The sequence below is a fragment of the Ambystoma mexicanum genome, chromosome 5p (genome assembly GCF_040938575.1).
Source record: "Ambystoma mexicanum isolate Mex_15411 chromosome 5p, UKY_AmexF1_1, whole genome shotgun sequence".
Classification (NCBI taxonomy): Eukaryota; Metazoa; Chordata; class Amphibia; order Caudata; family Ambystomatidae; genus Ambystoma; species Ambystoma mexicanum.
The window spans coordinates 1037500923-1037573011 of NC_090930.1; the positions used below are offsets into that span (position 1 = coordinate 1037500923).

At 47.1% G+C, this 72089-nt stretch overlaps 1 protein-coding gene across 1 annotated transcript; it reads left to right on the plus strand.

Moving 5' to 3' along the window:
- Nucleotides 1-16759: 16759 nt before the first annotated feature.
- FOXF2 (forkhead box F2) lies at nucleotides 16760-37846 on the plus strand. The gene is made up of 2 exons (XM_069613522.1): nucleotides 16760-18165; nucleotides 36630-37846. The coding sequence occupies exons 1-2, from the start codon at nucleotides 17226-17228 to the stop codon at nucleotides 36797-36799; spliced, it is 1110 nt and encodes a 369-aa protein (XP_069469623.1). The 5' UTR covers nucleotides 16760-17225; the 3' UTR covers nucleotides 36800-37846.
- The last annotated feature ends 34243 nt before the right edge of the window (nucleotides 37847-72089 follow it).

Genomic DNA, 72089 nt, shown 5'->3' on the forward strand with positions numbered 1-72089 from the left:
CGTCCGTCCAAGTCCCCTGCATCCGCGCCCCTCTTTTTTATGCCTAAAAAGGAGGGAGACCTGAGAACTTGCGTTGACTACAGAGCACTTAACCAGATCACGGTAAAAAAACAGTACCGTTACCGCTTATCCCCGAGATCTTGGATCATTGGATCAAGTCAAAAATGCTCAGATATATACAAAACTACACTTACAAGGGGACTACCATCTAGTAAGAGTCTAAAGGAGACGAGTGGTGTGGAATTGGGTGAAATGAGTAGCCTGGAATTGTTATTATTAGAAGTCATAAGACTATCTGTAGAGAACCATTACCCATTATTAGACTCACTGTTAGAGAATCATTAGAGACACCATTACCCAATCATTAGAATCTTTGCTATGGAATTATTCCATTATTGCATTCTCTTTAGTTCTGAATAGTACATTGCTGAAGTAGACACTATCTACATATTAGACTATCACCTTTGTATGCATTCGCAATATGCTTTTGGATTGATATGTTTGCATATGTTGCTTGCCATTAGGAGAGAAACATGCTGCCACTTTGCACTTTGCCATTTGAAATAGAATGACACTTGCACTTGCACATATTTGAAGTTCCATGTAGTGTTTTAGAGACACAACATATACTCACCATGATTTGCTGTTCATCTATGTTTGCATTAGATATAGCGCTTAGGCTGAGAGAGAAAATGCATTGCTTGCACCACACACACACTGGCATATTTGAAATGCACGTAAAGCCATTCACACATTGTTATGCTTTGTAGAGACACATTTAGAGGCTGTCATGTATGTATGTATGTATGTAGAGTATGTGCATTGAGAATGAGTTTGCATTATGTAGTGCTTGTAGTGTGAGAGAAATCGTAAATGCTAGAAAGCATTAGGCTGGCATTTGAATCCATTTGCTGATGGAGAAAGACACTGGGCTCAGTGCGGAGAAATGTTATGGTACACTGTTCGTAAACATTGGCAGACATACACAGATAACATGAACCCTTGTCCGAGAGGGAAGCTTATCAGCTTGGCTGGTGTGCTTCGCGGAGAGATGCAAGGGTGGGGGGCTGTGCCAAGGGAGTGACATGGAGAGATGGAGGGAGTGCTTTTTGCATGAGAGGGATGGGGCCTAAGAGTGCATTTTGTAATACAGAGTGAAGCCTACAGTGGAGAGAATGGAGAAACAGGGAATAGATGATGTATTTCGCAACATACTCAGAAGGCCAAGGCAGAGAGATATGAGGTCACGCTGACAGCACACAAAGTGACAGGACATGCCGTGCAAGGAACACGCAAACACAGATAGGCAGGCATTTTGCTATACGCCGAAAGAGACATTCTTAGAATGCAAGTAATTATAGAAATATGGTGCGTCATGGAAGACTATAACCAAGGAGGCTAGAATTGGCTGGAGTTAGTCTGCACGAGAGGAGCCTGCATGAGAGGGGACTGCACGAGAGATTGAGAGTTGGACAGAAAGATCGGGAGAGCCACAGAGAGAGTTGGCTGAGATGCTGCTTGGTGCAGCAGACTGATAGGCCTTGATGAGATCAATGAGGCAGAGAGAGAGCTTGAGAGAGCTTGGCAGTTGGCAGTCCCAGAATGGGAAGTATGGTTATGGCCTATACTAAATTGATTGATTAGGACAGACACTCACATAAGGGGTGAAGGGGAAACTAGACAGGGATTGTCTAGAGCGTGGATGGTGTGGATTGAAGGTGTGGATTTACCCATGAAGGTGATGGATGATTGAAGCTTGCATTAGATTGCATTAGAACCACACACTCGCAGCACAGGCTTATAGTTAATGCATGGTAGCTTTGCACCAGAAGTAGAAAAGGTGCAAATTAGACATAGCATTAGAACTGCTTGCATTGTTATGCATTAGGCTTAGCTGTGTGCATATAAATAAATGTATCCCATTGTATTATAATTGAATCGATTCTTTGTGTTTTCTTTGTGTCTTAGTGTTATTTGTTCTTGCCCACGGTAGTAAGATAGGTGTATGTTATTAGACGTAATCTAGGAGTACACAGTGCACATGGGGCCTGATAGGAATGCAGTCAAGGGGGGGGTATAGTGATCCACCCCCGCAATAGGAGATTGTCAAAGATTGTCTGAAGACCGGAGAGCGTGCTTGCCCAAAAATGGGGGGGAGCAACAAGACGGTTAGGGGTTTGATTTTTTCAGACTGACAGTGGAAGACGGCCTTTTGCATGAAATATGACCTTTCTGAATATCAGGTTATGCCCTTTGGACTATGCCCCTGCGGCGTTCCAATTTTTCATGAATGACGTGTTCCGCGAACTGTTGGATGTCTGCGCTCTTGTCTATATTGATGCCATTTTTATCTATTCGACCACCAAGGAGGACCATGTCAACCATGCCCGGGCAGTTTTGGAGAAACTGCGGTTACACCGGCTATATGCCAAATTGGAGAACTGCTTCTTTCATGTGACAGAGGTAGAATTCCTCTGCTTTAATCTCATACCACAGGGCGTACGCATGGAATCGCGCAATGTAGACTCTATCCTTAACTGGCCCTCACCGACATCCATAAAGGGAGTACAGTGTGTACTCGGGTTCTCCAACTTTTATCGCCAGTTCATTCACGGGTTCTCCCAGATTGTCCACCCAATCACCTCTTTACTATGGAAAAATAAACAATTTAGTTGGTCCGCAGAAGCAGAGAAAGCCTTCCAGGAGCTAAAACAAGCATTTACCACAGCACAAATTCTACAGCATCCTCGACCAGAACTACCATACGTGGTCGAAACTGATGCTTCAAACATAGCAATGGGAGCAGTCCTGTCACAACGAGACCCCAAAACAGGTCAGTTGCATCCTATGGCATTCTGGTCTCGCAAGTTTTCAGCCCCTGATTTGAATTATGCAATCACTGCTAAAGAACTGCTAGCAATTAAGGCAGCGTTCAAAGCCTAGAGACATTATTTTCTTGGAGCTAGACATTCAGTCACCGTCATCACGGATCATCTAAATCTACAATATCTGAAGACCGCTAAAGCGCAATCTTCACGCCAACTCTGCTGGGCTCTCTTATTTGTGGAATACGACTATATCACCAACTATAGACCCTGAGTACGCAATGGAAAAGCGGACGCCCTGTCTCGCATGAGTGAGGGATTAGAGGCATTCACTACACCAGACCCTGTGGCCATCATCCCTGAAGGACAAATCCAAGGCATGATTGCCACAACCACCACTCTAGACAACTTAAAATCTGACCTGCAACACTTGATGAGTCCACCAGCGCAACAGGAATGGTTGGGGAAGGGAGACCGGTATACGATCGTGGACAACCTACCATACTACCAAGGAAGATTGTACATCCCCGATAAGAATTTACAGAATCAAATCATCGCAAACTATCACGATTCATTAGTAGAAGGGCATCCAGGAATAGCCAAAACCCAAGCTAAAATAAAGAAAAATTACTGGTGGCCAACTTGGCGAAAGGACATTGTCCAGTTCATCACAACCTGTGGCACCTGTGCACAACACAGGTCCCAAAAACAAAGTCCTGCAGGTCTCCTACATACTTTAGAAGTACCCCCAGCACCTTGGCATACTCTATCAATGGATTTTATGACAGACCTTCTCTCCTGTAAAGGATACAATACCATCTTAGTTGTCGTAGATCTGTTTTCCAACATGGCCCACTTTATTCCCCTGAAAGGTCTACCAACTGTTTCTAATCTGGCTACCGTTTTTTGGAACAGATTGTCTGGCTACACAGGTTCCCATCAATATTGATATCAGACCGAGGAACTCAGTTTGTCTCTGCATTCTGGAAAAGGTGTTGAAAAGGTGTTGTACAATTGCCAAAATCGACCTCCCGTTATCTACAAGTGATCACCTACAAACCGACAGCCAGACCAAACGGACTAACCGGACCCTCGAGCAATACATAAGGTGTATGTTGCAACAAACCAAGGATACCTGGAAGGACATACTTTGGTTAGCAGAATACGCATATAACAACTCCATTCACACCAGTACGGGACAAAGCCCATTCTACATAGTGTACGGTCGATATCCACGGACATCTGTTTTCGACCCAAATGAATCGTTAGAAATACCTGCTGTAACGACCTTATACAAAACCATTGCCCAGGTTTTTAAGGAAGCAGCAGAGCATCTTGCCAGAGCCAAAGAGAAACAGAATCAGTTTGTGGATCGACACCGAAGGGAAGCTCCCAACTACCAAGTTGGAGACAAAGTTTGGTTAGCATCCAAAAACAACCCCTGAAAGGACAACAGGTGTTCCCTCCCAGATATCCGGGACCCTACACTATCAAGGCTGTGATCAACCCTCTGGCCATGAAATTAGAATTACCGGCCCACATGCGGATCCACCCGGTGTTTCTTGTCTCCCTCCTAAAACCATTCAGACCAGGTATGCAGATTGATACTCCACCGGATCCCAAAATAGTTGAAGGAGAAACAGAATACGAAGTTAAAAGGATCCTAGACTCTAAGATGGTCCGGTCCAAGTTATACTACCTTATAGACTGGAAAGGTTATGAACACCAAGATCGGACCTGGGAACCCAGTGAGCATATCCACGCTCCATGATTAATCAGGCAGTTCAACCGCAATAACCCCACTAAACCAGGGCCAGCGGGAAACCACCCATGAGAGGGGCCTTGAGAGGGAGTGCTGTCATGGCCACTTGCCCCAGAACACAAAAACCACACCATCTAGTGATGGGGCAATGGGTCCCTTGACTCACTTATGTCCCTTTGGGACCTATAAACAGAGGGGCCCTCACTGGACTCAGTCCAGGCACCTTTGGTGCCAGGCTCATATAGAGATGTGAGCAGGAAAACTTTATTTCAGTGCTGAAGTGCTTTTACTTTATTTCAGTGCAGGAGTGCTTTTGTTTTGCAAGAATTTTCCAGGATTCCAGGAGCTGAAAGCCTTCATTCCAGAGAACATCCTCATGTGCTGACTCATCGGGTGTGGCTCCCTAGGCCTGGTCTTCATGTGCTGACTCATCGGGTGTGGCAGGGTGTGGCAGGCAGGCTGAACCTGGTGGGCGTGGCTTCAGAAGCTCAGCTATATAAGCTGCTCCATCCTTAAGGCTGGTGCTTCGCATTACTGTGCACTTGTGGCAACTTGACGCTCACCGCCGCTTGGACCAGTTTACTTACCTTTGAAACCAGGCATTCTCCTGCATACTCACCTCCAGGAAACCGGTGCTTGATCGCGTCATCTGCAGACTCATCTCCTGACATCCAGTGATCTTGATCCCGATGCCGCAGCACTGCACTCCACATCAGCGAACTTGGACCATGTGAAGAAGAAGAAGAAATACAAGGTTACAACATCCGTCCTAGGGCCGCACTGCATTTTAACCCTACGCACCCCCTAGTTAACAACTTACCAGAAACTTTATCGCTGCAGCTTTGTTCCTCATTCCCTCCGGCTGTCGCCTCAAGCTCTGCAGCTTCTGCCGGGCTGGCAACATCACCTGTAAGGGAAGAAAGCAAAATAGCAAACATCAAAAGTGAAACTGACAGCAATACAAGACAACAAACTTTACAATACAACAAGAACAGACGAGGAAAGACAAATGCAAACAGGAACACATACCTGAAGTATAGTAGCTTAGTCGCAGCAGGACTGGACTACCACGTGCAAGGGACCAGTGAAGGAACTTGGTCCAGATCATACAAGCTCCCCAGCCAGGTGCAGCAGGACGGACTGCTTGCCAAAACTAATCAACAGGCGCAGTCCTGAGCAGCATTACCTATTACCACCAGTCACCACATAAGCACAGAGGGAGAAGTCAGACCCGAGCGACCTCACCCCCGGGAGGGCTGCAACAGTGCCCCAACGCCTCCGCAGAGACCAGGTGAGCGTAACAGAGAGACCATATGTCAGCAGGAACAAAAGCACAAAACACCAACCACTCTGGGATACTCTGCCGAGGCTCTGCCAGCAGGCCAGATTTTGAATGCTCCTCCTAAGTGCACAGGAAACAGAGACAACAGACTCCTGTCTATTGCGCAAGCCGCAGCTTTTACAAACACTCTGCGATACTCCGCCAAGGCTCCACCAACCGGCCAGATTTGGAATGTTCCTCCTCAGTGCACAGTAAACAGAGACAATAGACTCTGTTCTACTGTGCAAGTCGCAACTTTCACAAACACTCTGCGATACTCCACTGAGGCTCTGCCAGCCGGCCAGATTTTGAATGCTCCTCCTCATTTCACAGTAAACAGAGACAACAGACTCTGCTCTATTGCGCACGTCCCAGCTTTCACAAACATTCTGTGATACTACTGTGATATTGCTGCTAAATTACAGCAAAATTCTAGCAGGAATGTCTATCAGCTGTGAAATAAAAAATAGTGGCTTTCATTTTTAAAAAGTCTCATTTGGTGCAATGCACCATTGAAACTATATCAAACATTTTGGTGATGGGTCATCCTGTCCTCTACCAAATATCTATTTGCAGATTATTTATTATTATTAATGTGATATAGTTTAGTACACAAGTACAAACTTTACACATAATAACCATACAAATGGAAGGAGAAATAGATATACAAGGAAGAAGATCATCTTAAAATCTTAAAATCCACTAAACATACCATGTTCTATGTGCAAATCTAAAACAAGTAAATAAATAAAATGACATAGGAAAATGAATAATGAATGACATAGGATAATGAATAAATAAATAGAAACCATACAGCCCCCTACGCATAATTGTCGTCGTGTTCGGACAACAACTCTTATCGTGACTGTAGCCATTAATCTAGACAGCACAAGCACCCACACGGTCTCTACTACATTAATCCAAGGGACCCTCTGGGACTACGTTTTATACAGACCTTAACATCCCGCTAGACCTGAAATAGTGCCATGTGTAATTTAGGGTTGCTGGTATTGACAAACTGTGTCCAGAATTCTGTTTGTTCAATGTATTCTTTATTATGAACAAATCCGCCCAGGTGTCTAATGCGGCTGTCTCCCGTCATCGTACACAATGTAAAAACATGTCGTGCAGTTTCAGGTTCCTCAGGGAAATCACATACTCTACAGAACCTATCATTTTTAACTAGACCCTTCTCCTGACCCCTGGCAGCCAATAATGGTAGATGATTAATGCGAAGAAGTAGGATAAAACGCCTCAGTTCATCCAACGGGCATAGATTTAAATATGGCTGTGGCTTCATAAAGGTGTATAGAACATATGTGATAAAGTTGTAGGTTTTCAGGCCTTCAAGATGGACATAGTTACATTGCCAGTCCCAGAGCCTGAGTCGCTGCCCAAACTTATTGAACAGACATTCATTATCACAACCCCACTCCGGTTGCCATCCCACTTCCTCGCATAATTTAGTCAGCTGATGTTCATAGCTTTCCAATTTGCCTATTTCCATATCCTTACTAATGCATCTCAGAAGATCGTTTGTCGGTTCGTTCTGAAGGCGAATATAGAATTCCATCCGCTTTTTTAGCACTATGGCCCTGAGAGAGCTGATTCCCAGTTCAAGTCTGATCACGGCCATGGGTATACATTGGGGGAGACCCAACATTTTCTTCCAAAAGATACCCTCTATAAGCTGTAGCCATCCCAAATTCATATTATAGAGAGGATCTAAAGCATAGGTAACCATCGGAACTAGACATTGGATATATAATTGGCGAGCCGCCCATATCGAGAACCCACTACGTTCTCGCGTGAATTTATAGATAAGTGCTGTCAATTGTGCCGCTTTAGTTTTCCGCAGTTGAATACAGGTGGGGTAATTGCCCTTATGATCAAACTCAACACCTAAATATTTATAACTAAGGGTATAGTCGATTTCGGTCACCCGAATCATCATGCGAGGTCTAGCGACTCTCCCTGCCGAGAACAGAATCAGATTTGTTTTATTGATGTTAATTACAAGTTCGTTAGTCTCAGCGTAGATCCATAATTGCTTTGCCGATCTTACCAGTCCACTAAAGGGGTGGTCTAATATCACCAGATCGTCGGCATATGCAAGCATGGGGCAATGGCTAGAGCCGATTTTGGGGGGCAGTTGTTGACTCCCTGTAGGCAATCTGGTGCATCGGACACAAATATGTTATACAAAGTAGGGGCTGTGACACACCCCTGCTTCACCCCTCTGGTCTGGGGTATGGGATTGGTCATTGTCCCGCAGTTATCCAGACGCACCTGCACAGTGTTATCCGAATGAAGAAGTTCTAGGTAGTACAATAGAGTTTCAGGGCAGCCAAGTCTCCTTAGCTTCTCCCACAGAAGAGATCGGTTCACTGAGTCAAAAGCGGCCCTGAAATCTATGAAAAGTGCATATATTGGCAGATTATGGTGTTTCAAGGCTTTAGTTCTAAGTGCATTCATTATGAACAAATTGTGGGTGGTAGAGTAGCCTGCTCTAAAGCCGCTTTGGAACTTGTCCAGAATGCCAACACTTGCCACCCATTTTACGAGTTCGCTGAGTATAAGGGCAGCAAACATCTTTCCAGTGCAGTCCAGCATGGATAATAGTTGGTAGTTTTCCGTTTACCTTTTTTGAACACCGGAATAAGGATTGCTGCCTGCCAAGATGTTGGTATTCGACCCTCTTGGAAAATTTTCCTAAACAGTATATTAAGCAAGCATGCCCAGAAAGGGGGATTTTCCTTCAGTACCACAATTAAGAGACCGTTCGGACCCGGCGCTCGGGAGGGATTAAGTTCTTCAATTCTACTTTGGATTTCTTTAGTGGAGGACACAAAAGGGGGAGCCCTAGGTTTCCTCCTCATGGTGTTACTAGTGTTATTATCAGCCTCACCATTGCGTTTTTCCAGAAAAGAAATCCAGTCATTATGGGACATGGGATTGACCATATTGGATGATTTCGGCCCCTTAGCCTCCCCCAAAACTGACCAGATATTTCGGGTATTTCTACTGCATATAGTGCTAACAGTATGTTGCCAATTAGCCAATTTTCTCGCTCTCTTATGTATTATCAGCCACCACCGGTATTCCTTTTTCAACTTCCTTGTCATTATGGCAGCGGCCATTTTAGATAGCGGGCCGTCTCTGGTCCAACGTATATCTCTTCTCAATTTTCGCTTTCTATCTCTAATGGCCCTGTCATAATTAGCCTCTTTCGGGATCTTCCCCGCCACCGTTTGCAATTTACGGGCGCCATGCTCACCCGAAAAATCACTAATCCATTTTTCAATTTGCATTGGTGACATACGATTAAGTTGGTCAATCATTTCGGGGCCCAGTCTTGCAGTGGCCCTAGAGGCATTTGCTATGTTCTTATCCGACCAAGAGATGCGATTTAAGGAGTGATTACAAGACAGTTGTCCCAAGTTTACCTCTGCCCCCCTAGGGATAGACACTCCCATAGTCAGGATCAGAGGGTCGTGGTCACTCCATTCACTTTCTTTTACCAACATATCGTACACAATTGAGGCAACCTCCCCACTAGTGAAGATGTAATCAAGAGTACTCCGCGATCTTCCGTTATTCCAAGTATTCTTGCCAGGCCTATCACTTTGAGTCCGACCATTAATTATCTCTAGGTCCCAGCAGCCAAAGAATCCCAACCAGCCCTCCCCCTCCTTGTCAGTGGACGGGAGGTCCCAGAGACTATTCCTGGACAGATAGGGATTATTGCCGGTACCTCCACCACAATTTATATGGCAATTTAGGTCCCCGGCAATAATAACAAGAAACTTTTCGTTGGTCATTCTCCATTCAGCAAGGAGATCATGGAGAGTGTCTTGAATAAGTTCTCTTATCCTTGCTCCTGGTGGGTTATAAATGTTAACAAATAGCATTCTGTCGCTTGGGGATCTTATATTGAGCGTCACTTCCACAGCACAAATATAGTCGCAGTTAAAAACTGGAAGCTGTCTGCTCGAGATCTTGTTCCTCACTGCAATGGATAGGCCCCCAAACGGACGCCCCCTTTCTCCCTTCTTCGCCAGAGTGTGATATGTCCTGTATCCATCCATATCTATGACAGATGTCAGCCAAGTTTCTTGCAGTAGAATGATTGGGTGTTCGATTATAAGAGCCAACGAGCCCTTATCAGAAAGGAGGTGTTGGTAGCCATGAGTGTTCCAGCTCAGCATAGTAAAATCTCATGGCTGCTGCAACACAATGGGCAATGAGTCCGCTAGCCATTTCAGAGTCTTCTGGATATCAGCTAATTGGACTTTCTCGGTGGATGGTTGAGGGGGTATACCAGCCTTGTTTTTAGGTACCGCATAATCCTTGCTGGGGAGGGATGGATCTTCCTTATCTTTGTTCGCATCCACCTCCACACCAATCTGTTTTAGGGATTTCTTTTGCGACCGGATCAGCTGAGCCGAGGCTAGAACACAGCAATGAAGGGCCGAGACATTAGGGTTACGCACCTCCAATGGTTCGACAAAGAGGAAATCTTCCGAGCGTATTACACCCAACTGAGGAATTAAGTGGAGTTTGGCTAGAACTTCAGTTCTTGTCAACCATAAATCTCTTTTTTTCTGGTTCAGGTTTTTAATTATGCAGATTTTACTTGCTTGAATATCCTCTTGATCTTCAGATTCATCTATGGGGGGGATGTAAAGAACACTTCCCCCTTACTCTCCTCGTTTCGCCCAGGTGACGAGCATTTAGTGGATTCTCCAATAATGCTAATCGACATTGCGGAGTCCGTATCTTCCTGGGCTGCATTCTCAGCTTCTTGTACTGGATCTGGGATAATCCAGCCAGATAGGGATCCCGCCCCTCTTCTGGCACGTTTCTTCGCTTTCCGCCCCCTTTTTTTGCTTTTTTTAGTACGAGCCACCGGCGGGATAGTGGCTGGTAAGGGAGAGGCAATTTCTACTACGACGTTTTTCGTCGCCTCCCGCTTCTGATGTCTGCGTTGCATTTTGGTCAAAGGGACGACCGTAGCGACTTCCTCAGGCTCTACAGAATTTGCTTTGTCCCTTGGGCCCGTAGGGATTGAGACTTCTTCTATTACAGACGGAGTTGATGGGGCTAGATCTGAACACCCCGAGGGGTTTGGTAGTCTAAGCTGAATAATTGTGTTTGTGTGGATCCTCCCACACAGCTTTAATAAAATTTTCAGCGCAAATTGTACTGACGCCATAGAAGCCTGCAGCTCACTTATTGCCATGCCATTGGGGTCTTCCGTCAACCCCTTACGCTCCTCATCCGTATGCTCCAGCTCTTCTGGGTCGATGAAGAGGCCAGGGGATGCCGATAATCGGCCCAATGTTGGCTCTACCAGAAATGTAGGAATGGGCTGAATAGGGAGGATGCCAGATAAGTCAGAGATCGAATTGTCCGTGTGCTTAGAATTAGAAGTCGCACTGACTTTTTGATGTTCCTCTTGGGCGGGTCTGATAACCTGCGCTTCCACCATAATTGGGCTTTTCCCAACATGAGCAGGCTGTTCATTTAAAGTTGCCATTGATTTTTGAATCGATATACAGAGATCCAACAGTGAGTTGTTGTCGATGTCTTGGTAGTTAGTGGAGTCTAGCACCCCACTGCCATTGTGTGGGGGGGAGAGAGTCTCTTTTTCAGGATCCACCATATCCCCCCTATAATGGGTTTGGGTACTCCATTCCCAAACATGGCCTGGATGGTTCCTTTCCCTGGTGGGACACAGTCTCCGTTTGTGGAAGCCTTTTTTGTTGACTTTAAAGGTTGTTTCTCCCCTTTTCCCCCATAGCCTTTACGTAGATTGTATCTTGCGTTCCCTGTTTTAGGTTTAACCATTGTTACCGGGCTCACCTTGGTGTACAGTAAGAATACCGTAAGTGATACCTCGTAGACAAATACTTTATGAGGTGTCCCTGAATAGTCAGAGAGAGTAACCACCCACAGTGCGTAGTGAAGCCTCAGGCGGAATCAGAGGGGTGGGATACCATCTCCCCTCTCCCAGCCGGGACGCTGCCTCGGTGTCAACAAACAGTGTTTACCTTACCACTCTTCAAATATCCCTTTGACGAGTCCACGCCCAGGTTCTAGGTTATTGTCCGCCGCAGTCCACCGCAGTCCACAAGTGACCACAAAGGACCACTTGTCCTCCCACTTCTCCGCGCGCGCTCCGCGCTGGAAATGGTGTTTTGTAGAGTCTTCTGCTGCTCACGGGTGCAAAGCTCCGCCTCTAAATGATGGTAACTGCAAAAATACTTAGAATGCACCACGAATGCACCACAAAGCACCACTTGTCCTCCCACTTCTCCGCGCGCGCTCCGCGCTGGAAATGGTGTTTTGTAGAGTCTGCTGCTGCTCACGGGTGCAAAGCTCCGCCTCCAAATGATGGTAACTGCAAAAATACTTAGAATGCACCACGAATGCACCACAAAGGACCACTTGTCCTCCCACTTCTCCTCCCACTTATTCTGGTCCCACCCATGTCAGGCGATTCTCCTCTCAAGGGAAGTACCAACAACAACCCCAGCAATTTGGTGCTGGACTGTCCAGGTGGGTGAGACCAGATTGATGTGCAAATGGTTATTTCTCCTCCGTGAAGGGTACAGTGCACTAAAACATGGTTTTAGACACTCCTGAGTGGAAATCTTCCACGGAACATGGTATATGACCGACCCATGTTCATTCTCAGTAGAAGTCCTCCCACACTCTTGTTTAATTTGTTTTTAAAAAAGGATTGCATTCTGGGCACTATTAAACCTGTAGGCAGGGCAGGGCATCTGGCTCCTCTTGCTGGGCTGAGGCTCAGTAATGTGTTAGGATGAATCTTGCAAAATTGACAAGTGCTGCTCAATTCAAAGTAGGAAGACCGCCTCATCCATGCACTACCTGAGCCTTTATTTTAGGGTGGAGGGAGAAGGGGAGGGGTGGACACGCCAAAGCTGTTTGGCGGGCTCAAAAGAAGATGGGGAAAGGTATAGATCCAAAAGCAGAATTCTGAGGAAAGACAGCTCAGCAGGCTAGGCAACTGTTGCTGAAATGCTATATGTCTGTCATTCCTGGCACCCCTGTTGTACCTGTTCCCATGGCTCCTCACCTTTGTGGGACACTTTTCGCTAATAGAACAGCTAGACCATTCTATACTAAGGGGAGATTGTATGATGCGTTACCAGGAAATTGGCGTTTCCACTATACACACTGTCCACGAGGGGAGGAAATCACTGACAGGCCCATAGGTCAGCACTCACCCTTAGAACTTGTAAGACAAGATAGCTGCACCATGTGGGGACAGGGGGTGCAGGAGTCACTTACTCCGACACGACTCAATAACGAGGACTCAGTAGTTTGGCAAAAGGAAGTCTGTTAATGATACATACATCAAACAGGGAAACAAATAGGAATCAGCTGTAGTGCGATCATCGGTCTCGCTCTGACTTCCATGAACTTTGGTAGAACAGCAATTCTTATAGGCAAAAATCATCATCGCTGACGTCTAATTTCTATAAAAAATCATCATGCAATATAATTGGTTAGGAAAGGTAACTTAAGTATAGGTGCTATATCTGTATATAGAAATAAAGCATGTGGATTGGATAACTCTTATCGGGTGGGCGTCTACACCCATCACTCTACATCACACGAGATTGACGTCACTACAAGTATGACGTCTCATTGGTTACAATGTCTATAGGACCCTAGATTACATGGTCCATTGTGATTGGGCAAGTTATCCCCCTAAACATAAATCTCCACTTTAATTATCAGCATGCAGAATAGACACCCAGGTGCCGAGTGTCCCAAGATTCACCCTTCCTCCTTTCCATCAATCAGTGTTTTAGGGCTATGTTAATTAGTTGGCAGGGTATGGCCTCAGAACTGTAGCCTCTTATCAGGAAAGGTTATGGCATCCTCGGGTTCTGGATGACATCAGGCAGTGGTACCTCTTGGCGCCTGGCTGGTCACTTGTTGGTTCACCATGAATCTGCTTCAGTTTCTAGCCTTTTGTGCATTTAATTCTGTGTCAGTCTAGCCACCTGCATGGGCCTCTCTTATCTTGACCTTCACGGATGGGCTGGTATGCTCTGTAGTTGGAGTCTTGTGAGCTCATTCTCTCCTCCCCTTCTCTGGTTGACCTCGATTTCCTAAGCATGAGTCGCTCTTTGCTGAGTTTCAATTCCGCTCCTTCTCCTGCCTTTGGCTGGGTTTCGAAACTTGGCCTGTCAGGCCTCTGGCCGCCTGGGTACCTTTCTGCTTTTACAAAATGGAGTCGTATTTGTATAATGTGCCTTATTGAGGTAGGTATATGATTGGCACTTGCCGCTCTATCTTCTACTGAGCATTGCAAGCACTATCGATTTCTTAGCATCTTTTCAAGCATATTTACACACGTTTAAGAGGACGGGTGCTTCCATCTTGTCGCGTAGCACTATTTCCTTACGTTTTAACATTGTCTCTTCTCTGCGTACATTACATTTATTTTCGTATGTACTTGCACTGACGGTCTTGTCTTCAATAGCCACTTTTGCTCATGCATGAGTCTGTTCAGGCCCTTGTGTCACTTCCACTGGCCTTCCATTACGGCTTTTGGGGTCTTTTCATGGCCCATGTGCAGGTATTCTTCATTTCGTATCAGTGGCTGGTATGGCTGTCTGATAGGGTACCGTGCTGCCCAGGGTTGTCGAGTTATGGTTGCTTCAACCGGTACAGATCTTCTTATGTACACAGGGCAGAGTCCCAGTGCGGCTCTCTGTCGGTTCGTTTGCTCCTCATACCTCACATACCTTGGTGAGTACCCTCTTGGTAGCTCGAAATGAGAGGCAGGGGTGCAGGTTATGTCTGGGGCCTCCTTTACAACACCGTTAGTGTCACGTGATCGGAATCTATCACGTGATCTCAGAGCTACATATTTAGCAGCGTTGTGAAATTAATTAGCTGCTTCTGATTGAGTTTACTACGGCGGTTTGATCTTTGAAGCTACGTTCGGGATCTTTGTTTGTTTCCTTAAACAGTTTCAGACCATTTCGGTCCTCAGCTGTTCGCTTTTGTTTCCTGTTTCCGGTTACGAATCTTCTATCTGGTGTCCACAGTGGTTTGCTGGCTCTGTATCATTTAGTGTTTCATCGGGGTCCGCGTTTCCCGCAAGATGTTATCATCCTAAAGTGCCTTATGCAGCGGCTCTCTGAATAATTAACTTTCCATATCATTGACTCAGCATCATCCAGATTCTTATTCCTGAAGTGTCTCATACGGCGACGTCCTCAGTCTTTAACATCGCGTTACACGGCAACACTTACAGACTTTACCTCATACGTGCAGACACGGCGGCTGCACCAGTTAGCTCACTTTCAATCCTACGAGCTGAACTCTTTTTGTTTGTAACCTACTAAGGGTAGGGTTTATTAATATTTCTTATTTTGTGGACTATCTAAGGGCAGCAATTACTAGCACCAACCAGTTCTTACCTGTAACTCCCTCTGGTTCCCAGGATTACATGTGCATTGGACTTCGTAGATGCTATCCAGGAGTGCAGCAACCCAGCACTAGCGTGACCCTTGCGCCGTTCGGGATTAGTTTCCCTTACTAACGTTCCTTCCCTGTCGTTGTTTCCTTATTTGGATTATTTGGTGAATTCTGTGTCGGACTTGTCCTCATCTATCTATGCCAACAGGTTAGTGGTACTCATTATACTTCACACAGTGAGAGGGCATTAGTCTTGGTTCATATTTTGAAGCATTCCTTCTTTTTCCTCACAGGTTGGCATATGTTTGTTCTCCATGCCCTTTCCATTGATTCCTCCCTCGGACTGTGACTACTAACAGTCATAGGGTGTCATCAATCGGAAGGTCTATATGTTGATCTTGTCGTTCTACTAGAGCCGGTTATTGATTCTCAAGACCAGGAACCTGCCCTCATCACATGTATCCTTTCAAGTGGTCATTGACCTCTATCCTTTTGTGTACGATTTGTTGATACAGTGATTATCCATGACAATGTTTATACCAGCCAGTAAAGCCAATGGATTTCTTTCTAATTTATGTTGCAAAATATGCTATTTCGACCGGGGGATGGCTACGACTCCCTCGTTTCAGTCCCCGTATCGAAAATAAAACTTTTCCACTCCTGCTCCCAACCTCCTTTTTTTCTTTTCTCCCATGCCTCACTATCTTGGTTAGATCTTCCTTTTGCTTTTTCTCTTGATGGCCCTCTTTACTCCCCCTTTCATCTTACTCTCGCCTTTGCTTTCTGTCTTTTTCGGTTGTATTTGAGTCATGTTCACACTCTGATCTTCTTGTCTCTCGTTGTCCTGCTTCTCCTGTCTATCTTTTTCCTTCCCATCGCGTCTCCCTGTTTCTTCGCCCGTTCCCCGCTCTCATCCCGTTTTCTTTCTTATCTCATTGTACTCCTCGCGTGCCGCACCTCTTGCTCCCCTCCTATTCTTCTTTGGCCTCAACCCTCATGTCCCCCTTCTGCATTGTTTCTGCAGGCTTCCCGTGTCCCCTTCACCTCCCCTCCCCCCTTCCCCAGTCGGCTTCGGCCGTGCCAGGAAAGTGCTGCTTTGCACTGGGCAGCCTCTGGCACACTCTCGCGTGTGTCTGTGTTGCTGGACCTGTCTTGGGCGGGATTGATAAATGGGGTAATTGCGTGCGCGTGTGGGAGAGCCCAGGCAGCTTGAAAGGTCGGGTGGTGGCGCGGGCGGCTGCGCCTCCTGTCCAGATGACGGGTGGACGGAGCCCGGGTGGTCCACGGCCCCTCGCTGCTGATTCCTCGCAGAGACGCAAGGGGGTCCTGGAGGAGGAAGGTTTCTGAAAACCGATAGGTGGGCGAGCGTTGTTTGACTAATCAACCTTTTACGCAGAACTTAGAGGCGCTCCGTTTCCTCCTCTTAAAGGATTAGGCGGGGGGCGAGGGCGGGGGATGAGATGGTCACCAGGTGGGGCTGGCCGCAGTCTCACAAGCGCTCGGGGCACAGCCGGGAAAGGGGGAGCAGCCGTCTCACAGCCGTAAGAAGGCAGGGTGTCCGGCACAGACTTGGGAAGTGACTCCTCGCACTGGAGCAAGTAGGAGCGTCCGGCCCCCGGTGCCTGCAGAACCCGTCTCCTTAGCTGCCAGTGGAGGCAGCGTGGTCTTCAAGGCGCTGGGAGTTCCGTTCCCCGAGCAGGTTCGATGTCCCCTGCACTCAGCGGTTTTGGTGGTTATCGTCGAGCAACATTTGGACACAGAGTGTGGGTGGTGACAGCCGAGCATTGCGCTGCTCCGCGGGGCGCCCGCTTTTGGGGATCATAGGGTCGAGGACGGCTCCTTCCTCCAGATGACCGCGGAACCTCCTCACCAGCAGCTCCTGCCTCCCCGGGCCCCTGTCCGCCCCGCCAGCCCGGCTGGAGACCCTCAGACCGCGCTGATGAACCAGGACCCTGCCATGGACCCTTCGGCCTCCTCCAAGAGCAAGAAGCCCTCGGCCGGGCTGCGGCGCCCCGAGAAGCCGCCCTACTCCTACATCGCCCTGATCGTCATGGCCATCCAGAGCTCGCCCGCCAAGCGGCTGACCCTGAGCGAGATCTACCAGTTCCTGCAGGCGCGCTTCCCCTTCTTCCGGGGCTCCTACCAGGGCTGGAAGAACTCGGTGCGCCACAACCTCTCGCTCAACGAGTGCTTCATCAAGCTGCCCAAGGGCCTGGGCCGGCCCGGCAAGGGCCACTACTGGACCATCGACCCGGCCAGCGAGTTCATGTTCGAGGAGGGCTCCTTCCGCAGGAGGCCCCGCGGCTTCCGCAGGAAGTGCCAGGCCCTGAAGCCCATGTACCGCATGGTGAACGGCCTGGGCTTCGGCACGTTCGACTTTCAGGCGCCCCCCGCGCCGCTGGGGTGCCACTCGGGCGGCTACAACTTGGACATGCGGACCAACTCCATGGCCGTGGGCCTGGAGGGACTCAACGGGGGGCACCACATGTCGCCCAGCCCCGGCTCCACTTACATGGCCAGTTGCCCGGTGCCTTCCGGGGGGGACTACATGCAGGAGAGCAGCAGCAGCAGCCCCCTGCCCTCGTCGCCTGCCCTGGCCAGTGCCATGGAGTGCCACTCGCCCTACACCAGCCCCTCGGCGCACTGGACATCCGCGGGGGCGGGACCCTACATGAAGCAGCAGCCTCTGCAGAGCAGCAGCGCGGCCTCGGCGGGGATGCACTCGGGGGTGTCCCCCTACTCGCTGGACCAGGGCTACCTCCACCAGAGCAGCCGGGAGGAGCTCTCAGGTAAGGGCCGCACCACACAGACACACTGGCTTCCTGGCGCGGGGCCGCCTGCCACGCTAGGCCCGAACATGCCATACCTGTCCAACCGCCAATGCCTCCTCTCTTCTGCAAGCTAGGGCCTAGATGCGATTCAGAAAAGCGTCGTGCGCTGTCCAAGTCGAGTCCTCACCTTTTCCCTCTTCCCAAGCCGAGCCCTGGCTGTGGGCTGTACCTAATACTAAGGAGGACAGGGCCCCAAAGCCATCTGCTTTCCAGACTAGTCAGTTCGAATACCAGCGAAATGAAAGTCCCCACAATGATACTAGACTGTATGAAGTGACCTCGTGGGTGTTTATGTTGAAATCCCGAAAACTCATATGACCCTTGTTCATAGAGCGTTTTCCAATGGGGGGGTTTTCATTAAAAAACGCTTCCGCGAATTAGGCCCTCTATAGGGATCGGTTTACAGTGGGTTATGTCAGTGGGTTCGAACGCTTTGTGAATCGACACTCACTCTTAGGAATTATCTCCCGTGCTACTAGGGGGGGGGACAAGCTTCGCCACTTTTTGGGGAAACCCTTCTGTCCCCCAATCTCTCAGTCGCCCGCCCCATCTTTCAGCGTCACAATCCCTTACGAACTCCCTATACATTTGCATCGTCATACAGGCAGGATGGACGTTGCGGGTGTCCAGGGGTTCGCCGTGGCGCGGTGGGCACAGTGACGGCACACACGCCTTCTAACATAGCATAAAGTAACAGACGAGACGGGCCCGTTCGCCGGCTCTGTCGCAGCTCGGAGGACCGAGATTCTGAGCCCGCGGCCCGCATTCAAAAATACATTGTGTGAGCCTGGGCTTTAGCAATATCACGCGCAGGCCCCTGTTTTCCTTGGGTAATAATAGTGTTCCAATTAGACAGTGGGTCTGATGTACACGTTCGTTTTTCAATGGGGTTTTCCCATTTAAAACGCTTTTTTTTAGGTATGTGGCAGCAGAGCTCGGGCGCCGAGTACGCGGGAGCTCCGCCCCTCCCCCCCCACCCCCACCCACACACACACACAGGAAAGGCCACCTGCTACCAGGAAAGGCCACCTGCGTAGGAGTGCCTATACGTTCAATGGCACTTTTGGGGGGCGGGGGGCGCCCCCGGGAAAACCAGAAGTCGCCGCTGCCCCTGGTAGCACTGCCTTTCCCATGCAGGCCGCCTTCAGTACCGTCAAATCGAGTGCTCAGTTATTAGCTCAATTATTCCCCATAGTTATTGCCCATGTCCCAATAAATGCCCGGCTAGTCTGGATAGTCTGTTGATTCATGTAATCCGTTAAAGTAGTTTTTTTTTAAAAAAAATACAAAGCACTGTTTTGTGTACACGACTGCAGAGTGGTTCGAGCGCCAGAGAAAGTGGCAGAAAAGTCCGCGGCTTCGGAGCCTGGCCCTCAAAGAACCCTCCCCATCATCCCAAACCCAACCTCTCCCTGTCCCGATGAGGCCGCCGCTGGCCAGATCTCAATGGCCCCGTCACGCAGCATCTTTATAGCGCCTCGCTGATATGGTCGTAGACTCCAAGCGCTGTGCCGTTCTTGCTAGCCACTGTAAATCCGTCGTCCGGCCTTGTGTTGCCTGATGAAAGTTGGCATTTGTCTATATTTATTTATTTATTGGTCATTTGTATGGTGCCTATACGCAAGATTTTCCAGGCCTCCACAAGATAAAAGGAGGGGAGGGGGGCATAGGAGGAAGAACAACAGACACGGCCCTACTAGGCCTTGAATTGCATGGACGGCTGCAATAGCAGCGACGATGCACGTACAGACCACACGTTAGCCTAAAGGTCGCGTGTTCAGCGGGCTGGGGCCTGTGTGTTGTGTAGTAGAGGAAGGCTTGAACGGCACTCCCAGGAGAGAAATGATACAAATGGACCAGTGGAACGTCCCATTTCATTGGTCAAATTCAAAGGCAGAGTGTCAATTAACCTTGTATTCATTATAAAACAGGAGCGGAGTTGTCAAGGTGGCACAAACATAACTCTTTAACAAGGCCGTGGAGTGCAGAAAACACAGTCGGAAAGGGTGCTTTATTGCCCAAAAAGTTGGCATCGATGTCTGCCTCACAGCACCTGGGTTTTATGGTCGGCTCCGCCGAAGTTTGTCTAATAAAACATCTGTATATAGAAGTGTGAAACATGACCGAGATTCTAACACACGCACAATAAGTTTGCTCGGAGTGGACGGCTGCACAGCCCACACATTCCGCTGAAAGACACCGGTGTGTGCGGCTTTGCATCGATGCTGGGTGGGGGGGGGGGGTAAAGCCCCGAGGAGGCGAACGGCTAAAGCGCCTTGCGCCTGCGGCGGGCGGAATAACACAGGTTTACGCGTGGGCTAGTGAGATGCGAAAATAGCTCTTTTGCTCCCGGTGGGGGTCGCCGGGGTTATCCAAACAAAGACAGTCTGGGCCGGACCACACCGGGCGCACCCGAGGCGGCCTCTCGGCTCACACGGGCGGCGGCTGCGGCGCTTTCTGGGAACCTCGGCGGCTCGCACGGCCCAGCCAGGCCGGGCATCCTCCGCGCCCCCTCCCTCCCCGGAGGGACGGATCCTCGCGGGCCTAGGGGGGCACGGGAGAGGGCAGTGATGGGCAGGCAGCGAGTGTGGAGAACACCCCGAGTTCACCGCAGCACGGGGGCCTCCAAATTACAGTGACATCCACACTTTCTTATGCTGTGCCCCACTTGAGAACAAATATTGCCGCCCCCCAAAATGCAAGAAATGCTTATGTTTCATATTAAAAGCAGTCACCATACACCCCCCCCACACAGATATTCCAGGCCCCCGTGAGACGGGTCCGGCCCCGCGGTTTGAGGAGCACTGCGGCTTAGTGAGCCCCAAAAAGCGCTCCACCCAGAATAGTAATGGGGGAGCAGGTCACATGCCAGGGCAAAGGGGGCGTGGGGGGTTCAATACTGACATGAAAAGTAGAAATGGCCGACACTAAATGCGCATAGGAACTCAATGAGGACATGTTATCGCCAAACAGTCCGTTTTTTATATGTGAACGGAAGTGGATTGCATTGTTAATTCCATTTCATATTATATTATTTAGGTGAAACACCTTACAGACAACCCTTCTTTGCATTTACTTTTATTAGACAAAGGGGCATTTTGAAACCGAAAGCATGCATTAAGCTTCCACCGTTATCTCCATAACGGTGCATGCAGCCTTGGGGCCTGACGCTTTCCAATGGGACTGCTTCATTAGAAGGCGCCCTTGATCACTGCCTTGGATATGTTGCATGGCGTCCCCCTATTTCCCAGGTGCCTGAGCTCCACAGAGGATCAACCCCCTCAGCAGGGCCGGGGGCGCCGCCTCTGCCTTATTCTAGGTAATTCCCTGGAGTAAGGGGCGGGGCGCATCCATGTTCATCCATGCGAGGGTGGCTTCAGGCATGTTGTGCTCCGAAGTTTTTATACTGCCCAAATAACCAACGTAAGCAGTCTTAGCCCACCTAGGCTTGCCCGGGCAAGCAGCGTGACCCTGCGCCAGGTTTCTGGTAGTCATGGGAGTAGAGGAAAAGGAAAGGGGTGCCGAATAGAGGGGACCAGGGGAAGTCATCATCTAGGCGGGCTAATAGAGAGGGGTCATGTGTGCAGACGCTTGCCCACCTGCTGCTCAGATACGCATGGGATATGAAATGCACCGACATTTTAAAGAAGTGCTTGTGTGTAATGGGAGTTCACTTGAGGGCAGGTTCAATATAGAATTGTATAAATGCTAGAGTAGGGCTGCCTGATGGCTTTCGAGAGGTGTTTAAACAGAGACTAGTCCGATTCATGGAATATTTCCCCGGTTCAAAGTGACTTTGCACTGCCGACACAAACCTTGATTCGTGTGCAAAGTGCATTTGTGCCGTGCCAAGTCCGGGCAAAGTCATTTTGTACTGCAAGAATGACTATGCGCCGACTTTGCCCGGACTTGTCACGGCAAAAATACACTTTGCACATGAATCAGAGTTTGTGTCGGTAGTGCCAAGTCACTTTTCAGCAGTGCAAAGTCACTTTCAAACGGGCAAATATTCCATGAATCGGCCCCTAGAAGCGCAAGTGAACGCATAATCCATTATTTAGTCCAACGTCCCACCACGTGATCTGAAAATAAGGGGTTCTTTCCATTGTATTGCCACTTTTTCAATACCCCCAAAAAAGCATAACTCTTTTAAATACTAATTATGTAATTAGCTGTGCATCTGCAGACAGTGCAGGGGCAGAGGGCAATAATGGCTGTTATACGCCTTCTATCCAGGCATTCCAATGTGTCTTCCTTCCCTCTCACCTTTACCATCACCTGGCCTCGGGCGATACCTGCCATTAATGCCCTCCACATCCTTCTAGGCCCCCGTCTTTGGGGAGGGTATTAACAGATGTACTTGGGATACCCCGAGCATATCGCAAGCCCCTCACGCACCCAGAATTTTCACATACATGTACATTACAGCAAGCTCCACCTCTCATTGGCGCCTAGAAACACGTGTGTACAGGCACGTTATAAATGCCATATTATATATCATATCTAGCACCCTCTTACACTCCTTATCATGCGGCTCTCAGGATTGTACTTTAACCCATCTCTTTTGTCTTATATTACCCCATCTTCCGGCCGATGCGTCCTAAGCAGACCTAGCTCCTGCTGTCCATGAGCGCGACTTAAAGCACTTAAACTCGGGCAGGGTTTAGGCGCTTTGAGACTACTACAGTGCTAAGGTGGCGCTACATAAATAATAATAATAATAATGAAGGCCTCCGCCGTGGGCTATAACGCTGCAATTCCTTCTCCTAGCCGGCTAGTCGGTTGCCAGCAGAGCAGCTTAGGGGGGTGGATGTGGGGTGCTCGGGTGAGTTCTATGCAGTGTAACATCCCAGCCCGTATTGATCATTGTGCTGCAGCACTGCACTGCACTGCACCGGAAATGCAGTTTACTATCATCATTGGCGACCCATTTAGGGAATACAATCCTTGCTCCTAAGAACAGGCTGATCTCCTGCTCGGTTTAGAAGTCCACGTTAGATCCCGCTCGCAGCAGCAAGCGCCGAACTCACCGAGCTATCTTGCGGTAGTAAAGCGACGACGACATTAGAAACCTATTTTTCATATAGGACCAACATCTCGGAGCAAGCGAATTCGGAGTCCTTAAAACGCAGCACGGACACTCGAGACTTGTCACCTCCGGCGCTATTGAATGCGCTGGAAAAGACCTAACGGTATTTGGAGCGCGCTCTCGCGAGATTCGCCCCCGGCCATTGCCACCCCACACGGTAAGGGGTCGGGGTCATTGAACCCGTGCCGAGGTGAAGGAACAGGACAGCCTCCCTTGGGGGCCATGTTGCGGGGGAGGGGATGGGGGGGCAGGCGGGGGGCTGATTTATTGAAGGGCGGCCACTAACAGTTTACCGCCCTGTCCAGTCGCCCCTGCCCCGGGCTCTGCGCCCACGGTCGTTAATCACCAGAAGCGGTGACAGACACCCACCCTCGCGCCACCAGGAGCCGCGCGAGAGAAAAGCCTGTCTCGGAGGCTGCCTTGGCTGTAATAGTCGTTGACCAGCCTCCCAAAGCTCAACGTTTTGCAATAATGATAGACAGATCTATGGAGTGAGCAAAGTAAATAGATGGAGGGATTCAGAAAGCTAAACGATGCACAGCCAGAAAAAGGGATTTCACATACCTATTTTTAAAATGTAAAGTTAAAACTGAAATAATATAACAGCCTTTTTTAATTTAAACTATATCCGACGTTAAAGTGCCCACGAATCTGCCGGCGGGCCGCCGTGGGCATGCGTGAGCATAGGGCGTCTTCTCTTGGCATTAGTCATATGAAAGGGTCGCGGTGATTGGTGGGCTGGTCCGGAGTTGACCCTCAATAATGCCCGCTGCCTCTGGTCATTGCCTGGCAGTTTGGAGTCCCAAGACCTCGCACCGTCAGAAGTCTGAGGTACGAGGCCCCAGCGACCCATAAAACCCAAGCGCGCATGGCGGGCACGCGCTAACGATCTGCCTAAATAGTGCACGTCAAAAAGGGATGACCCGCCGCCGTGGGTGGGCACACACATTCGGCTGTGCATGTCCACACGCGTGTCTATGCCTGCCCGCCTTCCCCTGCTGTATTATCGGTGCAAGTATGCATATACAAACACTACACACAGTGCTAAATGCCGTATAAACAGAGCGCTTAATGCCGGACTACTCCTGCTTCTAAGTGCTATAATAATTGGTGGTATTATTACTCAAAACACTGATTCTCAAGCAACACGGAGAGGCGTGCAGCCTGCGCTCCCCGCGCCGCGTGGCGTGAGTCGGGCGCCCTCCAGTGTAATGGGCGCAGAGGGCGCTGTGACATCAGCGTAATAACCGGAAGTAGCAATAGGGGAAAGGGAGCTTTTCCTAATCCTGAAACCGGGTCCGAAAGAAGATTCTGGAATTCCCTAGCAGTGCCTGCGTATCTTCACTGGCATATTGTCAACCTCAAAAAAAGGAACCAAGAAGAAGTTATACCCACAAACGTTTAACTTTGAACCCCAATAAATGTGCACCAGCTGATCTATTGGTCTAGCCCCCTGCCCCGTCTCTCCCTCTCCCTCTCTCTCTGTCTATCTGTCAAGCTGTCTCTTTTCCTTTCTGTCTGTCTGTGTGTCCAGCGCACTCATGGTCCCGTCCCCAGGACGGTCCACTCCTAGGAGTACACTCTAGCCATGGTATATCAGTGGGCAGTAGCACAGCCCTCCCAGAGGAGTAGATGGAATAAGGTACCATACCAGGCAGGGTTCCACATGGAGGGGGCTGGGAGCTGGTTAGCTCGTGCTTCTAGCCTAGAAGAGCCTGGTTTGCTTGACAGCAACATCCCCCTGGGCAAGTGGTGCTGTGCATATGCACATTTAACACTCTGCATTTGGCACAATCTGTAAATAAACTTTAGGACGCATGCACACAACATTTAAAGGGCAGGGGTTAGCGAATAATGGACACTGATGTTTCCATCTTACGTGGAAGTCAGATTTGCGGAACGTTGAGTGCCAGGTCCTCGTTCCCCAGGGGTAGCTCCTGGTCACTGGTTAATGCTGGTTAATGCTGGATACCCAGGAGCTGCTTTTAGCTCCTGCTTATCCAACCTTAATTTCAGGTTTCGGCTTGGGTTGATAGCTCGGGGTTAACGCACTCGCCTTGGAAGCAAGACGATGCGGTTTGACCCCGGGTTCCGTGCTTAGGGACCTCTGGCTATTAAGCACCTTATAAATAACCAATTACAAAGCCCTGCCAGAAGTACATTTCAGATCCAATTGTAATTCACCTCGCATGGTGTGCCGTTATAAAGCACTGCATTGGTGACTCTCTGCTTTGAAGAATTAGTACGTGTTTATATATAGCGCCACATGTCACATGGCTCCCCACTTTTAAGCATTGTACTAGTAATACAGCGTAATGGTACTCGATTGGTCAACCTGGGATAGATGAAGGGCTGATGAGATTCGAGCGCGTGACTGCATTTCTCACGCAGACCTCAGACGAGGGTTTGACTCACTGAGCTTTCTTTCCCGCTTACGCTGCGCAGAGCTCCTCGGGGCTTGCAGTATGGTTATGTCAGGCGGGGGAACATTATATATCGGTGTTAATTATTGTGCCCACAGTTCATCAAGTAGGATACGCGTGATAAAATAATTCCATCGGCTCTAAGGCATTTCTCTGTGTCTCAACCCCTACTTCTGTCTGTCTATCGATCGATCTATCGTGCTCTACACCCGACTGCCAAAGCGCCGCTCTATCCGGGACAGCTGTAACATGCATGGCCAGCATCCAGAGAGAAAGACATATATGCACACATGTCTGTCTGTGTGCCTGCGCCCATTTACTTCGCCATCATCCTGTCCACCCCTCCTGCCCCCTAGATTGGAACCTAAGCCCAGGCGCAGCCCAGGGCATGGTGGCATTGCCCATCCGGAAAATGCCTCTTCTGCGTTTGGGGTTTGTAAAGGAAGCACCCGAGGCGCTGTCTCCCTGTTCAGTCCCCGGGACGTCGGCTCACTCAGGAACGTTCATTTTCCCCTCCGATTAGCAAATTCCGTGCAAAGTTTTACATATGACGCACACGGTTCAGTAGAGGATCACGTCCTTATCCGACCAATCACAAAACTCAAATGGTTCACACATTCAGGCTAACTTTAAATGGAACAGGCTGACAAATCGGGGCATAAATACAAGGGGCTCGATTCATGGAATATTTGCCAGGTACAAAGTGAATTTACACTGCTGACACGTGACTTTGCACTGCCGACACAAACCCTGATTCATGGACCTTGCAAAGTGTATTTTTGCGGTGCAAAGTCCGGGCAAAGTCCTTTTGTACTGCATAAATGACTATGCACTGACTTTGCCCGGACTTTGCACCGCAAAAATGCCATTTGCACAGTTGCATGAATCAGGGTTCGAGTTGGCAGTGCAAATTCACTTTTCAGCAGTGCAAATTCACTTTGAACAGGTCGAATATCCCATGAATCGGGGCCCAAGGTGTAGTGCGTTCACGCCTTGTTTTACCGGCCTCCCCCATTGTGATGCAGAGTGCTCGCAGTGGAGGCGAGACTTCCACCATGTATTCCTCCTTCTTCTTGTCAGCACGTGTCTTTGTACACCTGCATGACAGTTTCAACTAATGGGTGCCTATGAAATCTGCCTCCGTTTGGTACCTGGTCAACACCAGGCGGATTCCATAGGAATCCATTAGGAAATGGCGCGCGCGAAGTGTATTTGCAGGCAGCGAAGTGTATTTGCAGGCAGCGAAGCGTATTTGCAGACAGTGAAGTGTATTTGCAGGCAGCGAAGTGTATTTGCAGGCAGCGAAGCGTATTTGCAGACAGTGAAGTGTATTTGCAGGCAGCGAAGTGTATTTGCAGGCGCGAAGCGTATTTGCAGGCAGCGAAGCGTATTTGCAGACAGCATTTAATTTTATCACGAAACAGACAGGAAAGTGAAGAGAAAAGGCAAGTTCGCCTCTCTTTTAATCTTTCCTTCTTCCCTTTCACTCGTGAACTTTTACAGTTGCACACAGGGGACCCTGCTGCTTGTAATTGCTCAGGTTGCTGGTCCTCTGCGTGCAATTTAGATGTTTTATTAAATGGCCCTAATCATATGGAACGCATTTAAGTGATGGAGCCAGCCGGGCTTCCTCGCATGCACCAATTCCTTTTGCTGGATATGTAAAAAATGTATGTGTTCTGATCAGTTGGTGGTATGCGTGATACGGTATAATAACCTTTTTATTTATTCACGCGTTTGTTGTGTGCTTGGATCATTATAGCTGCACGTAAGTGACATTAGAAGCAACTAAGAGCTGAAGACAGGGGAGACAACAAAAAGAGATTGAGAGAGAGTGCAGTGAGTAAAACAATGGCAGCCACTTTGAGTAGATACATATCATGCATGTAAAACGACTAGCGGGTGTGCTCCAGAAGTACAGAGTATGATGGAGAGGAACGAGATACCCTAGGGGTATTGTGGGATGGAGAAACTGTGGTGTGTGATTTCAGGTGGTAAGTTGTGGGATAGCGAGCAGTGGTCAGGGCAAGATAGGGAGTGGGCAAGGCCGAAAAAGGGTGTTAACATCAGGGTTGGGATCTTTTGTCAGAATTGTTGTACAGAGGCACTGTGCTTGGTGTCTGGTGGGAGGTTGAAGGGACCCTGGGTAGGGTCAACACGATAGCAATGGCAAACAGACTTTTTTTTTCTCCAAAGGGTTCTGTAGCGATGGCGATGATTCTTCGGTTGAGGCTCTTGCAGTGAGTGTACCAAGGGCTAGTGTACTGGCAAGGGTCTTGCTTGTGCCCAAAATGCAAAAAAAGGATGGCTTTTTGAGCTCTTCAGAATGTGGTAGAAGGGAAGGATCACCGTTAACAGGGATCTGCAAACTGAGGCTCGCCAGATGGTTTGGACCGCTACTCCCATCATCCCTCATCACTGCCTATGCTGGTGCAGACTGATGGGGGGTGTAGTCCAAAACATCTGTAGAGCCAAAGGTTGGAGACACCTTCTACTTTAAGGAGATGGTGTTTGAGAGTCTCATTGTACTTTCAAAATGGGTGAAGGGAATAAGACAAGATTATTTGGTTTAAAGAATTGGGTGGGGAGATGATTGTGGGTGTGGAGATGGTTGTGGATGTCGAGATGGTTGTGGATGTCGAGATGGTTGTGGATGTGGCTATGGTTGTGGGTGTGGAGATGGCTGTGGGTGTGGAGATGGTTGTGGGTGTGGAGATGGTTGTGGATGTCGAGATGATTGTGGATGTCGAGATGGTTGGGGGTGTGGAGATGACTGTGGGTGTGGAGATGGTTGTGGGTAAGGAGATGGTTGTGGGTGTGGAAATGGTTGCGGGTGTGGAGATGGATGTGGGTGTGGAGATGGTTGTGGGTGTGGAGATGGAGATGGTTGTGGATGTCGAGATGGTTGTGGATGTGGAGATGGTTGTGGGTGTGGAGATGGTTGTGGGTGTGGAGATGGTTGTGGGTGTGGAGATGGTTGGGGGTGTGGAGATGGTTGTGGATGTCGAGATGGTTGGGGGTGTGGAGATGACTGTGGGTGGAGATGGTTGTGGGTGTGGAGATGGTTGTGGGTTTGGAGATGGTTGTGGATATGGAGATGACTTGTGGGTGTGGAGATGGTTGTGGGGGTGGAGATGACTGTGGTTGTGGAGCTGGTTGTGGGTGTGGAGAGGACTGTGGTTGTGGGTGTGGAGAGGACTGTTGGTGTGGAGATGGTTGGGGGTGTGGAGATGGTTGTGGATGTCGAGATGGTTGGGGGTGTGGAGATGACTGTGGGTGGAGATGGTTGTGGGTGTGGAGATGGTTGTGGGTGTGGAGATGGTTGTGGGTGTGGAGATGGTTGTGGGGGTGGAGATGACTGTGGTTGTGGAGCTGGTTGTGGGTGTGGAGAGGACTGTGGTTGTGGGTGTGGAGAGGACTGTTGGTGTGGAGATGGTTGGGGGTGTGGAGATGGTTGTGGATGTCGAGATGGTTGGGGGTGTGGAGATGACTGTGGGTGGAGATGGTTGTGGGTGTGGAGATGGTTGTGGGTGTGGAGATGGTTGTGGGTTTGGAGATGGTTGTGGATATGGAGATGACTGTGGGTGTGGAGATGACTGTGGGTGTGGAGATGGTTGTGGGTGTGGAGATGACTGTGGTTGTGGAGCCGGTTGTGGGTGTGGAGAGGACTGTTGGTGTGGAGATGGTTGTGGGTGTGGAGATGGTTGTGGGTTTGGAGATGGTTGTGGATATGGAGATGACTGTGGGTGTGGAGATGACTGTGGGTGTGGAGATGGTTGTGGGTGTGGAGATGACTGTGGTTGTGGAGCCGGTTGTGGGTGTGGAGAGGACTGTTGGTGTGGAGATGGTTGTGGGTGTGGAGATGGTTGTGGGTTTGGAGATGGTTGTGGATATGGAGATGACTGTGTGTGTGGAGATGACTGTGGGTGTGGAGATGGTTGTGGGTGTGGAGAGGACTGTTGGTGTGGAGAGGACTGTGGGTGTGGAGATGGTTGTGGGTGTGGAGATGACTGTGGTTGTGGGTGTGGAGAGGACTGTTGGTGTGGAGATGGTTGTGGGTGTGGAGGGCAGGGGTAAGTGATCAATGTCGTTTTTTGCCAGCTTTCCGGAAGTGTTCCTCCATCCCGGCATCTGGGGGATAGAATGGCAGGCAGTCTGCTTTCCATGCTTTGAGTGACAGAATGATGCAAATGACAAGAACATGTGGGCGTCACTGTGAAAGACTTGGTGGGGAAAGTGGAATGCAGAGATGATATCACCCATGGTGGCACAATAGAGGGAGGAGAGGTGGAGTCGAGGGTAGAAACATGGGGGACACCCACTGATAGTGGGGTGAGTGTTGTGCCAGTGGAGCAGGAAGGTCCAAGAGCGAGAATGCTCAGTTGGGTAGCCAGAGGACCAGGAGAGTGCCATTGCGGTGATGGGTATTGCTATATTTTGGGGGGCAAATGTCCAACAACTCATGCCAGCATTCACGTTTACTTTGTGGGTCCTGGGCACGGTGTTGTGCTGAGAATAAATGACATCACCGTGTATAAGTAATCCTAAAACAACATCGTTACCAGTGCGCCACACTTAAAATATACCCGGAGCAGCACACGTCCAGCTCGTGATTGCCTTACTGGACTAACATGACCTTGTATGAGTCATCTCTAAAACACGTCTGCCTGAAATAGACGCCGTGACGCGTGCAAAAAACCTGGAGTGCCACGCGGAGCGCAATTAGAAGGCTAGGATGAAAAAGTAGACCTTTTTCCAGAGCAGTGTTAACTCGTGCTGAGAGACTCCAGGCCTTATCAGGCCGAAGTAACATGTTGCCGTGGCGAGTCTATTCTCATACACAAGGGTTCAGACCACACAGGTGCAACAGAGAGAGGCATGTATACCACACACATCCGGGACAGCGGATGTCCTGCACCGCATGGAATTGCAAATACATAGCCAGCCGCACACTTGAGAACACTGCAGCCTCTTACCTTTATAAACCAGAACCGCCGTCTCCATTTCACTCGTTGTCGTTTCTTGTGCTCGTGTCGGGATATGGCCAAGAGGCAGAAACAGAAGAACAGTGAAACATGCTTAGTCAATTAGGCCGTATGTCCTGATTTACGAAGCGGGTTTCAGTGGGACTGGACCATTGTAAAACGCTTTTGTAAATCAGGCCCATGGGTTGACAGAGGACGGTACGTGGAAAACTGAAGTGGGGTGTACACCGTGCTTAATTTGTGGGGGTGTTTGTCAGGGCTTCACCCTGGCACTTATTTTTTAGATCTGGCACTTTTTGTCTGAGACTCAATTTAATGATGAAGTGGTGATAGTCAGTGCACCCATCAACCACAACGAGCAGGTGCAAACTGTAAGATAACCCCAAATGTGTTGACAATGTGGGGAGCGGCTATGGGCGGTGCCAGTGGTGTCCACGTGCAGTGTCACAGGAGTGCTATAAAATACTTGGGCCCTGGCACTTATTGCAAAGTAAGCACTGGGTGTACAGCCGGTGAATGGATGGATGGGAAGAGGGAGTGAGGCAGGGCACAATGAATGATGGGCGGATCCGTGCTCTACTATGCTAGGTGGTATTTGCGAAATGCAGAGTTCCTCATTCAAATGGCCTCTTGGTGCTGACGCCACCTCTATTTGGGAAGACAATGCTCTGCCCTGGATGTGCGTTCCCCGAGGAGCCCTTTAGTGTGGTGTGTCACTGTCTGCGTGCTCCCTCTGCTGTAGGGATTTGCAATCTTCCACAACACCCCAGTGTGATTGGATGGGTGAATGGATTGGTGGATGGATGTGCAACAAGGGAGGTGGTAAGGAGGGCACATTTAGGATGAGGAACTGATAAATGGGAGGAAGGACAGGTGAAGGATGAATGGGTTGGTGATGATTGGGGCTGGATGTATGAATGTGTGGGTTGACAGACTGGTGAAAAGAGGGATGCATACAAGGAAGTGTTCCAAGCACCCCATACCCTGTACGTCATTGGGCTTGCAAGTGAGACTTAACCAATCACATAGCAGCACACAGAGACACAATAACCGGGCACTTCCAACCTGTACCCATCAACACCACAGATCTCACACCCACCTCTTCCTCTCTCCCACTCACGCCACGCCCCCTTCTATTAAAGAGGCACGCCCAGCAGGGCTAACAAAAATTGCAGAAGGGCGCAATAGAAGACATTATTATTACTAGATGGAAACAAGAATCAGCTGAGAGTTTGGATTAAGTACTAAATTGGAGAAATGACAATTGTTGATTGCAACACTTCGCACTTTAATTAAATTGTTGATTTTAGGAATGAGTGCAATTTTTAAGAGTTGTATAGTGATTTGCTGTTTTATAACACCTTAACAGACTGTTGCTTTTTTTGATATATGTGTGTGAATCTATGAATGCATTAAACATTTAATACTAAACGTGATGCCCACCAGAATTCAAGCCTGGGACCTCTCAGCCGCATGCCCACGGCTGCGGTGAACGCATTCATGAACAGAGCTTTTTTTTTTTACTGGTCTCAACTTGCCCCCCCCCCCCTTTGGCCCTATTGCTTGTTCATAGCCCCCCTCGCCCCCGAGTCATCTTCTTCGTGTCTATGTTTTGCCTTATAATGTGTTCACTCCCTGGCCCCCTACAATGGGCGTAATTTTAGGAGGGAACAAGAGTGTTTGCCGCCCCCCAACTTTTTTGGCACACCATTTTGTCCCACTCATTCGGCAGGGGCCCCTTTCATGTAGATGTCATGTCCCCCGCCCCCCCAACATGTTCAGCAAAGTTACTCCACTGCCCCCTCCTGTCTTTCTTCGCTTGCAGATTCGAGCAGCGGGTTCTTGTCCCTGTGAGTTGAATTTCACTTCTGCCCCCCCGCCCACCTTAAGTGCTTTCGTCTCGATATCCCCACTGACCACCAAACCTGTCATTGTCTCCTGTTAACACCAACGCTTATCTCCTGGCCTCGACCAACCACGATCCTTTTGGGAACTCCTAAAGCAGTCCTCCAGATAAACCTCTTGTTAGTTCTTATCTTAACTTTCAACAGAACTTCAATTCCACGTGCGCACGCGCGTGTTTTGGTTTGCATGAGAGTAGCGGGAAGACAGTTGTGAACGACTTTCTTGCACGCGTTCTTGCTACCCCACCCCCCCCCCCCCACACACACTCTTCCTGCTCCGTCTTCCTTGATTGTGCCTCGAGTTATCAAGTTTTGAATGTGGTGCAAAACAATTCGGAAATAAAAATAAGTAAAAGAAAATAAATCAATATACCAAGGGAGGGGTCATTATTGCAGGATAATGACCCGCCACCAAGTAATGGCCTGAGGCAAGCCGAGAGCCGTAAATTGGGGAAGAATCATTATCCCAAGCGATAATGACCCTTCCTGAGGTTTATAAGACTGTTAGTATGTAGTGTTAGTAGCAATACATGCTTTGTAGTTTTGATGGTGAAGTAAAAACGTGTCTTTAATAGTTGCTCAAGTAAAAAGGCATAGCAAAAACAAAGAGGTGATGGCTGGAAGGTTTAGAATTAATCTTAACCACTGGCAATGCTCTGGGCACCCTCCAGACCACCGTTCTTCGCCTGCCAAGCCATTACAGAAGGGAAAAACCATATGCAAATCAGGCTTGGCCCCACCCCAAAAGGGGCAGTCCAGCCCGAACTGCTAGGCCACATCCCCTCTGCACGAGACCACAAGCATCCCCAAACATGTTTCGCCCTTGTTGGGGCTCATCAGTGAGGAGTAGCTTGGGTCTCTAGGCCCAGCAGGCACGGGACCCACGTCTGGGCATACCCGTCCCACTCGGGGTGACATAGCAAAAACAAAGAGGTGATGGCTGGAAGGTTTAGAATTAATCTTAACCACTGGCAATGCTCTGGGCACCCTCCAGACCACCGTTCTTCGCCTGCCAAGCCATTACAGAAGGGAAAAACCATATGCAAATCAGGCTTGGCCCCACCCCAAAAGGGGCAGTCCAGCCCGAACTGCTAGGCCACATCCCCTCTGCACGAGACCACAAGCATCCCCAAACATGTTTCGCCCTTGTTGGGGCTCATCAGTGAGGAGTAGCTTGGGTCTCTAGGCCCAGCAGGCACGGGACCCACGTCTGGGCATACCCGTCCCACTCGGGGTGACATAGCAAAAACAAAGAGGTGATGGCTGGAAGGTTTAGAATTAATCTTAACCACTGGCAATGCTCTGGGCACCCTCCAGACCACCGTTCTTCGCCTGCCAAGCCATTACAGAAGGGAAAAACCATATGCAAATCAGGCTTGGCCCCACCCCAAAAGGGGCAGTCCAGCCCGAACTGCTAGGCCACATCCCCTCTGCACGAGACCACAAGCATCCCCAAACATGTTTCGCCCTTGTTGGGGCTCATCAGTGAGGAGTAGCTTGGGTCTCTAGGCCCAGCAGGCACGGGACCCACGTCTGGGCATACCCGTCCCACTCGGGGTGACATAGCAAAAACAAAGAGGTGATGGCTGGAAGGTTTAGAATTAATCTTAACCACTGGCAATGCTCTGGGCACCCTCCAGACCACCGTTCTTCGCCTGCCAAGCCATTACAGAAGGGAAAAACCATATGCAAATCAGGCTTGGCCCCACCCCAAAAGGGGCAGTCCAGCCCGAACTGCTAGGCCACATCCCCTCTGCACGAGACCACAAGCATCCCCAAACATGTTTCGCCCTTGTTGGGGCTCATCAGTGAGGAGTAGCTTGGGTCTCTAGGCCCAGCAGGCACGGGACCCACGTCTGGGCATACCCGTCCCACTCGGGGTGACATAGCAAAAACAAAGAGGTGATGGCTGGAAGGTTTAGAATTAATCTTAACCACTGGCAATGCTCTGGGCACCCTCCAGACCACCGTTCTTCGCCTGCCAAGCCATTACAGAAGGGAAAAACCATATGCAAATCAGGCTTGGCCCCACCCCAAAAGGGGCAGTCCAGCCCGAACTGCTAGGCCACATCCCCTCTGCACGAGACCACAAGCATCCCCAAACATGTTTCGCCCTTGTTGGGGCTCATCAGTGAGGAGTAGCTTGGGTCTCTAGGCCCAGCAGGCACGGGACCCACGTCTGGGCATACCCGTCCCACTCGGGGTGACATAGCAAAAACAAAGAGGTGATGGCTGGAAGGTTTAGAATTAATCTTAACCACTGGCAATGCTCTGGGCACCCTCCAAGTAAAAAGGCAAGCCGTGTTGGTAGTGCAGTGAGTGGGACATGAACATGCATTAGGTGTGATGTAAAAATAAACGATTTATCTGTAAGTCAATGCATATTCCCATAGTTTAGTTTTAGCTTTCTCTCTGGTGTGTTAAATAGGATGTTGCAGTGAAAAAATAAATCCACCCTCCTGCGCCCCCGAGAGGAAGTGTTTTGTTGAAAGAAATTTACCTGGAAATTGCATTTTGGTTTCCTGGCTGCTTTTCGGAATGGAGTCAATACCAGAAGTTATTGACTGTGTTCTGATTGTTTGTGATAAGGTCAATAACGATATCCATTTGCTAATACAATCTTGTGTTTCCTATGGATGGGTTGTCAATATGTTGACTTGTAAAACCCACTCAGGAAGTATGCATTACCAGTGAAAGTGCTGCTAATCTCCATTACAGCCTTGTATTAATGCATGGTTTGGAATGCTCGTTCATTGTCAGTAGCCTGAAAGTGTGGCTGGATCACACTCTCTGGTCAGTCAAAAAGGTCAGACCTATAATTCCACTTTTCCAGTTAATGGTTTCAGTAACAATAATATTAATAACAATGATGACATTAATAACAGTGTGTGTTCATATTTAGGGCTTGGTGCAAGAGTTCTGCCACTTCTAAGTGTTTCAATAACAGGTTTTGAATTTGGTAGTAAAGAAGGCAATCACATACCATTAGTGGGCACTGCTATAATACAATGTAAAATACATTTCAAATTCAAGGACAAACACAAACCTCTACTTCGAGATAAAGGTATCAAATACAATCTATCGGCAGTGCATCAATTCACATGTGCACCACATTAACAACATTTGTGAAGACGACATGTCACTAACAACAAAGGCGTCTTCCTGCTGATACCAAACCCGCATTGGAGCTAATTTTCGAGTTCCATGTAACTTAGGTGGTACAGGTCTGTTACATTTACAGTTTTGCGTAGACAGACCCCCTCTGCACAATTGTCTACTTTTTCATGTCAGAGTGCAAAAGTGGAGTGTAAAAAGGTGTCATACTTGCTTGTACGTCACCCTTTTTCACTCCGCCACGTAAAGTGAGCAAACACCTCCTGCCATTTACGCAAGGCATCCAGCCTTTACAATGTATTCCTGTGGAATCCGCCTGCTTTTTGCTGGTGTAAAATGCAGACGGATTCCATAGGAATTCACAGCATTCTCTGTTAGCATGTAAAATACATGCCGTGCAAATGCTGCTGGAGTATTTGCATTTCAGAGAAGAAGGGAACGGCAGAATTGTTATGTACAATCCCCGCATAATGTATAAAAATTAGATGAAACCTGAATTGAATGCAAAAAATCTTACTTAGGACTTTTAAACGAATATGGGTGTCATTGTGAAATTCCAACATGTTTCTCTCACACCCTCAGTTCTAGATATTCATCAGGGGCCTATTTAGAACACCACGTATTTGGGTTACAAGTAGTCCCGTCCTCAATGCAGCATATTCTTTCCAGTAATTTTAATCTCTTCTTGATGCCTCTGTATTTTTTTTAATGTATATGTAGTGGTGCACAAAATAGCCATATGGTGTATGGTCATCGATGGAAATTATACAAAGCAGTTTGTGGCACAGCCTGATATAGATTCATATGTAATTTCCAATGTACAGCTCAATATATGTTTGCATCTTTTAACTGATTGCTGTTTGCTAGCCGAAGCCTGAATTGTCCCTCTTTTTCTTGTCTCCTACAGTGGGCTTGCCCCGTTACCAGCACCACTCTTCGCCAGTCTGTGATAGAAAAGATTTTGTCCTGAACTTTAATGGAATCTCATCTTACCATCCGTCAGCCAGCGGGTCATACTACCACCACCATCACCACCACCAAAACCTGTGCCAGGACATCAAGCCCTGCGTCATGTGAGCGCAGCCCTGACAATGATAATAATATAGACAGAAGAATGCCCACCTTCTGCAGAGGGCACAAGCAGTACCGGTATCTGCCAGCGCCTATAGGGATAGCACTGTCCATAGGTCCAACTCCTGCAGCATTGACCTGGGTGCCTCATCCACCCTTTTGAGAAAGATGCCATGTGGTAAACAGTTAACATGTTGATAAACTGACCCTCGCAGGAGGAGACTTGGCAATTCCACTGCTGAAGTTGGTGGACAATGCTTTATGGCAACTTTGGATCCAGGAGAGACAAGTTCCAATCCACGCGCTCCATAGAACCAAATTGTGTGATCTTGAACAAGTCACATTGCCTACTGTACCTCAGTGCCCTTACCTGGCAAAATCGAGAGCTTTCAGAACCAGGCCTGCCATATTTAACTATTCTCTGTCTCTGTCTCTGTCTCTGTCTCTGTTTCTCTCTCTCTCTCTCTCTCTCTGTCTCTCTCTCTCTCTCTCGCTCTCTCTCTTTCTCTATATATGGAAAACCTAAACAGCTGTTTTGATGGGAAGTGCCTATCAATTTGACTATTTCAGTTTGCAGTGCTGTGCTATACAAGTCTCCTCGCTCACATTAAAGTAGTGTGACTCTCCCTGTCCGCAGGAGGTCTGTGCAGGGGCATCTCGGAGTGTTTTTTTTTGTTTGAATAAGATATTTTTTATGGTCAAAATCAAGATGAAATCAAGAACCACCAGAAAGTAAGGTTTTCTCTTATATATTGACTCTTAACGTACTCATCTTTTGATCAGAACATGTTTTTGGGCCGCCCCAGTGAATGTTTTTGACACTCTTTCGCCAGGACATGTTAAGCAAAGTTCAGTGCCAGTTGTGTGCCCTTGAAACATTTTCCCACAGGTCTTGCTCTTTGTAATTAAATATTTTATTTGAAGCTCGTGTATATTCGCACACTATGCTTTGCTTACTGTAGAAGGAGAATATATTTGCACTTCTGTATACCTATCGTTTTGTCAAAAGGATATTGATGGGAAATGTTTTTCAATAAAAGTCCATAGTGTGAACACTCTTGGAATTCGTTCTCTGCTTTAGAGTCAAAAGACATACGGAGGAGCCAGTGCTCAAGTCGAGGGTACACGCAGGTGGACGGAGTCCCCCCACTTTTTCTTTTAGAGGGCACCTTCATATGCTAAATTCTGGTGACGCCCCATTCAATTGGTATGGTAATGAGTCTCCCTACTTTACAAGGACTGAGGGTGAGGCGGATTCATACGATTGGAGTTCCACCTCTTCTAGAAGGTGCCTCATAAGCACGCACTCGAAGACCCCAAAACACGCACCTTGTCCCTAAGCTCTTCAGAAAGACATTCAGAGCTGCTGTAAATGAGAAGGGCTGGCTTCCCTCTCGGAGCAGTGTACACTATTGAAATACTGCACAGCGTGCTCTCTCGCGCGCTCTCTAGCAGGCAGGAAGCCATCTTGGAACCAGCGATGCCTGGTTTCGAGGCTACCCCATATCTTGGGTTGAAAGCCTTCAGGAGAACCCCAGGCTGATAGTTTAGCCTCATGTAAATTAGACAAACATTGGCAGGTAAAGAGATAAAGGGCTGGATTCACAGAAGCGTTTTATAATGGCGCAATCCCAATGAAAAACGCTCTGACCGAGTACACCAGTGCAGTAAAAATAAAAGAGATAACTGTGCGGTAATTCCGTTACAGCACCGCCATACTACAGGATCGGTGGTGAGGTGGAGGATTTTCCTCCAGCAAAAAATTGGTGGAAAATCTGCCACCCTCCCACAAAAAAAATCTCCCAAATTAACCCCAGCGAAATTCCGCCAAAATCCTCATGGAGTTTATGGACTCCAAAAAATGGGGACAAACACCACCACTTGTATTCCAGTGGTAACTCCACCAGACCAAGTGGCGGTAACAGTAAATCACTTAATGAGGGCCCTGGAGACATGGATGGATGCATTTAGATAGACTGGTCAAGCGAGAAAGAGGGAGAAAGGCAGAGCTTAACTCACCAACAGAATAAAGGTGCACATGATTTCCACTGGAATTTCAATATTTGTACATTCTTCTCATACATATTCATTGTGAAATTCCTGAAAAAAAGGAAGATTTCCCATTTGAAGGGTTGATGAGAACAGCGGAAAATCGATAGAGGGAAGGACAGGCACATATAGACGAAGCTAGACAGACAGACGGGGGCTGGGCAGAGTGCTGGGGAGGCAGGCGGCCAGGCGGTGCGGATGGCAATGCATTGTTATTCAAATGAATCTACCATTTGGTTAAAAACGCATGATGGGAAGTGATTACAAAATGCAAAGTACTAACAGCAAGTAAAACAATCAGAGATCATCTTGCGTTTTGCACATTCAACCTTGCTTCACAAAGTTCATTCATTGGTAACAAGCCTCTTTGGTAATATAATGGAAGCATTTAAAAGAGACATACTGCCCAAAGGTATGAAATTAAACGTTAGTGCTAAAACAATTGTTGCTTGTTTCCTTCAAAAATCCTTTTCAGTGAGTCAGTCAATTATGCTTTATTTCGATCCAAGAATCATAAAAGCAACAACATAAATACATTTAAGAATCTTACCCACCAATAGAAAGAAACACCTTGGTGCATCTTCATAAAGAATTACATAACACATGACATTTTAATAAAATCCTTTTCATGCAGAGAGGATAATGTCCATTGGCCTATGGACATTCCATGATGGTTCCCCCTTCTTAGCCATGCCTTTTTTTAAATAACCAGTAACCGCTAGTACTCAAGAACAGTGTATATATATTATATGAATATAAATAAATAAACAGTGTCTTACGGAAGCAGAGGGCTTCGGCTAAAAGGGATATCCTATTCTGCTTAAGAGATCAACCATCTTATTCTCAAGTCGTTAAAGTGAGGACAAAGAAAAAGGAAGTGGTATTCGTCCTTCGTACAATCGCCACATATTGGACATGACTTCGGGGAGGAATGAGTACCCTGTTTATGTGCAAGGCTCTGGTTATGAACAAAAAAGGAAGATGCTGCTACATATCACTGGAAAGAGATCCAACTAGCTTTTGAATGAAAATAATCCAGTATTCGCCAGGAAACTCCTTACTCAAGGGACCACAAGGGGTTCTCAAGCACCTGCAGTCCGCATCCCAGAAGACTGTTGGTTTGATCATTTTAAATCCCTGTACTACTGATGTACATTCAAAGCAACTTTATCTGACGATTGTCCGAGTTCTCCCCTCGTTCTAGGGAATCTTCTTAAATGAGGTGAGGGTTACATTATTTCATCAAAAAAGCAGGAAGGTTCCAGGCCGGGATTATTTACTGATCGACTTGATTAAATCTGACCTAACAGTCTTTGTAATTGTAATTGATTATTTATAACGTGCGTAATACCCAGAAGTTTCTAAGCACAGACCCGGGGATCGAACCTGTGTTGCTCCGCATCGTCTTGCTTCCAAGGCGAGCACACTGTCCCGGAGCTATCCCCCCGAGACTAAGGGCCTCATTATGTGGCTGGCGGTAAGTGGTTAACGGCGCCGGTAAGGATGCTGGTGCCGTTAACCCCTTACCGTCGCATTACGCGGTCCCTTAGCGGGTCCCACTAAGGGCGGCTGATAAAACCAGCCGCCCTTAGCGGGAGCCGCTAAAAGACCAGGGAGCTAATAACGGGCCCGTTATTAACAGGCCCGTTATTAGCTCCCTCCCCATTCCCATTGAGCCCTATTGGGGCTCGAATGGGGATGAGTATTTTGAATGGGGATTTACCGGGTCCTCCAAGGTTGGAATGACCCGGTAAGTCCCCATTCAAGGAACCCGGACACGAGTTTGGAGGCAGCCATGGCACTAATAGCACCATGGCTACCTCCAAACTCGTAATGACCCCCTAAGTCTGGTTTCCGGTTTTGGTAAAACTGTTTAATTCTATTAATAGGGATTACAATCCCCCAAAGTCATAGTGCATGGTAGAAATTGTGCCAATCTACAAAAAGGGCAGTCGCAATGATCCATGAAATTACCGTCCGATTCCACTTCTCGGTGGGCTGGATAAAGTTTACGCCAACGTCTTGGAGTGAAAACGTAACAATTGGGCAACAGGCAACAAGATTTTAAGCCACTCCCACGTGGGATTTCAAAAAGGTATAGGTACCATTGAGCAGATGTTTGGAAATTCGAGACAGCGGGATATTCCCCTTTCTCTTGCATTTGGGGACCTCAAAGTGGCGCATGATAACGTTAATCGTAATCTGCTCAGGGAAACATCTACACAAGGCGTGCCAACAGAGCTAGCTACTCACTGCAATGAAACTCCTCCATTGTGAAAATGAAGCAGTTGTTAGGTGGAGTCTAGCTGGTGAACCAACAGACTACTTCAAAGTGAACCTGGGTGTGTGTCAAGGCTGTATGAGCCCCTTCTTTATTCTCCCTGTTTATTAATGGCAACTCCCCTCTCTCAGGCAGTTGAAACCTTTATTATTTCAGACGATGCTGGTCGTTTGTCAACTTGACTTATGGGCTTTTTAAAAGGACTTTTACGAATGTGTTTCATGTTGTGCTGCGTCGGATTTGGTCATTAACAAACTCTAAAACTAAGATAATGTCATGCTATCATTAGGGTTTACCCCCTATTCTAAGTGGTTCAAATTGGGTTAAGTTCGATAATGTAGACCATTTTGATTACTAGGGTCACGCTTTAATAGCGAAGGTGTTGTGCGGTCTCAGCTAACTAAGAGTGAATTAATCATGAAAAGAAAAGAGGGGGGTTCTACCTTGAGCTTCTCTAAGAGGTTTGGTGAAAGAGCAGTGGACCCCCTTCGGTGACGTTTTTATATCACAGACTAAATGAGCGGCTTTATATGGTGCAGAGGTCTGGGTGCTGCAGGATTTGAAGATACATTATTTAATGGATTACTGAATTAACCCCAGGGTGCGCCAAATGTTGCTGTTAAAATGGAACTTTGGCAATGGGACACTGAGCACACAGTTCGATGAAGAGCAGTGTTATTTTGGATACAATTATGGTCCAAACTAGAATTAAAAAAATATAAGGCTGCCATCCAAGAAGTACTAAAAAAATTACGTGACTAAATCATGGCCTGGGTTTTCGCACATTAAGGGCCCGTTTCATGGTATTTTTTGCACGGTTAAAAGTGACTTTGCACTGTTGAAAAGTGCACTGCCAACCCAAACCCTGATTCATCGAACTGCGCAAAGTGCATTTTGTGCAGTGCTAAGTCAGTGCAAAGTTCACTTTTCAGTAGTGCAACGTCACTTTGAACCGTGCAAATAATTAAATGAATCAGGCCCTAAGAGAACCCTAACTAACACCTCTACATGGTATCTTTGGAGTGACCCTCACCAAGCACCTCGATCATCTGTGCATCATGTTAGATGGGCACGCTGGGATTGGGCCTTGGCAGATTGGCAGATATTTTATGTAAAAGCAATGGAAATACCAAATACTTCAGCGCACAATAACTGTTGGGTTCTGACGCAGGAGTAAGAGGGATGGACATTTAGATAGCAGTCATGGTGATCCTCCACCTCCCAAATGAAGACCTTCTTGGCCAATGGTGCTTAGAATGGACAGCATGGCTGCAGTCAAACCTTGGTGATCCTTGAAGCCCACGCTGTACACCCAGTGACCACTGCTGTCGGAAACCAGCTCCTTACTATTGGTGTAGGCCATTTTTGTTGAATGAGCGCCCTGAGGTCTATAAGGGAATAGCCAAGCCAATCCATAAAATGGCAGACCCACCCACTGCTGGCCTTTTGTTTAAAGCCCACATGGCTAAAAATGCACAGTCTTGCAGCCTGCAACCCACCCACCTTCTTGACTGTGCTTTTCCACGAGTAGCCAATGAGTGGACAAATCCAAGCCCGGTTCCTGGACATATGCAATGGATATGGATGAGAAGAATGGATGTTATTTTTGTACGTTTTTTAGCTGATTTGTTTTTACTGTTGGGTGGGTCAACAATTTCAGCATTATAGCATAACTAAACTCTTTGACCAAGTTAACGGAAGTGTCGATATGTATTACGCGGTCACACTCAACTCAGGGAGTTCCTTTACCCACAATGAATGTGGCGCACAATAAAGCACTATTAGTTTGCTAAGCTTCACTTTGGTAATGCCTCCAACCCGTCTCGCACCCAACCCCAGCAAATACCCGGCAAATACCCGGAAGATAAGAAAGAATGAGGGTGAGGAGGAAATATATAAAAGTGTCTGCATGTGAATCCTGTGTGCTGGAATGGATCAGTATCTTCTCAAAGGAGAATTTGGAGTGTGCCAGTGTGATGCATTGCTTTCCATGCAGTCCACATCCACACTCAGGACTCTTGCACACTCATGGACTGAACAACTCTATGCTTCCTCTGGGACTGGTCTGCCTTCATTCATGGTGGGTGTTAAGAGGAATATTCAGCTGTGTGTCAGCGTATGGAGTTATCTCCCTCCTTCCAGGCAAGCAGACCCTTCTTAAGCTTACCTTGGCTCCCCTGGAGGCAGCCATGATTCAACAGTGAAGGGCAACTCTTAGAAGTGTGGGGTAGACAATAATGCCTGCCGATGCACTTTCCAATTCAAGATTCACAGCGGGTGGGTATTATGAAAATATACTCTGCATCTTGTAAAACGTAAGTAAAGGTGTTGATGCTGGTTACAAGAACTCTGGTTTAGAACATCCCTAGGAGCGTTCTTAGGTATTGCCCCTACTTGCTTGGATCAGCTGCTGAAAAGTCAAAGTCAAAAAATTCCATAGGGTACTAGGTTTCAGGGTTTTCACTCTGACAGTATCTTAGGACTTGTATTGGCTCAACTGGGACTTGGTCTCTGTTAGCAATCAATAGGAGAATGAAAAAGGCTTGCTGATTGGCCAAGCAGATGCTAGTCCTGATGCTGTATAATACCGAGTGCTAAAGGTGCGGCCAAATATTAAAGAAATGTCTTGGCTTCCGAATCCTTTGGGTGCCTTTCCGTAAGCAAGCTAAGTGTTTGGTTCCTCGCACTTAGGGTAGCTCCAGCAAATTACAACCACTAGCGGTCAATGTTGAGCTCTCTTAGAGGTCAGCTGTGACAATTTGACTGTTCATATTGTCCATTGGCGTGTCTGGCAGTGAAGGAGAGGATCTTCGAACAAGAAGGATTGGCGTGAAGCTGATATACAGTGCATCTGTCTGGTTCTCTGAAGATATAGTGCGAGGAGATATGATTGCGTCCAGTGGCGGCAGTTCATGTCAAAGCTGAACGACTCTGAGCCCCGATGTTACTTTTGGGTTGGAGCTTATTTTTTCCCCCACATAGCCTCCTAGGCCTTTTATAGGTTTTCTCCTGTGCTAACAAACAAGGAGTTGCTCATTACTGCACCAAGAAAGTGATTCTCGTGGCCTTGTGTTAGTAACCATTTCTAAACCATGGACAGTGTCTTCCATGCACATCTCCACTTTCCCTGTGACCACATGGTCCTCCGGAAGGCTGCGTCCTCGCTCTGGTTTATCCCCCGGTCTCTAATCTCAGCACTACCTCATGTGAATTCGACGTAGTATAGAGCAAAGCCGAACAGGTTTGACCACTTCTTGCAGCGAAGGATTTCTTGTGCATGCTGAATTTGTTAGCACAAGAGAAAATCTGTAAAAGGCATCTGTTTCGTCCACTGGGTGGCTCTTTCTTTCTCATGGGGATGCTCTGTCCAACTGTTTCCATGCATTGCAAAGATGATAAACCTACTCCGTACCTGTTGCAAACCGAAATTGAAATTGAAGTTTGAAGCTTGTTTTCTTCTACTATCTTGTCCAGTGGCTTAGCGAGCAGCAGCCAGTGAGACAGCAGCAGAATGGCTGATGGCTTCCTTCCACGGCGCCTGGCCCAACATCTGAGAGCTTAGAGACCTTCTGAAATGACTACCAGGTCCTTTGGAGAGGGGTTCTTCTGTAAAGGCGATGTCTCTTTGGGCTTACGCTAAACCAATATCTAATGCAACAACAGGAGCCAGATGCAGTGGGCTGGGGAGATGAACATCTGTTACATTAAAACATACCAAAAACATGAAAGGTGTGGAAAGAAACAGATGTGCACAATGTCGGTCATGATACATTCTGTGGCCCAAAAGTTATAATACATTTTGCGTTTTTCCTAAACAATAGAAAAGTGGGATGGGCAAGTGAGAACGAACTGAACAAAAGAACGAATGATGGAGAAAGAATGTGTCAGTTTCTGACCTGTGACGAGACTTACTCCAGTCACTGCAGGGACCTGCCATGTGAGCGGGTTCTGAAAATAAGGTGGATTACGTTGGACGTCATGACCCAGGGGCTGAAAGAGAGCCTCTCCTAACTCGGGGTGCCCGTGGCAGTTACCCTTTTTGAATTACTGATACTCTTTCCTTCCTTGAGCCATGTACATAAGCACAGTTTTGCTTTTGGGTGAGGGGAAGTAGCATCAGAACAGTCTGAAACTGTACTGATTCCAACATTCTAACACAGGGCCCCCCAGCCTTCCATGTGCACTTACACCATAACAGCAAACTTGCAAATGTTTAAGTGAGTGGAATCCAGTTGCGTGGGAAGATCACCATACACACTTCCCACTAGAAAGTACCTTTCATGCAGGGAAAATGGGGGAAAAGGAGACGAGCCAAGACCAATGTGGGGCCAAGACCAATGTGGGGCGTACAGTGAATGGAGTGATGAAGCCCCCAAGAGATGTGCTGCATCTCCAATGAGAAGCTTCATAGATTCCAGCACAAAGCTAACAAGCCAGATTCCAGAGATTGCATCCCTGCGTAGAGAACGCTTGACCCCCTCTGCTCCACGGCCTGCTTTGATGTAGGCCCAGTGAGTCAAGGAAATGAAAGGAGAGGAAACAGGGGAACACATTCAAAGACCCCAGGCAGCCTCTCTGCTTCAACAGCTCTCACAAGCCTCCACTAAGTCACTGCAGATACAGCAATTGCCCTCAAGACCGCCAGCACATTGCTAAGGGGAGGGCAAAGGATAGCAGTCTCTGGAACACCTTTGTTTGTCCCCTCTACCACTGGAAGCTGAACACAGTAATGTTCCTCCTATCATCTCTCCGCCACACTTGAGACAATTGCCCAGAAACACAAATGATGGCACAACTATGGTAAGTGGACCACCGAGGACCTTGAAAATTTGACTAGAGATGTCCAAATAGTGAGAGAAGAGTCGTAGTGGCTGAAGGAGGAGGTCCAAACCATAATGCAATGCTGGAATCCATCTTGGGCAGTTATTAACCAGGTTATTAGAGTAATTTTGTGAGCTAAGGTGCACGAGCATGTAACTGGCACAGTAATTAACCAGCAGCAGATCTGAGAAGGGGTAATCAATTAAATCCTGCAAGCAATGATTTAAGAGCAATGATCCCCGGGGTGTGCCCCAAAAGAACAGATTGGGTGAAAATTCCCATTTGGAAGCAAAATAAACGGGAATCCCCGCTGATTCTCTGGACAGATTGAGCGTTATGTTTGCACAGTATTCTGGCTTTAAAAACCCAGCAGCAGCTGCACAAGAGGCAAACTCACCATCTTATATTCATGAGTTGCACTGAAGACTACACCAATGGTTGAAGGTTATCTGTGCTGTTTGGCAGAAAATCCCCATAGAGGAATTAGTGACGGGTCTAATCACGTAATGACATTGGTGTAACCGGAGCCTTATTGGAAGTTTGAAAGTCTACATAAAACTTAGCAAAACCACACGCTCACACCCTAATGCAACAGTTTGCCAACCCGAATGCACCTGCCTCTCCCTCACCAAACACCATAGCCTCTGCACCAGGGGGCAAGTCCTACGAGGGCAGCATGGTGGAGAGGAACCTCGGCATGAACCAATTGAAGGCACATTTCTGCAGGGCGTAATAGATGTGCCAACAGTACCATGTCTCAGACAATATGGAAAGCAGATCTGTCCTTCGGTCCCAAGCCACCCCCGTTGCCCTTCTTTCTTCACCCTCTGCCAACGTTTCTGGCTTTTCAAACCAACCCATTTTATACCCAGCGACTACACATGTATCTGTTTCCCTGAGTCTGATCTTTGGCAAACATGCGTTCCTGCCAAGCCCCTTATCACCCGTTTAATTACCAAGGTTAGAACTCCCATGCTGAGTGAATGGTGACATCCACTGCACACCTGATGGGGTCATCCTGGAGGTCCTCTATGATAACACAGAGATTGTCCCTGAGACTTCACGGAGATTTACTTGAGAGAATGCAATCATTAGCAAGGGCCTCGCAAATGTGCTACCCCACGCCCCAGACCCTTTGCTCTACAGAAGAGGCACTGGTTCAACCCCAACATTCCCTTTTGGTACTACAGCTGGTAATAACCATTTTAGCCCTAATAATATACGTGTGTCTCTGTAGAAGATGCAAAAGCATAATTCAATTCATTTGCATACAGATGTGCTGGAAAATGTTGAAATGCGGAGCCTCCATGGAAGAAAGCCACTTTTCCCTAGTTTACCGAGGAATTACAACCACGGGTGCACATTGAAGTTGTGTGAATTGCAGTTAGAAAACTCTATGTAGGCAGGGCCAGTAACATGCAGGTCAGTTCGGATTGACCCGGTAAGGCATAGTGTAACACATTCTGTAATGTTCAAATACAAAGAGCCCGATTCATGGATTTTTTTTGCACTGCTGAAAAGTGACTTTGCACTGCCGACGCAAACCCTGATTCGTGGAACTGTGCAACGTGTATTTTTGCAGTGCAAAGTCATTTTGTACTGCAAAAATGACTATGCGCTGACTTTGCACTGCAAAAATACACTTTGCACAGTTCCATGAATCAGGGTTTGTGTCGACAGTGCAAAGTCACTTTTCAGGGTGCAAAGTCACTTTGAACCGTGCAGAAACTCCATGAATCGGGCCAATAATGTGTTTTTTTCTGTGTGGATGTGCACAACAGCACAAAAGGGGGAGTTGAATAAAGAGGCCTACATGAAGCTGCATAATGAACTGTGATCACGGAAGCTGGCTAGAAAGGGCATCATGAACTGAGGGCAGACTATGTGGTCCCATGAAAGACAGAGCTGTGCGGGCAAAAGACCGAACATAGTTTAGAAATTGTTTCTAACAAAAGGTCATCCGAACTATCTGAAGGGAGTAATGAGCACGTCCTTGTTTATTATCCTAGAAGACCTATAAAAGGAATTTGTTTTTTGCACTAGGAGGCATTCTTTCTGACTGGGATACTCTGTTGGACTGAAGCCTTGTATTGCAATGAAAATAAACCGACTGTCTGTTGCAAAGAGAAATTGCAGTTTGGAGTTTGTTTGCCTCCACATCTGTTTCTCTGGCTTTCACTCATGTGTGGATGTGAGGAGTTCCACCATCCGCACGAGCGGTGCGCGCTTGCATGGGCTTTTTAGACATTTTAAATTAAATTGAATGATGGTCGATCTAACTCCGGAAAATGTGTGGGGCTAATTCGCACAAATTTTCCTATGCTTGCCGCACGACATACACATAGACCTGTGGACGCTGGGTGGACACAGCCTACAGGTGCAGTGCCCCCTATCATATTTAGTTGGGATTCGATAGCCAGGAGTACACCATGTCATCTCAGAAGGGAGAGGGCCAAACCTTCCTCCTGCTCTGGCCAGTATAACTAACAAAGTCTCCATGGATCCACTCTGTCCTTTTATTTAGCTCTGTAGATGGTGGCAGCATTTGCATACTAATCAGTTTAATTCAAACATGCCCACATGGGGCCTGGCCCCAGAGAAAAACAAAAGAAACAGGAAACCCCCACACCCTTGCATCCGCACTCTGTCAACCTGAAGCCAGCTCCTGCCCTTAGTATCGATTGACAGTGAAATGTCATGTCTGGGACTGCTTGAATTACAGTAGTCATCCCGCAGGGAGAACCCATTCTGAAGGTACGAGTATGTGGATTAACAGCATCAGGAAGTCTGGTCTCACTGTAGCTTTAAGTGGGACCTGCCCCTTTTATCAGGAACCACAGAGAGCTCTATTGAGCAGAGAGACACTTTGATCCACAACAGACAGGAATATGGGTGGGATTTAGTATGACATGTTTTGACCCTTGCACCTTTTCTGTTACAAAGCCCTCTGGTTATATGACCTCATGCATACAGGAGATTGTTGGTGTGGACCCAGGATTGGTTCATTACGGTAGGCTTAGCCTAAACCAATCCCTGTGGTCCATTTGGCTTTAAAACAGGGTTGAGGCCCTCTTTTGGGCAGATCATCTGAAGACAAGGAGTAGCAAGAAGAACTCAGCATCAGACGCTGGCTGAAGGTACAGTCTGGCTTATATCTTCCACCAGTGAAGGAAGATTAGGACCTCCAAGAGGGAAGCAAGATCTCTCCCCTAAACATCTTCCAGGGTACAGAGGGAAATAAAAAATCCAGAGGAGCCTCTAGCAGCTCCAGAACCGGTACCCAGCCAGCATGCAGGGTGCCCTGCAGCAAGCATCCTAGATGAGAATTGCCAGAGAGTCTCTGAGCCAAACCAAAGACAAGGCAGCTGCCTTCAACACACACTCTTGTCAGCTTTGGGCGGTCCGCCTTAAAGGACGATACACGCCCAGTGAAGAAGCTAGGAGGAGTGCATCAACAAGCATCTACCAATGTCTTCCTTAAAGCACATTTTCAAGCCAGTCGAGCCCCTCGAGCTGCAACTGACTGCACCACTGACTGTTGTTATGCCGCAGTCGCTAAAGCCACCTGAGACGCTTCGACCAGTGCTTCAGAACCGGCGACTAGCACTAAGACAACGATTCCTGACTCAGAGCTGCTGTGTAGGCCAGTGAACTATTGCAATTGTTCACTATACCGACTACCCTCCTGTCAATATCCAGAGTGCATGCCTTTTCCTTCTTTGAAACTGTCTGTCCTCTGCATTCCTTTACAGGGTTGGTTGTTTTTCATAATGGGCTAGAAGGGTCTGTTGTGATAATAATAAAAGTAGATATTTTTATACAACCTTGACTGAACAGTCCCTTTTATCATTGGGTAATAATTGTATTTTCGCTGTGTTGCAACCAATGATCCACGACCTTTCAGAAATAAGTCTGCCATTCCATCCTCGTTACCATAATTGGACAAGGAGGTTTGTAATTGACTTGTGTTTCCAATCTGTTTGGATCCCTTCTGGTGTACTAGAGGTGTGGGGCCGATAGATGGTTTATATAGATAGAAACCGACATTCATCCCTGTCCCACTGTTACCCCGGAAGTTGATGCATCACAGTGGATTTCAACTTGAATGAAGCACAATTCAAAAATAGTTAATATCTGCCTTTGGAAGATACAGCCCTTAAACTCTGAGGCAGGCCTTCGGTATGACCAATCGAACACAGTAACTGCAGCCAAGATTGAGGCAGCTAGTTCACAGGCTGGATTATGTACATTAACTCCCATAAGGGCCCATCCTCAGCCTACAAGGATTTCTGCCTCACAGACCACTGTAACCATTCCCATAAAGGTCCTAGCAGAACTCAGGAACATCCAAAAAGCCCAGACAAGGGCTTCTGCACCGAGGGAAGCCATGGCAGAAATCCCTCCCTCAGTTAAATGTGAATATTTCATTCTAGCATTCCCATCTATAGAACCTGGCTGTTTTGGCTTAGGGAAGTAAGTAGAAGGGCTTTGCCCTCTGTTTCTTGAGCATGGTTTCCATATGCCTGGACTCACCATGACAGTGCGGAAGGCTCACTAACCTGACCACTGCTGAGCCAAAGACAGGCATTGTGTCCTTAAGCACTTTGCACAGAGGCAAAAGCCTAGGGCTTGGTTAGGTAAAAAGTCCTTGTGGTAACATGACATAAAATGCAGGTGGGATTCCGAATAGGAATATTGGTGGAAGGTAATGTCACTGCTCAGGTACTCTTGCATATGGGTATGTTGACTAAATTAATTGGGTAGAACAAAGAGTAAACTTGTGCTGCCTTAATGGATTAGTTAAAAGATGTTGCTGTCCTTTGGGCACAGAATAAGCATTAGTGAGAATGCAATTCATCCTGTGGTTCCTGTCTGCAAGAGGCTATAAAGGTTCTGTTTATGATTGTAATTGCCTTCCTAGATTGAATAGCTGGTCGGTTGTGCTATTTTGTTATGAATGTTATTTTATTAAGTGAAAGTGCATTATACCTTGCTCATAGCTCACAGAACCTAATATACCTGGCCACAAGTCCATCATGTCTCCACTTCTCATCCCCTACGCCTCATCCCATGTTCTCCCCTGGCATGCTGCTATACATATCCAACTTTTGTCACCAACACTCCTGTCAGCTGGCTTGACAAACCCAATGCTCTCTCTTGCTGAAGGGATTGTTTCTTGCAAACGAATCTGAAGAAAGCCTCCACATTACTAGGGCCCACCTGAGAACCTCTGAAGTCCATCACACAACTACTCACCATCTAACCACTTCTAGTACCATGCTTTATCAGTTGTAGATATTACCATCGCAATACAACTCTGCTCCAATCCGAGCTGTACTCTCCTGAGCCCCACACCCGTGCTTACCAGTACTTATCACTTTTATTTATTTATTTAATTGTTCATTGATTTATTTCTATAGCCCCAAAGCCCATAGGAAGCAGGACGCTGTACAAAAACACACCGGGGCAACACAATTACAGGGCAAGAACAGTCAGATAGTAAAAAACAATCTATTCGAACAGTAGGGTCTTCAGATTTTTACAAAAGGGAAGCAAGGCTTCTTCTTGGGGAAGGACTAATGGAAGGGCGTTCCAAGCTGAAGCTGGGAGAAAAGGGAAGGATCGACCATTTCCTCGAGCATGCTTTGGCTTGGGATACATCAGTAGACAACCGTTGCTCAACCGAAGCGTTCTTTGGGGGTAACATTTGTTATGTTATGTTAAGTTGATTTATTTCATGCACCGCTACCGCCAAGGGGCAGTCTCCAGGTGCTTGTGTGGCTCTGGAAGAAAGGGGAGGGGTGGTTAGTGAGGATAGAATCAGAGGATAGATTCAGAACCAGGAACTGGTGTCTATGAGTGTTGTTTTGCATGTGGGAGTTGGTGCAGAAAGGTCCTGTGCATTGTAACTATATGGGTAAGACTTAGTTCCTCAGGTGTATGCTAGTGTTTGTGTTAGAGAGTTGTGTGGTGTTGGGATGGGCTGTGGTTGTGCACACTGGTTAGATACTGTCCATAAGGGACGTGGGTGGCCGTAACTTTAAGACTATCTGGTGTCTTGGTGTGTACTTGCGTTGCAGACGGTTTTATGGACTATGTGGGGTGGTTCACTCTAGGTGCGCTTCTTCCCGAATCTCAGAGATGGTGGGTGTGAACCTAGAATTAATTCTTGGTTTGTTTATATGCAGTGTGGCTAGCCTGGGCCTGGAATAGTGGTGTTGTTTGTGTCGGGGAAGCATGAAGGGGAAGTTGGTTAGTAATTCTGTTGGTTTGTTGGAGCTTCTGGTGTGACTCTTTCTCACCTGAGTCAGTTGTATCGGAGTCCTTTTGCGAAGTCTTGGATTTTCCTTTCTTAACCTTTGCCTTATCACATAACCAGTCCAGGAAGAGATAGGGCCTACACTGGCCTGCTGCCACAATGACCTTCTGTAGGTAACCACACGTAGGGCACAGCGGCAATCAGGCAGGACTTCCCCTGAGACTTCTGGGAAAAGCTCAAAGGCATAAAAACCCTCCGCAGGTTGATGCTAGTAGGATTCGGACACACCGGTGGATTGTGGTACATGAAGGACGTTCCGGCTGATGGAGCAGGAAGCTGCAATGTGAGGTTTTATTTCTTTGAGGATTAGGCAAAGAATGTTGAGGAAGCAAGTACAGAGCACAGGGAAGTGTGGAAAAGAGGACCATGATGAAATGGAGGCAAAGAAATCACAGGACGGCAACAGTAGCAAGCGTACTGACAGGACTGAAAGGAAAAGGTGAGATACAGGAGACAGGAGAGAAAGACAGGATGGAATGCCAGGATACGAAGGAGAGCAAGGAAGGCAGACAGGACGGGAAGCCAGGATGCAAAGGAGAGCAAGGAAAGCAGAAGCGAAAAAGACTGCAAGAAAAGGCACTCGCGTCTTACCCTACGGTAGGAGCGAACAAGGGTACAAAACAATGCGCGCTGAGACTCCGCCGGTATAAGAGGAAATGCTGTGATGCGAGCGACCATCTTGGTTGAATACTAGACCATTGCAACAGATGGGGAAACAACGTGATGGAACGCTCGTAGCCCCTGATCGTAGTAACGCGTAGTGGAGCATTTGCCGCCCTTTACACCAGCGATGCCACAGTAACCAACGGGTCGCTGTGACACTCTTTGGTTGCTGCCTGATGATATTCACCCAAGATCTTGGTTGTGGTACATCTGCCCATTTCACTTCCTCTCTAGTTCTTTATCTGTGATGTTATGGCTGCCAGTGTCTATTTGCGGCTGTCATTGTCTGTTGTTTTGAGTCATTTCCTGAAGGTGATGTTGTCTTCTGTAGTTCTAATTTCTTTGAGCATGGTGGTCCAGAATTTCCTTTTTTCATAATGTTTTGCCTCTACTTGTCGGTCGTTGCTGGATTTTAGGCCCTTTCTTGGGCTCTACCGGCTAATCATGTCTTGGCAGAATTCAGCACCTTATGCATGCAAGGCTTTGTGGGAGATGCAGAGTGCTTTGAATTTCATGTGTTTTTTCATAGGTAACCAGTTTTGGCTTTTCAATGCAGGCATGATGTGGTTGGACTCTTATGTTAAGTCTTAATAGTATTCTGGTTGCTGTATTTTCCACCCTTTGGCGTTTCTTGATGAGTCTTTCCAACATTTCTAGGTAGAGGATATTTGCGTAGTCAATTCTTGTATCAGGGATATGATTTTGAGGGTTCTGTGAGGGAAGGAGAGGTAGGGGAGTAATCCTGTGAGTAGTCTTAGGAGGAAGAAGCATTTTTTGGTGATTGCATTGACTTGCAGTTCCAGGGATACTCTGTTGTCCATTAGTATTCCTAGGTCATTTACTACATCGGTAGTCTGCGGTTGCGTTTCCATGCCAGCCGGCCACTCTAGTTGTGGGTTCCCCTCCAGTGAAACCTGTGGGTGAGAGCATTATGTCTGTTTTTGCCAGGTTCAGTTTAAGGTTGTTTTTTGTCATCCAATTGTAGATGTCTACGAGGCAGTTGTTGAGGCAGTTATTTTGTTCATGGGTTCTCTTTGTTTTCACAGTCAGTAGTGTCATCTGCGTAGTTGTAGGCAGTAAGTCCATGGGTTTGATTGAGTTTCATCAGTGGGCACATGTAGATGTTAAAAAGCATAGGAGAGAGGCTGGATCCCTGATGGACTCTGCAGGATATATTGCTGGTGTTTGAGGTGAACGGTGGTAGGTAGGTTCTTTTGGTTCAGGTTGTTAGTAGCCACTTTAGTGCAGATTGCTGTATTTACTCATTTATTGATTTATAACCCACCGAAACCCAGAGGCATCAGGGCGCACATGCACGCAAAATACAACAGAATTAAAGGACAGGGACAACATTACCGTGGAGATATGTGGGTCTACTCAAAGAGAAAGGTCTTCAGTTCTTTCCTAAAGGTTCTAATGTTGGGGTCTTGTCACAGGGGTAGAGGGAGCAAATTCCAAGTGTTGGCTGAGCAGATGACAAAGGACCTGCCCAGACCTTTAGTCCGCTTGAATGTTGGGCAGTTGACCTGCATTAAGTTAGATTATTGAAATAATTGTGCAGGCTTATACAGAGTCACTAATGATTTGAAATAGCTCAGGATTTTCCATAGGGACATTTATGTACTATAGTAACTACCTTGAATTGTTGTCTGGCCCTTATAGGGAGCCAGAGTAAACCTTGCTGATATGTTGAGATATGGAATTCTCTTGGGATCTTTTTTATGATGCGAAAGGCATCATTCTGAACAATCTGAAGCCTCTGCAAGCTCTTCTGATCAGCGCCTGCCAACAAGGCATTGCAATGATCTATCCTGGACAAGATGACCACCTGAGCTATTATAGTACAGTTATCTTCAGTGAGGCAAGGGCGAATGTTCCTAGTAGTAGCCCCAGTTATTTGCAACCTGGATCGTGTGTGACTCTGTGCTCAAGGAGCAATAAAGATGTATGCCAAGAGATTTTATCTCGTCCAGCACTGGAATGTCACATTCATGGATGGAGAAGGCCTGGTAAACAGGATTTAATTATGCTCTTGCTTGTGGGGATTCAAAGATTAATAGATCAGTTTTGCCTCCATTAATGCTCATCCAATTTTCTCTCATCCATGAGTCTACCAGGTTGTAAATGTTTTGAAGGTTTTAGTGTCAAGAGCATGATCCCCAGCGATCTCCAGAATTAGCTTGGTATTGTCTGTGTAATTGGCAAAAAACACTACTGATTCTTCCAGGAGACTGCAGAATGGTCTGGCATAAAGATGGAAGAGTGCATGATACATACACGCCCCATGTGGTACTACACAGGTGGAAAGGGTGGGTGCTGACAACCCTTCTCCCCAGCAGACTCTTGAAAATCGCCTGGTTAGAAAAGAGTGCACCCACATACATGTCTTTTCGGAGCAGCGGCCTGTATCTTTCAGTCTGTGCAAAAGACGCTTGTGGTCCAAGAGATCGAAGGCGGCCGATAGATCCAATAGGACTAAGAGGCCAGCCCTGACCTTGTCCACAATGCACAGCATGTGAGTCTGCAAATCGATAAGGGCTGTCTCAATATTATGAGTGGGTCGAAAATTAGACTGCCTGGGATGTAGTGCACTATTGATTCTACAAAAGTCTGCATTTGGCACGTACCCACCTTATGCAGACCTTCAACAGGAAGTTGCAATTAGTATTTGGCTTTAAGTTTGTCCCATTTTTGGGATCTGTGCCAGGTTGTTTTAGGAGTGGTGTTACTGTAACATTTTTGATGTTGCCGGGAACTGAGCAGGTGCGAAAGAGGCATTAATGAATCTTGCCAGAAAAGGGGAAAATGTCCGTATTATCTAGAATAATTTTCGGTGGGAGGTTGTTATCTGGGCCAGGAGACGGGTGCCTTGTGCTCAAAGTTGTTAATAAGTCCGGGCGATAGTCACTGGAATGAAGTCTAGGGTGTCAGAGGGGCTTGGATTGAGAGATAGGGGACTGTGTATGCTTGTTTTACTAGCTATTTGATCTTTTATTTGGTCCCTTGCTTCACATATTTTCTGATCAAAAGCTTGCTGAATTTTGGAGCAGTCTGAATTTGTAGGTACAAATGTCGTTGATTGAGCTTTGGGTTTCTCTAGAAGATTTAGGACTTCAAACAGTTTCTTAGGTTTATTTTCAGCTTCCTCAATTTGTTTAATGAAGACTTTTTTTGGAGACACCAATCACATGTTTTTAGGTTCTCAGGAGTAGCTTCCGTGCACTTATATTATCAGTGGAGGGGCATTGCAGCCAGCATCTTTCTGCTTTCCTTTTGTCACATTTCGAGGATCTAAGCTTTTGCGAGAATCTTTTTTGGTGGCCTGGGTTATTGCGGACGGATTTGGTTTTGAGAGAGGCAAGTTTATCTAAGAGGAGTCTGAAGTTAGTGCTAAAGACCTCAACACGCAGGTCAGGAGGGTCTAACGTAGAGGTAGTGACTATGATTTTTGTAATGTAGTCCAAGAGATCAGATCCCTGCACTTTTTTTAGATTTCGGTTGATAACTGACTTTGGCAGGTTACTCGGTTTGGGTGTGGGGGGTAGGGGGTAAAGGGAGAAGTTAATCATGAAATGGTTGGTCCAAACACAAGGAGCAGTATTATTGATCTGGACCTTGAGAATCCTTGTCACAATCCAATCAAGGACATTCCCCTTAGCAGTTGTGAGATCGTAATTTACAACATGATGATTGTTGAGGACTGATTCAAGCATGATGGCTTCTTCATCCATTGTGTTTCCTTGCCAACGATTTAGGTCACCATGAAATATTGTGGCACAGTTGGTTCCTTTGAGTTCAGCCAAAGTTTGAATGATTTCTTCATTAAAGGTGTTCATATCCACCGGGGGCTGGTAAATCAAAATAAGGTTAATGCAGCTGTGTGGCGTGGGGGTTAATTTCAAGTGCAGAATCTCACAGCCGTTATAATGGCTGGGAGATTTATGAAATTTGCTGTGGTTTCTGGCTATAATTGTCACCCCACCTCCGGGTCCCTGATCTCTACTCTGACAATAAATTGTGGGGCCTTCTGGGACAGCCAGTGTTATCATTGGTCCACTAGCCTCGTTTATCTATGTTTCAGTAAGAAGCAATAAGTCCAGGTTATTATCATCAATACAGTCCTGAATATCAGGAGCATGCTTGTTGAAAGACCTGGTGTTTAATAAGGCTGATTTATGTCTGTTTTCTGTCAAATGGCTAGATATATTGCCCTTGTTAGATGTTTTACAGGAATCTGGGCTTGGTGGCCACAGGATATACTGGTTGTTGATATCATCACCATTAGGTTTCATAAAGTCACAGGCGGGAGTGTTGGGTGCTGAGCTGAACTGAGAGTCTGGATTCTTTAGTGTATTCTCAGCAGGTTCAGTAAAGAAAGGAATATTCTGTGCAATCACACAAGGAATTGGGACTTTGTTTGCTAGGGTAACATTTTCCGATGTCACTGGTTACAGTTTGTAAGTTTGGAGTCCTTTCCTTGTAATAATTGGTCGGAGGGTTACCGTTGGTGTATTAGCTACGAGAAAGGGGGAGTGACTCGCCCATGGTGAAGAAAGGTCTTCCCAGTCATCTAATTTTGCCTCCAAACACCAGGCTACAATGGCCATACGGTTGGCCTTTTGGCTAGCTAGTAGTAGATTCAAGTCTGTGATGTAGCCCATTATGGTGGACCTCCTTGCGAGTGGAAAAGAAGAAGAATGAACAGGGTAGTAGACCCAGAGAGAAGAGTAAGCACCATTCACAGAATTACTGGCACAGGCACTTGTGGAACAAGTTGCGGTGAGGACCAGTGAAGACCGGCTTGGTCCTAGGGCGCTGGCGCTGGTGCACCTGGATAGTATCTAAATAGGCTAGGGCAGCTGGGAAATGAAGTCTTTCCCGCTTTCTGAGCGTACGCCACATTCCATCTATCTTTTTATTAGTGTTGCGTGCCTGATTTTGTCAATTGCTGCTGATATGTCCAGTAGTATGAGGGACCATTGGACATCATCGTCTGCATTTATTTTCAGGTTGTCTCATATTGATAGGAGTGCTGATTCTGTTCCTCTCATTGGTTGGAAAACAAGCTGTGACTGGTCAAGTATTCTGTTTATTTTGACGTATTTAAGTAGGATATTGTATATATGGTTCTTCAGGATCTTTGCTGTGTAGGGCATGTTGCATATCGGTCTGTAGTTGCTCAAGTCTTCTGCGCTTTCTGATACCTTTTTTATCAGTGGTTTGATGTATTCAAATTTGTAGGTGGATGGCACTATTCCCCTTTTGAGTGATAGATTTGTTAGGTTCCGGAAGTGAGCTGGCAAGGATCTGTGGTTGTGGGTTCCTTTGAAGATGTCAAAGAGGCAGGGGTCACTTGGGGATCCTGCAAGGTTGGTGTCCTTGGTCAATGTGGCAAAGGTTTCTTCTGTGATTGGTTCTAGGCAGTTGAGTTTTGCTGTAGTCTGCATTTCGCCCAGAGTCTGTGGTCCAGCAGTTGTGGTTGTATTTGTCTGGGCTGTGTTGATGGTTTCCTGGATTGTATCTATTTTTAATCTCAGGTGGTTGGTGGTGTTGTCACAAAGTGCTTTTGCCGGAATGGTGGAATTCTTGCAGGATGAGTTTTTTTAATCTCTTTGATGATTTTGAAGAGTTCTCTCTGTGGATTGTTTGTTGAGTCTATTCTTGTTGTGTAATAGTATTGTTTTACTTTGAGGACTGTTGATTTGTATAGTTTGAGCTGTCTTTGGTATTTTATTTTGTCTTATCGGTTGTATTATTCTCTCAAACTTAATTTTTTAGTTCTTTAAGTTCTTCCGTGAAGCATTTTGCTACAAGTTTTTTGGTGTTGCTTTGAATGTTTTTGCTGGTGCCACCTGGTCTAGGGCCTTGGTGATCCAACTGTTAAGTGTGTTTTCTGCTATGTTGATGTTTGTTTTGGTGGGATCTGTTCTGCTTGGGAGGGTCGAGTCTAGAAGGTTTTTTAGGGCCTCCAAGTCTAGGTTCTTCCAGTTTCTTTTCTTTCTGGTATGGAGTACCTCCTTTGCGGCCGGAAGGCAGGTTTGGGATGTGATGTAGAATGGCATCAAGTAGTGGTCACTCCATACCATTGGTGTAAGTGGCACAGATGTACATAGTCCTTCTCTGCATTCAGGGTGTGTCCAGCGTTGTGGGTAAATCCATTTACTATTTGCCTGAAAAGCAATGTTTCCAGGAGTGCGCAGAGTGAGTTTCCTGCAGATTCTTTTTCCTTTGGGTTGTTGTTTGTATTGTTGGTTCGGTTCAGTGTGTTGTCGGTTGGGTTTCCATTGCTGGTGGTTCTCTCCTGTTTGTGACTGTTAGGAGGTGGAGTCATTAGGTGGTCAGTCTTTTCGTTGAGTTACTGATAAGGTTGATGGCAGGGTTGGGAGGTTTTGGTTTGTTTCCGGCTGGTGAATTGTGTTGGTACCCATCCGTTGTTCCAGTCTTTGGCAATGTAGGGCATTTAGAGGGTAATGGATTCCAGTTTGTTCCTGATTCTGGTTGGGGTATTGTCCTCAGTTTAGCATGGGTTGGGGTAGTTTGTCAATTGTCATGTTCCATTTGACGTCTCAGTGAGGTCTGTAGGTGTGTTGTTGCTGATCCGTCTTCGCTTACCAAGCAGTTGTATGTTGAAAAGTAGCAAATAATGTAGTCCGTCATTGCTCTGCTCTTTGTATTTGTCCTCAGGCCGTCTGTCCTGTTCTTTACCCAGTTTTTCGGAGTTGTGGGATTTTGCTGGTTGGCACCTTCGCATGCAGTTGGGGTTATTATTTCTGTTGTCCATTCTGGCTTCTTTGTCTTTCTTGTGGCGAGGCATGGTGTTTTGGCTGTTAGTTGTATTCCTTTGAGTGGGCGCCCTCTATGGATTGGTAAGTTTCCTGGTCCTTGTCGTTCAGTCTTCGCTGTTTGTGGTTCATTGTTGCTTGTGATTGGTGAGGTTGAGGTTGCTGAACCAGAGGTTGTAGACCCTCACCGGTTGGTCGTTTATTGCTATTTCCTTTGTGGTTCAGGTTTGGGTTTTGGTGTTAATCTTGGGGATCTTTTGGTTGTGGTTGTTGAACCAGGGGTTGTAAACCCTTGAGTTTTATTAATTTTCTGGTATTTCCTTTCTGGCTCCAATGTGTTATTTTTTTCCTTTTCCATTTTTTTGGTGTTTATTTTGGGGTTCCTTTGTTTGATGTTGTAGAAAGAGTGTGGGCTATGCAGCTAGCTAGCCGTTGAGTGGTAAAGACCTGGTGGTTCACGTACAGTGAGGGAGGGCATTCGGATGGGGGCACTGCTGATCGGATGGGGACAACCGAGATTTGGGATATTGTGCTAGGTGGGAGAGCTGGGTTATTTGAAACCCGCGGTAGGTGGAGGTGTCTGGGTTGGAGGCACAGTGATTACTCAAAAGGGCACTTGTACCTTAGCTACCAGGAGTTGTGGGGAGGCCCAAGCTGGGGCACAGCAGCGGTACTTAGCTTGGGGGTGGGTGATAAATGGGTGAAAGTCTAGGATTGTGGTCACAACTGTAAAGGCATAAAGGCATTGATACTTAGCTTTGGGATACCTAACAGGCGGAGGAGAAGCTCAGATTGAGGACACAGCAGCAATGCTAGGTATGGCTAACAAACTCAGTTGGCCCAGATGCCAGATATGGCTGTCTGCAATGTGGCTATGTCAAAATCTACAACAGTGAGTGCACTAACACCTAGATTTGTGAAACCTGGACCTAAAATGGGGGCACACCAGGAAATTAGGTTTGGGACACCTGGATAGCGGGAGAATGGCCTAAAATGGGGTACAATAGTAATTGCAGTAAAACCTAGATTTGGGACACCTGGCCAGAGGACGGAAGGCCCAAACTCGGGGCACAACACTAAGTGCAGCAACCCTAGATTTGGGATACCTGGATAAAGGGAGCATGGCTTAAAATGGGGGTACAACAGTAAGTGCAGTTAAGCCACAATTTGGGATATCCGGACCTAAATTGGGGGCACAACAGTAAATGCATTAACACCTAGGTTTGGGACACCTGGCCAGATGACGAAGGGCACAAAATCGGGGCACAACACTAAGTGCAGCAACCCCAGATGCGGGATACTTGGATAGAGGGAGAATGGCCTAAACTGGGGGTACAACAGTAAGTGCAGTAACACCTAGATTTGTGAAACCTGGACCTAAAATGGGGGCACACCAGGAAATTAGGTGTGAGACAACTGGATAGAGGGAGAGTGGCCTAAAATGGGGACACAACAGTAAATTAAGTAACACCTAGCTTTGGGACACCTGGATAAAGGGGAAATGGGCTGAAATGGGGCACAACAGTAAATGCAGTAAAACCTAGGTTTGGGACACCTGGATAGCGGGTGAATGGCCTAAAATGGGGTACAACAGTAATTGCAGTAAATACTAGAATTGGGACACCCGGACAGAGGGAGAACGACCTAAAATGGGGTACAACAGTAAGTGCAGTAACACCTAGCCATCGGACACCTGGACCTAAAATGGGGTACAGCAGTACATTCAGTAACAACTAGGTTTGGGACACCTGGATAGAGGGAGCATGATCTCAAATGGGGGCACAACAGTAAATGCAGTAACACCTTGCTTTGGGACACCTGGGCAAAGGGGGGAGGGCCTGAAATGGGGCACAACAGTAAATGGAGTAGAGCCTAGCTTTGGGACACCTGGGCAGAGGGAGGATGGCCTGAAATGGGGCACAACAGTAAATGTAGTAGAGCCTAGCTTTGTGACACCTGGATAGACGGAGAATGGCCCAAAATGTGGTACGACATTAAGTGCAGTAACACCTAGATGCCTGGACCTAAAATGGGGTACAACTGTAAATGCAGTAACACCTAGGTTTGAGACACCTGGATAGAGGGAGAATGCCCTAAAATGTGGGCACAATGATAAATGCAGTAACACCTGACTTTGGGACACCTGGGTAGAGGGAGAATGGCCTGAAAGGGGCACAACAGTAAATGCAGTAGAACCCAGCTTTGGGACAGCAGGATAGAGGGAGAATGGCCTAAAATGGGGACACAACAGTAAATGCAGTACCACCTGGCTTTGGGGACACCTGGACAGAGGAAGAATGGCCTAAAATGGGGTACAACAGTAAATGCAGTAAGACCTAGAACTTATGGTTTACCAAAGCAATCTGGCTAAATCCAAAATATGGCTGACTAACACAATCTGGCTAAATACGAGGTATGGATGACTAACACAATCTGGCTAAATGCGAGATGTGGCTGAATAACACAATCTGGCTAAATACGAGTTATGGATGACTAACAAATCTGGCTAAATACGAGATATGGATGATTTACGCAATCTGGCTAAATATGAGATATGGATTACTAACACAATCTGGCTATATATGAGATATGGATGACTAACACAATCTGGCTAAATATGAGATATAGATACTAACACAATCTGGCAAAACATGAGATAAGATTACTATACAAACTGTCCGCTGTATGTATCAGACTACAAGCTAATAGAGAATAAGATAAGATAAGATTGGGCTGGTCAGTTTAGTGGGGAGCAGTAATGGCTGCATGCCCTGCCCGAACCTCACTTACCTTGTCAGTGGCTGCTGGTTGACGGCTGCAGGCCACACAGGCTAACATAGGCCAAAACGATCTGGAGCAGCTTCTGCCGGAGCTGCCCTTTGCCCCTGGGCCCTTCACCATGGGGGCTGCAACATGCAGGGGGCTGCCCTAAGTGGAGTATTGAAGTGGGTCAGTAGGCCCAATTATCCCACTCGGGAGGCAGAATCTGAGGCGGGGGACCGGCAAACACCTGGAAGTGGTGTACAGCTCTTGTTGTGTGCATGGGAGCGCTATTCATTTTTTAAAAACCTAGAAGTGGTCAAATCAGGGACACTCAGCCAGGGAGGGTCTACTCACTGCGGGTCCGATGTTAGGAATGGGGACCTGGGCCTTACGTGCAACGATGCACACAGTTTTTACTCAATGGGTCAGTAGGCCAAATCAGCTCGCTCAGGAGGCTGGATCTGAGGCGGGAGGCCGGCAAACACCAGGAAGTGTTTTGCCGCTCTTGCTGTGTGCACAGGAGCGCTATTGGTTATTTAAAAAGGCCCAGAAGTGGTGAAATCAGGGTCACTCAGCCAGGGAGGGTCTACTCACTGCAGGTCTGACGTTAGGAATGAGGTTGCAGGCCTTTCCGCGCAATGGTGCACACACTTCTTACTCAATAGGTCAGTAGGCCCAATCAGCTCGTTCAGCAGGCGGGATCTGAGGTGGGGGAACAGGCAAACACCAGGAAGTGGTATGCTGCTCTTGCTGTGCGCACGGAAGCACGATTCATTTTTTTAAAAGCCCAGATGTGGTGAAATCAGGGTCGCTCAGCAAGGAAGGGTCTACTCACTGCGGGTCTGACATTAGGAATGGGGTTGCAGGCCTTACGTGCAATGATGCACACAGTTTTTACTCAATGGGTCAGTAGGCCCAATCACCTCGCTTGGGAGGAGGGATCTGAGGTGGGGAACTGGCAAACACCAGGAAGTGGTAGGCCGCTCTTGCTGTGCGCACTGGAGCACTATTCGTTTTTTTTAAAGTCCAGATGTGGTGAAATCAGGGTCGCTCAGCCAGAGAGGGTCTACTCACTGTGGGTCTCACTTCAGGAATGGGGTTGCAGGCCTTTCATACAACGATGCACACAGTTTTTGCTCAATAGATCAGTAGGCTCAATCAGCTAACTCGGTAGGCGGAATCTGAGATGGGGGAACCAGCAAACCCCAGGAGGTGGTGTGCCACTCTTGCTGTGCGCACGCTAGTGATATTCATTATTCTTAAAGCCCAGAAGGGGTGAACTCAAGGTCGCTCAGCCAGGGAGCCATTTGAGAAACAAGCATCCCTACCTATTTCAACACTCCAACTCATCCCAATTGTTTTCCTCTGTGTTTGGTCATTCTATTCCGTAGTGTCTCCTTACTATCACCTCATACCCCAATCTCCCGTTCTTTTCCAGAGCCTAAGGTCTGGCAACACCCTGGCAGTGTCACAACATGCTACCTTTCGGATAGGGCCAGGTGCCATAAGACCACTACGGTGGGGATGAGTGCAGTATACATTTTGGATAACATATTGGATAACATATGGCAACATCAATATCACACCCACTCTTTCATAGGAACAATGTATAGTTGTAGGACACATAAGTGGATTAACTTGAGGTTCCCCCCCCTGGGGTCTGGCACGCTGCGCTCCAATAAAAACAGATGCCTTCACCAACTACTGCATCCCACACAGCTAGTCATGTAAAGAGATCTGCACTGAGAAGCTCAGTGCTAAAGGTGCACTAACCCAGAGTGAGATGGGGTTACTCAGAGGTACAATCAGTGCTGGAATTCCTACTGAGGCACATCAAGAAAATGTTGGGTATGCCCAGTAACCAGGTAAGCTGAAACCATCAATACTTGTGCCAAAAGCATAGAACAGAATAATTGACCTCACAGAGTAAGCAATTGGTACATTCAGTGGAGTATGTATCAAAGTTCAGGATGTATATGGATCAGCCACAGCAAGTTTGATCAGATGCGAGTAGAGAAGGATCATGCCAAGGGGCCCAGCTGTGTATGAAATGTCTATATGGGACATAAGTGGTGAAGTGGGCACATTAATTATTTTAAATGGAGTAGAGAGGGGGTTATTGGTTAAGGCAAGGGTGTGGCATCATTGGCGAGCCCTCTCCTCTTCACAGCATGTGTGCACCTGCTAGAGATATCTTTTTGGAGGGCAAACGGGGAACGTGCCCTGGGCCCCCAGTTGGGGGGAGGAGGTTGAAGGGCACATGGCTGGCTGATGCAAAGAAGTCTCTACCCATCTGTTAAAAACAATGTAAGTATATTTTATAGTGCACTGTTGAAGCTATGAATCTGCTTCCTAGCTGTTGTTGACAAGTACATTCCATTAAGATCAATTGATCATGTAATGCTCCTGGTGTTCACTGCAGTGCATACAGTTTGTGTATTTACTATAGTACAACTCCTGTAGCGATTTCACGTTTATGTGGACAATATGTTGATCACTTGCAAAACCAGGGTTTAAATGCATATTGATAAACGCGTGTGGTACTATGGTTCAGAAGATAGCACTGTGTGCTAAGCACTTGTTGCAGAGATCTTTGCTCACATGCCAGATCACAGTACCAAATTCTGCCAAGTCCAGGTCAGACTTTCCTATGTCTGAGAATGATAAACTTGTAAGTAAGTGTACCTTGTGGATGGGGGGCACTAGGGTGTATGCACAGGTGTTTTCTCTGGGGTTATTTTTGGCGCTGCACAGGCCAGTGAACTGGCCTGCGCACAGTGTGCTTCCTTCCCCATATATAAATCGAGGCAGGGAAGGTTCGGGAGCAGGTGACGGTTGGCGGCATAGCATTTGTCAGTCGCTGCTCCTGTTCCTCCCCTGTCTTGGGCCTTTTTGGTGTGGCGGCGGTGGGTGCCCATGTTGGTAGGTAGTGGGGGGGGTCTGGTTGGGAGGGTATATATATAATTTTTTCTTGGTCAGCGGGGGGAGGCTAAATATTTAAATATATATATATATATATATATATATATATATATATATATATATGGAAGTCAGGAGGAATTGAGGAATTGTAGATTACAGCAGGGACCAGTGGGACATTCTTTTCACCTCGTGGTAGGTAGTAGGGGCCAGCACAGTTTAAGTGGGAGATCTCCACTGGAGTTATCATTGGGTTTCTTAAGGAGAGAGGTATTGGACTGTGGGGTACATTTAAGGCCCTCAGCAGAAATCCCCTTCAAACCAAAAACTGCATTGAAATAATGCCACAAAAACGGCTGTGCTTTTCTTTTCCTGGCACATGGGTGGCGAGCATGAACCCAAGCTCTGCATTTGCTTTACTTTCAAGTTGAGTCATCAGAAAAAAGACCTGCATTCAGAACGGCTCTACATTTGCTGTTCTGTCCTCTGGAATACTAAAGTTGTGCACGATTTTCAAGACGGCCCTGCATTTGTTCTTTATTTCATTTAAAACCTCACAAAATTGTGCGCTACATTGAAACACACCCCTGCGTGCTTTATTTCATCTGATTGCCAAAATGTTAGTCAATACCTCCCTGGAACGGCATTGTCTATTAATAAATCACATGAGGGCCAGAGAGGTCTGCTTTTCACTCAACACGGCTTTTGTTTCCTTTTAAAGTGAACCCTTGCGCTCAAATTGGTAAATGAAAGAAATAATGTGGCATTTCTTTTTTCATGTCAATAACAAAGAAATCCTGTGCAGCATTCTTTTGTGTCCATAAACCAACAGTATATGCAAATCCCCCCCAGAAGATTTATTGAAACCATCCTGTGGTCTGCAGAAACCGTATTTGTAAACTTGAAATGAAAGAAAATGAACACACGTGTGAATCTGTTCTTTTGAAAATTAGGAAAATGCGGTTTAAATGTTAATGTCAAATGACAGCTTTTGCTTGCACAGAAATGTGATTGAATAAGGTGGTTGGGGGTTTTAGCTATATAATGTACATTATATTTGTCCCCACAAGACTTGGTTACTACGAAAGGACTCAGAATCCAGTAAAACTGGGTTTTTGGCCCAGGCACTGAATTCAATGACCAGCCCTACCTCCCACGGAAAGAAAAGTCGCATCCATAAGTGAACCAGTCCCACAATGACATATGAAAAGGCAGACAGTGTGAGGATTCACTGCCCTGATAGACTAGCAGGCAACCCTGCCAGAAGGAACAATGGGAACCAGTAGGGCTGGTGCATGACTGAGAGGTGTGATTTTCTCCAGCACCCCTTTGAAGGAGGAACTGTCAAACTTCAAAGGGCATCAAAAAAGTCCTTTGTTGTAAGCCGAGCCTGGTAGAGACAGTTTGCTGTGGGGGTCTGTAGCACCGCCCACACATGTAACAAATCCACACCATTGACATTAAAGGGCTACAGTATTTTAAGACATTTTTCCCAGCACCCTGAATAAGTAATAATTTTGTTTTATGCCAGTTTTCCATGTGATTTTTGGACAAATGTAAAGAGACCACGTACATGTTTCTAGCACTTGGTGAACTGAAATGGCCATGAAAGCTGCATTTCAGGCTGAATTATGAATGGGACAAAAATGAAACTAGGTGGGATGATGCGAATTGTAATTGGGAATATGTGTAGTCATTGGCAACATTTTAAATCTTATGCATTTCTATAAAACAGCAAAAGTGTGCCAAAGGGCAATGTGACCTTGCACAGAGTTGGCGGTCAGATTGTCCAATTCCCTGGGACCTATTGAGTCCGCATATCTACTTCTCATGGCGGTGGCTAGTATAAGTTTGAAGCTTTGATCTATAACTCATTTTTGGTCAAAAGTAGGCTGGAGAGACAAAGAAAGGTCATAAATGCAAACACATAAATGATGTAATTTCCCCTGAACCAATAGGCCCAGGTGGAGGAGAGAGGACTGGTAATCTGTCCTATCCCAGTAGAGCAATAATGCCAGAGTACTTCCACTCAGGTTGTAAATTTGATTAAGTAATTTTGGCTATATAAGGGGGAGACAGAGAAACACAGGGGACTCTCAAGACTTACTCACTCACTCAAGACACAGAATCCATTCAAGATCCAGGAAACCAGATACATCAATCTAGGCAGACCTATCCATTCTTCCAGATCCAGGCACGCCCTAGAATCCAGGGAGAAAGGAGAGTAGGTAGCTGATCCCATCCTAGAGAGTGCAGTGACCAGACCCTGCTTAACTGTCCAGCATCTCATCCAGGAGAGCCTAATGACCAGATCCCTTGGCCCAGCTGTCCCAGTGACCAGGTCCATTGGCCCAGCATTCCTGAGTGACCAGATTCGGTGGCCTAGCTGTCCTGAGACCTCGCTGGCTTTCCAGAATCCCAAACTCAAGCTTACATTGTAAGTAGCACATAACCCCAGTTCCCAAAACTGCATATCCCGCTCTTTTAACCCTTGCACCCCATTGAAATCCCATTCAAATCCCAAATTGCCAGTATAATCTGATCACCTTTCCATCAACTAATCTATATTAGCCTGTGTCTGTATCATATTGCTTTTATAGTTTTTTTCTGTTATCTGTGTAATTCCTTAGTACCATTTTGAAGTAATTTAAGTAGTTCCCCTATAAGGAAATTCACGGTGAGAGCTGGTTAAAATTCGAAATTAACCCCCTTGCATTCAGTGTCCTCCTTTAAATAAATATAGTCATTATAATATAGCCTAAATAGAATTTGTTTCTGTGTAGAAAAAAAGTGAATTTGCCTGTGCATTGTGTGCCTTCTACAAATTCCGATTTGCCTTTGTCCCATAGAAAACCCCAAACTTTCATCCCATTAAGAGTAACCCCTTCTATCAGAATCCTATCTGTTATGTGCCTCTATTCCTTGTCCTGAAAACCGATTTTTGATTTTGACAGCCTAGCCCTTTCCTTGGCTGCCTGTCATGCCAATTCCTGTGTAGAAAATAATTGCCATTCTGCCGTGTATGTTTTCTTTTGCATTTGATTTCATTCCCAAATCGATTTTCTTACCTGTGTTCATGTTGCCTTCATGCCCTGCTAGTAGTCTGTAAGCTTCCTTATCTCTCAAGTGTAGCAACACAAATTTCTGTCCTAGTTATCCCACCGCAGTTGTAAAATCCGATTATGCCATTTTGCTCGTAAATAATGTTTTCGTTTTCTTTTTTGTCCTCCCATCTTGGGGTGTTGGGCTGAATTCAAAATCTGATGTTTCCCTCTTCAGTCTGACTCCTTGCCACTGGCTTCCATCCACAAAGAATTTAGTTAGCAGAAGTTTGGGAGTGAGTGTTGCAGGGGGGGGTGTTTAACCTGAATGCCATCTGTTGTTTTTAAAAACGATTTTTGCTTGCTCTTAAAGGTTTCTGTATATTGGTTAGGAGTTTGCATTCACGTATTGTGGGGATTTTTGCATTTGCATTGCCAAAACCTTGGTGGCTGCTGCTCAATTGTTTGATTTTGCTTGATTTTTCATTTGACCATAAAATGTATAAATATCATATTGTTACAGACCTACCTGGTTCCTGGCCCATTGTGACACAGGGTGTTTGTTAACTTGCGTGCGAGACGGGTTGAGGGCCTACTCAAATAAAGAACCTGTGGTTGATTAAAGATACAAAGCCTTTTAATTGTGAGCCACATTCAGTGTCAGTGGAAGGAGTCCCTGGCTGGAGTGTGCCGTGTTATAAAACCATTACAGTAGACGAGGGGTATGTCGGGGAGTGTGGTTGATGCCCAGTCCTTACAGGAGGCATTGAGCATTATCAGCAGGGCGTCTAAAGCCCAGCTGGGATGAGGGGTACAGGAAGTTATGGGGGAGAAGCGGTCCGGTGGTGGGAGGGCACAGTGCAGAGAGGCTTCGGATGGGGCCCTCGCAACAGTAGTGGTGTGCAGCCCATCAGCAGGAAGGGGAGAGGTATGGGATAAAGGGGCAAGGAGGAGCAGGGATGACATGCCTAGGAGGGCGAGGGGTAAGGGAGCCAACAGTTGTGGGCCAAAAGGTAGGCCTGATGCAGTAGGTATGGGTAGGGGTGTGAACATAAAAGGTGTTGGGATGGAGGTGTGCGCAGGGCATTTCGGTGAGGATGGTAGAGAGGGTACTGATCAAGGAGGTTGAGGAGGGAAAAGTCTGCAGAAGAGTTCGTGTGGGAGAAGGAGGACACTCTCCTTGGTAGATATCAGAGACAGGGGAAGATATGGGATGACCTCTTTGCAAAGCGGTTTGGTACGCAGAGGGAATGACACGGCCCCCATGGTTGTAGAAGGTGAAGAAGGAGAGGGTTTTAGAGCTGTCCATCCGACGAGAAGAAGCGGACAGCCTAGAGGGTGCAGTACAGCCCCTAGCTCGACAGAATGCAAGATGAAGGAAGGAATGCCTCGCCCGAGAAGAGGAGCAGGAAGGGGTTGGTGCGACCCCACTGAGAAGACAACACAAGAGCATCGGGGTGGATGTCCCAGTTGGCCTGAGGAGGATATGCCCGGCCTGGTCGTGCACTCACAACATGAATGGTATATGACTGGGGAAGATGAATTTGGGGGGGGGTTGGTTGCTTTGGGAGTAGAGGGACCAAGCAGAGTGGGTTCGGCGAGAAAAGTTGCAGAGGGGTTTAAGGTTTGAATGGGAAGGTAGGGCTGGGGGTATCAGGAGTTGGGGAAGAATGCAGGGAAGATGGCCTGGAGACTCTGCTGATGTTTTATGTCCCTGCAGCAGGAGCCCGTTGAGAAAAGAAATGAAGAGTAGCAGTGTGGAGGCCAAGATGACGTGGCTAGGTGACGGCAGGGCAGATAGAAGTGAGCATGAAAGGGAATGGTCTGCAGCATGGGTCAAGTTGGGGACTTGGTGGGGACACAGAAAGGGGGGGTTGGGGCACCTGGGCTAGGGGCTGCGAATGAGACTGTGACAGCAGGGGCATTGGTTAAGTTGAACGAGAAAGGTGTCGCCTCAGTTGAACTGCAGATGAATAAGGTCACGGATTTGGCAGGACAAGGGGTGACAGAGGTGCCCACGGTTGCTACAGGTGAGCGTGAAGAGAAGATTAAGGAGCTACCCTAGTCAGGTATTACAGAGCCGTTGGGCACACATTTGATGGTGGCTACAAAAGAGAAAATCTGGACTGGGGAATTTGTATATGTGCTCAAGCTATTACATAGGGATGTGAGAGCCAAGGAAGGGTCAAACAAGGAGGAGAGGGAGCTGAGAGCTGGACCTCCCTGGGTGATTGACCAGCAAAGTGTACCGAGGCTGCTTTACGTCAATGGCGACGAGGAAAACTGAAACAAAGAACAAGCGTGCTGAAAGTAAAGAAGAAAGTCTGCTAATGAGGAGCAGCAAGATGAGAAGAGGAACCACTGCCCCCCGCAAAGAAATGAATCCAGCCAGGGGGTGGTCCATTTTTGAAATGTTACCGAAGATGGGAACTGCCGAATCACCAGACAACTCTGTCATAATTGTTATCTGAAGTACTCTGCTCCTGCGACCTCACGGAAATCCAGTGCTAGAACTAACAAACTCATTGAAAACCCTGCAAAGGTCCAAAAGAAAATGAATGACCTAGATTGGATCCAGACACTAGACAAAACCCTAAAATACAAACGGGTCTCACATCTACCACAATAGGCGAGGAAACTAAACGAGACACAAGACTTGTTGAAAAAGTATCCAAACAGAGTTCGTAGGACCATCTTTCTAAAGCCACGTTTGAACCTCCTGCCGACAAACAAAATCCTTGCGATTAGAGGGCTGTCATTTACGAACAATTGTAGCTTCTGCGAAAACAACGATCTTGTTGAAACCATAAGGCATCTTCTGCTGTCATGCCCAGGAATTGACGCCATAAGAGAACCGTATCTGAAAAATCTGCTCACCTCCTCATATATTTTTGATGAAGACATTTGGTGGCTGCGTTTGATTGGAGGTAAAAAGACTACTTGGGTGACAGCAACTGCAAAAATCATGGAACTAGCACTTCTAAGCAAGGCCGTCCGGAGCACCGAAGTCACCACATAAGAAACAACCTGCATGAGACTTACCTCTTAGAAGAGACTTTAAAAACTGGAAAGTGAAAAAGATTTCAAAGCTATACTTTGCCGTTGAAAATCTCAATGTTTTTTTAATCAACTCATCATCTTGTAAAAATCGTAAACATTATTTAACCAAGAATAAAAAAATTAAATTAAAAAAATAAAATACTATTTTTTTTTAAAAAGAGGGAGAGGGAGCTAGTGTCAAGACCAATGGTACCTGTTACCATTGAAAATTGGACATCAACTTTTATAATATATGCTAGCGTTTACTGTGAAAGGTTACCTGATAATTGTGTGGCTTTGCTAAAATATATGGATGTGATTAAAAAGTTTTGGGTGGTTTGTGTGGGTGAGGTATGATGAAGAGTTCAGGGCAAGGATGGGTGAGGAAAAGCAGGCGGTATGGGGGGAGATTGATATGGACTTATGGTTGCAGTGGATGGCGCCCACGCGTCCAGCCCCAACACTTCATACAGCGAGCAGTTTACCTGTGCCTTACCGCCTTGCCCCGCCTTCGATGGGGCCGGTGGCGAAGGCAGGGTTCAGCCATCAGTAGCATGCTGGGCCTTTAATAAAGAAGGCTGCTTTAGACCGGTGTCAAAATTTAGACAAGAGTGCAGCA

What these genes read in the sequence shown, in the direction of transcription:
- FOXF2 (XM_069613522.1), top strand. Translation starts at nt 17,226, where the DNA reads ATGACCGCGGAACCTCCTCACCAGCAGCTCCTGCCTCCCCGGGCCCCT. An exon ending in CAGCCGGGAGGAGCTCTCAG is followed by an intron (nt 18,166 to 36,629) that starts GTAAGGGCCGCA and finishes TGTCTCCTACAG; the next exon opens with TGGGCTTGCCCCGTTACCAG.